This window comes from Symphodus melops, assembly GCF_947650265.1.
Source record: "Symphodus melops genome assembly, chromosome: 3".
NCBI lineage: Eukaryota > Metazoa > Chordata > Actinopteri > Labriformes > Labridae > Symphodus > Symphodus melops.
Window position 1 is genome coordinate 4,360,752 of NC_136693.1, and position 57,132 is coordinate 4,417,883.

A 57,132-nucleotide genomic window follows, 5' to 3' on the forward strand; every position below is an offset into this window, starting at 1 on the left:
CATCCATACCTCCGTTGGACGGACATGAAAGGTGTCTCTCCAGTTCTCCCGTTTCTGATTTCCCTGCCCTCATGGATGCAAAAAAGTCATCTTCATCAGACTGGCTACTGTTTGTTTGGGCATCATCCTCATTAAATCTTGCCTTGATTATTAAGTTATCTATCATTAAAACATACTGCTGGTTAAAAAAAGGGGGTAAATCCCTTTTAAAGTCTATTTTTAAATTCAAGCTTCTTTTTCTATTTTTACATGAGTACATTTTTAAACTGGTACTTTTACTTGTGTTTAAGTAAATGTGTTTTTTAAGTAACAGCACTTTTACTTGAGTATAATATTTTAGTACTCTTACACCTCTGCTGACTTACCTTTCCTGGGTATTCACCGGGCCTGTAGGTCCTCCTTTCATCCTTGAAAATAAAAATAATACTTGCAAGAAAAAACACATTAAGTAAAAAGTGCCAAACAAACAAAGAGACTGAGCTCTAAACAATACCAGTCTGGGCCCTTCAGCTCAGTGATAAACTGTTGAAACAGCTCTGATCCACTCCAGCTCCAAACTCCATCTAACTCAGAGGCTCCCCAGCCTCCTCTAATGTAGGAGCTGGAACCAACCACAAGGGTGTGGAAATCAGTTCACTCTCAGGTGAGTATTATCAAACAACACAAACTGTCTGCAATAAAGCTAAAGCCTGTCAAAATACATTTCAGTTCAGTAAATACTGATACTAAAATACTAAAACTGCCTTTTAAGTAACATTTTTAATGTCAACAATTTAAACATCCCTGCACTTCTACCAAACATGGCAGGGTGAGCATCACAATGCATTGCTAACTACAGTTCTTCACTGTTTTAGATCAAAACAGTATTTTAGTGTTCTTTTTTTGTTTGAAAGTTACTTAAATAATTGCCACAAAATCAAGGACGCATTCATATTGAATACATTTTATCAGATACATTAAGTTAAATGTCCATGACTACAGAATCTTTTATTAGTGTACTGGGTCGTATTGCTGTTGGTTACGTTTAACGTGATGTTTGCGTGTTGTGCGAATACAGTATAGGATTATTAAAATATGCATACTGGCTGGTAATAATTGTGCCCCCCCCCATGCATTTCATATGCCCCCCTTAAGACTAAGGTCTGGCGACGGGTCTGGTGCCAGATTTCACAGAGCACCTTCAGAGCTCTAGTGGAGTCCATGTCAAGTCAAGTTAGGACTGTTTTTGGCACTGACCTGATGAGAGGGGAGCCCACACAGTGTCAGGCAGGATGTCATGATGTTATGGCTGATCCTGATGATGACATTAAACTATTGGGTGTATGTATTTACACTCATACAGCATACCACACTTCAATCCAACACACACACACACACAAAAAGTAATGTCTTAATGTTCATGTTGTCAACCTAACATGTTTCTAACATCAACCACCCCTGTTATTTATTGCAATGTTTTATCAGTATTTTATTTCTCTTCAGCTCCTGCAGTACACTATGCATCACAGTCTCATTCATACAAGCCAGTGTTCTTTCCACTGTGTTGATATCTTTTTGCACTCTGAGTCCCTGTGACTTTAAAAATAGTCATCTCCTTTCATGTCGACGTAGGATACACACTATTATTATGTAATATCCTGCTGCAACATCCATTCAGTGTTTCTATATTCGGCCGTGCTGAGCCAAATATATCTGTCACACACTGTGAGGTGCAATAACAAATTTCAACATGGAAATGGGCATTAAAAGTTTTGTTCCGGAACAAATGAAAACATCACTAACTTGTTCCCATGTTTCTCGACCTATCGTGACTTCAGAGCAAATTTGACTTGCACACAAATCGATCGTTGCAAAATCTCACCAACCAAGTGTATTGCATGTAAATGTATTAACTGGTCAAATACTAGTTAAAAAGTAACAGCTGTACATAAATAAATATGTTCTGCAGCAGGATCTGAAAATTGAACTGCAGAAGTAAAATACGTAAACCCTATAATATATAATAAAGTTTTTTTTAATGAGAAAAATGTTTCTTTGATCAATATTAAACATTTTGGAGCATATTAAAATGATAACTTAGATTTAAATACACTTCTGCATTATCTGAATGTGTAAAGGTGCATGCAAGTGAGCATCTAGCTCATCAAACCTTTAGACATGGATAAAGATGTGCATTAAATGACGTGGAGAAGTATCTGAAATGAGCATGTGAACAAATAGCTATTGAAAAAAAACACCTTCACGTATAGATGCTCAAACATGCATTAAATAAAGTGCATTACTTATAAACATAAAAGGGACATGTGCGTTTGTATCTAGATAATGCAATAACAACATTAGCTGCATCAGCTGCTGCAGACTTAACAAAGGACTCTCATTGAGTATACTATCACTCTGAAAACACTCAATGGGAACAGCATCACATACACACACACATTCAATGCAGAGTCTCTGTGGTGTGCCAACTCACATGCCTATTACATAACAGGGCTCCTACTCCCAAGCCTAACGCCCCTGACAAATCCATGCACGCTTTGCTGCACATGAGCTATTTATACACTGCACCCAAGACAGGCCTGCTCAAAAATACCATTCCAGTCAATTATTCATTGAGAAACATTCCAAAACAGAGCAGGGAGCGGGTTCAGCTGCACAGGAATAGACTACGGGGCCAACAATAAATAATGTCTGCTAGCATTGCAGCAGCCTGTTTGTCCTCAGTGGTTCAGAATCTGCAGGAACAGGATGGGAAATGTGCAGCAGCAGATCTGCCCTCTCATGTGTTGTGCTTGTATTTATAGGAGTCTGTGCATACACTTCAGCTCCTCTGCAACCATCTTGCTCCTTTACAGGATTCTAAAAATAGCAGCAGGCTCGGTGCTTGTGCCATTTTTAGTTCTTGCAATTTAAAGGGAAAAAAAGCAGCAGGGGAAAAAAGTGCTGCTCTGCAGGATACTATGTGGAAGCACTTTTTTTTTTTTTTAGGATGTGAATGGACACAATGTTCCATCTCTGTTCCAAGATGCCCCATGCTGCATCTGCAGCACCACAGCCAAATACACCGCTTTGAACAAATTGCAAGACTTTAATATATCCCTCCTGTATTTATATTTTTGGACCGTAGTGGTATGAACATTAAATCATTTCCATGCTGTAAATACTTTTACCAAATATGTTCCTGATATTTCATTTTTTTGTGATTAGAGCTTCATAAAATAAGACAGATGCTTACTTTTATTTTTAAATACACAAAATGATTTTTTTTCTGGAGTAAATATTAAATGAAACTGGAGGTTGATAAAGAAATGAACGGTTTGTCTAATGTTCTTAAGTTCAGAACATATAAGAATAGAAGCATTGAAAAGTTGACCTTGTGATTGCATTACTGCACCTGAAACGACAATATGCTGTGACACAAATGTCATGCACTTTTCCCAATATGGTTGCCCATTGGTACGAAATGTATGTTGAGCTTGTAAATGTTGACGTCACATACTTGACACTTACTCTAACCATACACATGCAGTATATCCACCTTCTATTTCACACCTTCATGTCTTCAGCTCTCCCAAATCAAGTGACCAGAGAAAGCTCGGAAGAATGTGATTGACAGGTCAACACTCCGATGGACCCGTTTTTTTGTTTTTGTCTCAATAGTTCAACAGGCTAAACAATCTCCATCCTCCTCTATATGAAAACAGCTCTTGGTCTAATATTGGGCCGTGCTCATTTAATCAATGACTGTATATCATTGTTAGTTTACAAAGAATAAATCCTCTTTGTGAAGCTTTTCATCTCATGTAACTGAACTCCCGCTGTTTGTATCTAAGCTGTGATATTTTGGTTCTTTTAACGTTTTTATTTTGCCTCATCTTTATTATACGTGGTTTCCATGTGAGCACCTTCTAAGTTTCTAACTCACCTACACTCGTGCTTTCATATTTTCTCTATCAGTGTTTTTTTCATCGTGTGAAATAGCTTGCTCATTGTTTTTAAATGGTTTTCGGACACCACCATGTTGCTTTGCATTTAAGATCCAAGTCCCAGCTGCTGTTAAAGCTACAACCTGCACTTTTTCAAACCTGATGCATTTCTAAAAAACACTGAAATAAGCTGGTACGTGTCTTTAATACTTTGTGCTGTGCAGTGGAGGACACGCAGCTTTTCTTTACAGGCTAAAGGTCAGTTTACTATGCCTACCTCTACTCCACTATGTTCTGTTTTAGAGCTACATGCATCTACTCAGGGATCAACATGCTAATGCATGCTAATGCAGTTTTCTATTCCAGTCATGAGAGGGTTGAATATAAAAGAGGTGGACGCATGTTTCCATGTCAGGTATCTTAACTGTGAGGGTTCAGAATTATTTTATATGAAATCATCTGAGAAGTGACCATAAACGCACCATTGTAATACTAAAACATTGTAGGAGTTGATAAAACAGTGTGTGCCTAAAAGAGGTTGGACAGTGCCACCATCAGGCTAGTTAGAAAATGTCAAGTAGAAGAAGGCTGCTTTCATGTTTTCAAACAACGATTCTGAAGTAACACTGTCAATATTTAAAAAAACAGTCTTTCTGGGCTTTTAATTAGGCATAAAAAGCAGAGATAGGATGGTGGAGAGTCAGAAACCAGGGAGAAGGAGGCATGCAGGGAGAGAGCCACAGAAGGGATTTGAACCCAGGCTGCCCGCTCTAGAGGACTACAGCCTCTGTACATTAGGGTTTAGACTACCAGCGTCCCCCAGATGCTGTTAATAGTTGATGATGAAATGCTAAAACTTCCCCACTTTTATTCAAGCTTCAAGTCCAACACTTTGTTTGCCATTCTGAAATAGAAGAAAAATAGACGGAGAAAGAAACGGATGAAATCCACACACTGCCTTTAATACTGTACATTTAATACAGATTTCACTTTTTAGAGGTTTTTTTTTTTTTTTTAAATGGTCACTGGCAAATCTTTTTTTCTGCCGTATGATTTCCATAAGTTAAGAAGCAAATATAGTAGCATATCTGAGTTTCTCTCTTTTGTTTTTAACAAACAGTTTGTCGGTCCCATTTAAATAGGAATGATAAAGAAATTAAAAGTGCAAAAAACCAACAGAGAATTGTCATTCATCAGAAGAAGTGAGGGTGTAGACTGTTCAATTAAAACTCCTTAAGCTCTGAGTTTAGAGGAAACTCCCTGACCATCTCTGCTGCTAAAGATTTAAACAAACAATGAGTCCAATCCTCTCATTTTACATTTCCAATGAAGTCACAATGAAACAAGGTGCCGGCGTCAGGCTCGAGTGTGCCATTATTCCCAGGAGCTCCTAGATGCCGAAGCCTCCGACAAAAGATGACACATTTAAAAAAAAATAATGAAATGAATGTCATCTCTTCCTCAAATGAAGCCCGAGTTTAATTGAAATAGAGCAGAAAATAAAAGAAGACTGTCACTTGAGGAGCTTACTCAATTTCAACCAACCTCCATTTATTCCAGATGAAGCTAACATAAGTGAGTTGGGCCTTTTTCTAACATCTTGATCTTTAGATAACAAGAGGTCCTGCATTTGAAAGATGAGATTATGGGTAAAATTATCTACAGTTGTACTTTTAAAAGCTAAATCTCTGGGGAGTTGGATCTTAAAAAGAGAAAGAATCCACATTCTCCTGTGTAGGAATCTTGATAACTTATCTAGAATCAATGCTTTGTTTGTGCGAGAAGTCTGTGGTCTTCAGATGAGTGAGTGTGTGTGTGTGTGTGTGTGTGTGTGTGTGTGTGTGTGTGTGAGAGAATGTTCTTTATCTGTGTGGATGATTGCTGAGTACTTTAAAGATTAAATTAGTGGGGTTTAGGGCTGACGGCGTTCCCTCTTGGTAAGCAGGTAACACTGAATGGTTCTTAGTCGATCTTTGGCAGGGGCGAACTCTGGCTGCAGCTTCAAAGTGGACTCGTACCAGCGCATGGCTTTCTCAAACTCCTCCTATTAAGGAGACAGAAGACAGCTGTCAACAAAAGGCTGGTTATTAAAAGGTGGTTATTACAAGGGAAGAAGCACACAGAGGTGATGACAGCTCTTACCATGGCTATATAGACGTTGGCGAGGGTGAAGTGGTTCACGACAAAGTGTGGGGCGATCTCTACTGCCATACGAGCGACTGTGAGAGCGTCCTCCCACAGCCGCGCGTTCTGGAAGATGTTGGCCAGGCTGATGAGAGGCACGTCCTGCGTTAAGATCCAAGTGGAAACAACTATTAGTCATCTTTTTGGATCTGGTTGAAAACCTATTTGAAAGGCTTATTCAGCACAAGGTCGGTAACCTGCCTTCATCTGATGAGGAGCGTAGTTCAGGGCCTGACGTAGGCAGTCAATGGCTCTCTTGCCTTGACCTTTGACCCTCCAGTAGAGTGCAGCCATGCTGGATAAAACCCAGGATGTCTGATTCTGCAGTTTGAATGAACAGTTAGAATCTCACCGAGTGGAGGGTAAAGCTGGCTGTTGATAATCTTTCTTCCCTCAGAGACATGACATTTGATTCGTTTAACTCCAGTGTACAGCGAGTACAATCACTGATAGTGTTTATCTTCGGAGGTTTTCTAGGAATCACGTTTTACGACAAACTCTGCAAGACCAAGACTGACTGCACGAGCTGATAACAGAAACCGTCAGCGATAAAGCTGTGAGCTACATCATGTCTGAAATAAAGAGTTTTAAGAACTCAACAGACCAAATGAGCTCAAGTTTAAAGAGCAAACAAAGTGCTTCTGATTATCAGTCTGAAATAGACAACTGGAGGGTTTTTTTTAAGATGAAGAGAACAAAGGGGCCACTGCCCCTCTGTGTGCACTTACAATGAACACTGAAGTTAAATATGATCCTCTGCAAACACACGATCATCACTATTCAAATAGTCAACAGGGAATGAAACGAATCACACTCGAGACAGAGAGCATTCTCTGCTGACATCTAACATGGTCAAAAGGCCTCTTCTTTGAATGCATACACGTTGAATAACTAAGGGAGTCGTCACCTTCTCCAGGACTTTAGCGATGCGTGTTCCCACCTGCTCAAAGGACTGAGGGGGGAACTTATCTTTGCCGAGGTTTTGCAGGACCTGGAGGTTTGGAAAGAGAGAGGAAATGAGAGTGTGAACTGTAAAGTGAGGCAGTGATGGTGATTTAATGAAAGATTAAAGTCAGGAGTGATTGAGTATACAACGTTTGCTCTTCGCCTATGACTGACCATGAGCATGCGTGCTGATTGTTTTTTAAATTTTAACTGCCGTTAACCTTTCAGTAGTAAGATTCATATTTGGTCGTCGCTCCCCTGTAAACTGAAACCTTCAACGTTTTTGTCTTGACCAGTGATCAACGCGTCAGTCCCGACGTTTAGCCGTGAGACGGAGCGACACACGTTCACTCTTCTAATCTGCACTACGTCTCTTTTTTAAGACCCGCCCACCTCGCGCAGTTGGCTCTCTCCGGTGTAGTGGATGGCGGCTCGATTGGCGACTCCGGACAGGTGGTCCAGGGTGTGCATGCTGGCGGCTAGGTTAGCATTGCATAGAGGCTCAGCGGCTGGCTCCTGGAGTGGAGTGGCGAAGTCTATGTGCTCTGTGATGCTGAAATGAGACAATTGTGCAAAAAATTAATTCAAATATTTATAATTTTTTTGTATTTATGTTTTTATACTGAAAACACTCAACACTAACTGAATACAGTCACGACACATATGCCTTGATTAATACACATTTCCCAACAGAACTTTGTCCAGTTTCTCTCTCAAATGCTTTAGTAAAAAATTAATCGACCCGTTGTCTTTTTCCATGAATGGATGTTTTCAGACTCTTTGGAAGTCAAGTTTTAGGATATAGCATTAAAAGAAAGGAAGTGACCCGGATTAGGACAGTGAGGAACTTACTCAATGTTCTTGGCAGAAACAGCGAGCCAGGTGCTCGCTACAGTGGTGAGGTCTACTCTTCGTGTCCGCTGGCACTCCTCCGGTCCAGGCCAGCCAAGATTTGTGTAATCCCTCCAGCGACCTGTCCCAAAAACAACAAACGCCAATGACACATCACTCGCTGCTTTCTTCTCTGTTTGTGTTGGGGGAGGGATGCAGGTGTATGATGAGCTACCTGAAGGGCCAGGCGATGGGATCGTTGGCCCGCTTATCTCTAAGACAGAATGTCCTCCAGGCAGTGCCTCCATGAGCTGAGTGTCATCAGAGCCGCCGACGCCGCTCTCTAAACCATCAACCTTCGCCTTTCTGACCCGCTTCACCTGGAAAGTGATCTGATGAACAGAAGGCATGTTCAGCCTCATAAACGGCACTCCCATCCAGGACTCGAAAACGGGATCTGAACGTACGCTTACCCATTCAGCTCCCTCATCGTCCTCGCAGTTTCCAAAACAAGGCCCACCACCCGCGCGGGCACCCATGACGCGGTCGTTCTTTAGCACCCGGATACCTCTGAGGTCCCCTCGTTTGCCTCCGACATCCAGCGCTCCCTCAAAAGCTCCCATCAGGTCCTCCTTCAGCTGCCACTCCTCCTCCCCTTCTGCCGCTCCGCTCCCGAACGGGGAGGCCATGTTGGCTGATCCTGAGGGAGAGGGAGAAGACTGCGGCTGTCCAGCTGCCTCCCCCGATCCATTACTGTCCACGATGACCTCTGAAGAGTGCAGGGGTTACAGGTGTGAGAGGGGCTACAGTAACACTTAACAAAGTGATCATGACAGAGACATTCTTCAGAGAGACGTGAATTTAGCCAACCTACATAACTGAGTGAAATGTTCTAGTCAAGACATTTCCATTTCACCATAAACAATAAATAATCCCTCCCGTGATTCCCCGCCCACCTTTACGTCATCTTTTGTCATTTCTTTTGATTGACTGCCCCCTGGTGGCGTAATTTACACACTGCTGCGTTTATAATCTGTGTTATCTTTGCAGCAGTACGAAGCTGTGTCACACGTGGAGCCGCACAGATCCGAGTCACTCCGTCGTGTCTTCAGACCTGCTGCTCCGTGGGTCCAGCAACGCTGGAGACACAGATTCTCACATCACCGTCGCTGAGTCACATTCTTACTTTCAAAGAGCAACGATTCCTCCATGGCGGAAATGGACGGTGCATCCTGCCTCTCCTCGCTGCCCTCCCATTCCTCCAGCTGTATACCAATGTCATCTTCGCTCATGCAGGCAGCACCATCTGCATCCAGAACAGCGATGTTTAAGTTAACGCTCACAACTGAAATCTCACCATGATCACAGACTTAAAGCTGAGACATGTTAGGGAAGAAATGTGACAGTTTGTGTCAGTCGTAAATAGCAGAGTGTAAATCTAGTTTGCAGAAGATGTAACGAGTGAACCTGAGTGGGAGGTTGAGTTGTCCTCAGAGGTTACGAACACACCCTGTGAATTAAAGCTCTAACCTTAAACTCTCTCTGTGAACAGTGCTCTGGTCAGGACTCCGTCAGTGAGCCATATATCTGTTGAAACTAAACATCATGAACGCGTTTGCACCAGCTCTTCTCTATTCTCTCCTCGAGAGTATGTGATGCATTTCAAATGTTCACACAGCAACTGTGTTTGTTTTTTTGAAATCAGATGATATCTCTCTGCAGTGTAGAGAGGTGAATGGATTCGGCACAGTGTGGAGTCTCTACACAGAATCCATTGAGCTTTCTCTAATCAGCCAAGAGAGCTCTGAAACTCTCACCATGACGCGGAGACTTTTAAACTCCTTCTATGCTACTTCAAGTTGAAATCTTACAGGAAGCATGAGAGAGACAACAGACACGATGAAAGGATGGGTAAGCACGTGTGTTCTTCGTCTGTGACACTGTCAAGATGGTGATGACGCACACATGATCTGCTCACCACAGTCTTACAGGGCCGTTTGTTTTATTTGGTTTCTCAGCTACAGAGGAGGGATCGTTAATATCTGAATGTTGAGGTGTGGAGCTTTTACATATGAGCACCTGTAAGCTTCAAAGTAACATTCTGAGTGTGTGTTTTTAACAAGCACTGAAAATAAAACAAACTTCTCACAACATGTTGTGGCTCTACGAACACAAAGACGTGGGAGTGACAGGAGTGGTGAAAAGTTTGAGTGTTTGTTTTTTTTTCCTGTCATTTAACCTGACATGAGGTGGGCGTGTTTTTCAAAGTGCCTCAGTGACCTTTTGTACTTTGTGTGCTTTATGGGAGCAGTATTTAGCTTGGAGAGTAAAATATAGACTCTTCTAAATTTGGCTTCAGCTATTTTCTGCAGCCTAAATTATTGAGTAGCCAAATTTCTCCACTTGAAAGCACTTTTCTCTCCCCTCCCACTCAAATGAATAAAGAAGAGGGCGCAGTCTTTTTTCGTATCCAGAGCACAACATACTACTTGTTTTTCCAGCGGTACTCTGGCGGCTTCAGGGGACAACTTGAGCGCTTCAGAACCCGTCTGTGCACGATGAGTTTTAGTGCAGTGACTCGTTTAGAAAGCACGCAGCGACAACTGGGGAAACTAAACAGAAAACTTATTTTCTGTCTGAAAAGTCTTTGTGTCTGTGGGAATATGAAGATTTACCAGTATCGCACATTTGTTGTTGTGTTTTTAACAACTTAAAACTAAAAAAATGAGCTAGGCTGGCCTGATAAACAGTATGTTCAAATGAAAACAAGGACTGGTTTTACTTCTCAGTCTCTCTGCTACAGTGGGACTACGATGCAGCTCAGACTTGGGGTGGGTGAATTAGCTCCACCTACCAGTCACCGTGGAGGGTATCTAAAAAGGAATGTAACAAAGTGCTTTGTGACAACAACTATTTAAATCCCGCTCTTCTGTTTGTTCCGTTCTGACTTTATCAGCTGAGTCAGCGAGTCCTAAATGAGGCCCGCATGGCTCCGCCCCTATTCATGTCAGAGACAGGTTGTGAGACTGAGAACCTACACAGTGATAGGATGTGTACTCAAACAGCTTTACAGTGCGTCTTTAAAAGAGCACCTCCTGGATTAGGATCTCTAAAAAAGTGGGTGACAGGTAGACTTTTGAATCCACGAGTCAGAGCGGCAGGTCCGAACCTGGTCAAAATACTTTCATACAATACAGCAAGTTAAGCAACAAAGAGGTTTGTTTTGAGAACACAAGTTCAAAAAGACCAGTGATGAAATGTCGAACCCAAGATAAAAACAGGAAAAGTCTTTCAGGTTGTGATTTTGCAACACTTCAAAATCAGTTTTTCAGACCTCCATCGTGATTCGGTTAAATCCCTGCTGTAATACATGTAGGGCGTGTAGAGGCAGAGTGAATTAAGTCTGCGTGTGTTTTCATTCACTAACCTGAACAGGGTGGTCTGTGGGAAAGATTGTAGAGGAAGGGGTAAAACTGCAGACAGCGCAGCAGAGGTAGGCTGCTGCGACATTGCTCACAGGCAGCCAGGGACGTAAAGGAGGAGGAGGAGGAAAGAGCCGTCAGCAGGATGTGGCGGAACAAGGCCAGAGCACCTGTCACGTTGCCCTGGGCCAACTGCAAGCTCACCAGGCTGAGCTGGGTGTGGGGCTGAGGGAGGAACACAAAGTAAAACAACACAGGGGGGAAACATTAGCGACAGGGAAGCAGAGATGGACTCACTACAAAAACAATCAACTACTGTCTCGGTTTGATTTCACTGAGTGAAGTGAGCCGTGTGTTTTCAGTTCCCACTCCCCTAAATTACATTACTTTACTTACATTTATTCTACCTTTGTACAAACACCGTACTGCTGCCTTCTGGGTATTCTGTTGGATACACATCCTTCTTCTAAATAGCCCCCCATCCTCTCAGGGTTAACACCATCGATTTCAGTGCGGACTGATTCACTTGCTTATATTGCACTTTTCTTTTTGGCCACTTCAGTGAGGCGGAGGTCGAAATGCAGACGGGTTTCTATGCCACTGCAGAGGACTGAATTCAATTCATGCTCCTGGAATAAGCTTGATTATAATAATCTTCATTATTCAGCCTCATGTGTCTAATTGTGAAAAGGCAAAAATGTGTGGACACACTAAAAGTCAGCAGACTTTAAGGCATAACATGGCATTCAAATGTTGTTTGACCGGTGTGGAGGCAGGGTGACTTTTTATGTCAGCTCGTAGTGTAGAACTATGTCTGGTCTCTAGACCCCTTTTTTTTTTAAGGTCTCGGTCTCAGACTATTTCTCCATCTTTCTAAAATAACTTTCATTTATTTGTAGTTTGATTCAGTTTCATCATTTCTAATCCTCACTGTTGTATTTATTTCAGCCTAAAATTCCTGTGATTTCTCCCCCCCCCTTGTGAGTTATTCCCAGATCTAACTCAAACAGAGCTCTCAGAGTTTTTCCATTACCTACAACACCTGACACGCTGACCAAACCTGCCAGTGTCTTTGCAGAAGTAAGAAAGTCAAACCAGAAACAATCCTGCCTTTACCTCTGACGAATTAAGAGCCAGCGCTTGCTCCAGCAGAGTTTCTGCGTGGGTGGTCAAGCCGTGGTGAAGCAGGAGGTTAGCGGCGTTGGTGAGGGACAAATGGTGGTGGGAGGGCGGAGCTGAGCTCAACACTTGGCGCAGACACTGAAGGGCGCGGCTGCCGTTGCCTTTGGCCCGCCAGAACAGAGCCGCCTCGTTGTGGATCTGCCAGCGAGGTACAGCGGCCTAAACAAACACAAGCAAGAATGTAGGAGCTGAAAGAAGAACAGCTAACGGCCTTATTATTTGGATTCTGAATATACTAAACAGGTGGAGCGAATTATCACTGAGATGTGAGCAGTCCATCACTCACAGACTTGTCCTCAGCTGTGACCTTCAGGGTCAGCCTCAAATGTGCACACTTTAACTGACTGAACGGGATTCAATATGACTCAGCCATTTTACCTTGAAAATAAAGTCACTGTGTATTCAGCGCAAACATTTGAGACCGGTTGTTTTTGTGAAATCAGGTATTTCAGAGATAACATACATGTATCAAAAGGACTCTCCATCAGGACCTTTCAGGATTTAAAAACAAATATACCAGGTTTAAACTCTCAAACAACAAACAAGAGGTGGTGAAAGAGCTACTCTGCAGACAGAGGAGGGAGGGGCATTCGTACTTGTTTTATAGCTTGAGCTATTCTGGAGCCGATCTGCTCCAGCGTCCATCCTCCACTGCGTGACTGCAGTATCTGTAACACAGAGTCATAGTGATGATGCTTCATCAACAGGTGATCACTCCAGGACAAGAGAGCTGAATAATTGTGTAAACCAGTATTTGTTTATTCAAATCACACGCTCGTTGAAGTAATCAGAGCGGCAGGTACCTGGGAGGCGTGGGGATCTGGCAGCTCCTTTTCCTCCAGAGGATAGTCCAGGGAGGCCGGCAGGAGGGCTGGATATGGTTGGGGTACGGGACCACAGTTTGGCACAGCTACTGTCTGAGGAGGACTGCTGCTCCCGTAGAGGACGGTAGCAACAGGGCTGCATGGACACAACACATTTCACTCAGAGATCATTTGTTAATGGAACGTTTTGATTTGTAAATCTGAAAGCTTTAAGCTCCAGCCTCGATTCAAATAAGGGTTCTTTGCTTTGACGCTTGCCGCAGTTTTTAAAAGATTATTCGGAGGAACTTCAAACTCGAGTGTAACATTGTTAAATAGCAACATAAAAGACCCCAAATACAGGGTCATGTACTGACCTGAGGCCCTGAGTTTCAGGTGGAAGGTAGAAGGTTGGCAGCAGGTGGGGAGGGGGAACAATTGGGTACTCGTGTGCACAGTGACTCCTCTGAGGCCACAACATCTTCTGTATGTCCTAAAGCCAAAACATACTCAGGTTACAAGATTCCTATTGGAAAGTATTTCCATATAATAGAGAATTACAAAAAATATTTAGAAAAAAGAAAACAGACAAAGTGTGAGGCAGGTCATTACACTAACATATGTGGCAACAATCACCACCAAGCTAACACTACCTCTATATTACTAACGCTAACATGCCATATGTACACATTAATGCCACATTAATCATGCAGCCTATATAAGTCCTCCTCACAATCAGTAAATATACTAAATATATATATATATGTTCATGTCCAATTCATTTTTTCCCTTGATACCTTTTTTGGCTCTAATTCAATTTATACACAAGAGATCATGTAAACTTTCACAGAGGCAACACTTTAACAACAGAGGAATCGTTATCATCTGTCCTCTTACTTTCCATCTCAAACAGCCCGACTAAAACGGTCGAGCCCAAACAAACAAAAAAAACAAGAATGCAGTTGTCCGTCTTGCCTGTGTGTGATCCTGTCGATTGCCCCACAGGGCAGCAGCAGGGTCCTGGTCTCCGGACACAGAGGGATGCAGATGGGGGCTGGTTGCCGTCTGGTTTGAGTTGCGCTCTGACACGAGCGCCACGCTAGATGCAACGGACACCTCCTCACCAAACTGTGATCAAAGAGAGAAGAACCAAATATACTCCACTTACGCTGTAATATGCACCGACTTTCCTTTAAAGACAGAATACATGTCACTTCTTTGACTTCCATTATGTTTTAGACAGCAGGCCCTTCAAAGGGTGCTCGTCATCTCTGAGAGGACTTACTTGGACGTAGTGAACATGTTCAAACAGATCACCGCGGTGGTAGCGCACAGGCAGGTCGAAGGGACAGTAGAGGTTGCACTGCTGCTGACCCAGGCGACACATCTGATGATTTCCTAAACCACAGAGTGACACAATACTGAGCGCTGCTCTGCACAAGCTCGTCAGCAGGTGTGTGTGTGTGTGTGTGTGTGTGTGTGTGTGTGTGTGTGTGTGTGGAGTGACACGCACGACCTTCACAGCCGACGTTATCCGTCAAAGACAGTTTATGTTGCATAGCTTCAACTCTTCTAAAGCGAATGGTCACGTGATTAGTACTCTTCTTACATTTTCTTTGGACCATGTAAAGCATCACCTCCACAATTATATATTAAACAAAAAATCCAAACAGTACAAGAATACTTCAGGTGAGTTCAAACTCTCCTTCTCTCTATGTGACCTGTGCATCATACCGAGCTGGGCTTCCTTGGCCATCTGGGTCTCGTGGATGATGTTGCGGAGTATCTGCTCCTCCTGCAGGAGCTTGTGTTTGTCCAGAGCCTCCTGCTGACGAAGGTAGTGGTCATGCTGCTTCTGGTACTCCTTCAGCTCGTTCAGAGTCCGCTGCAGGGATCTGCAAAGAGAGCGGGAGAGGGAAGGAATGTAACATGAGCATTGTACAAGCACATGTCCAGTGTTAAAGGCTCGATATAGGGGGAAAACACACCTGCATTCTCTCTCTATCCATCTACATGACATGCTAAATGGTACTATCCACAGTATGTCAAATGAAACCTTGGAACATTCAGTCCCAGATTATGAAGAAAGGTCATCTTCCTAACTGCTCACAGGTAGGGATACTTGAGGTATAAGAAAGCCTTTTCCTGCAGGCAGACCCAGGATCAGGCTCCATTTATACTGGTGAGTTGTTTGTTTGGGAGATGACTTTATATCACAGTTAATACCTGTAATCTTTTGGTGTTGTTTGCAGTATGGAGTAATCCTGTTGAAACAGCCTGACCTCAGTGTGCGCGTGTGTGTGCGTAGAAGAGCTGGTCTACCTGTGCTGGGCTTCCAGGCGCTGCTCCAGCTTCTGCTGACAGAGCACAGCATGTTTCCTCCTCAGGGCCTGCTCGAAGCCTGGCTGGGCCTGCAGCGCCTGCTCGTAGCACAGCACCGAGTGGTTGTATTCCCCAAGCATCTGGTGGGACAGTGATAGAAGAGGAAACAGACAAATCTAGATATAGTACACAGATTTGTTTCATGTTGAAATCCGGGCGTCGCAAAAATAACAAAAGGTGAACAGACACACAAGTTCTTACATAAAGATTAGTTTAGAAATATACCAGGCATGCATCTAAGTTCGTGCCATGATTGCCTTTAATGTGGCGATATCCTGAAGCTTTCGATTCACAGCAGTGTCTTAAGAAATTGATGACAGCTGAAAACTTCCAATCTGTGTGATCAGGGAAACATGAACCTGAAGAGCAGACGGAGAGCGAGCAGGAAAATCCTTATCAAGAAGTGTGCAAACACTGTGTACACACTCCTCCCTCCCACACCTTTACACAGCTGCTGTAGCAGAATCAGGGTTAGACATTAGCACCAATCATCCCGCTAATACAGGTTGTTGTTTTTTTGAATCGGGCTGCTAAATAAAAGTACGAACAAACTGATTCTCTGCTTCATCAGCTGAAAGAGCACACGTCTGCATTACAAAGCTCTTACCAGCCTGAAAATAATAAAGTGAAACATATCGAGTAAAAGTGTTTTCTGTTCATGAGCGAGACAAAGAAGGTTTTAAAACATTTCCCATCACTACTTGAATACAGGAGGCCTTGATTTGTTGTTAGACATCCTTACATGAAGCTGCCTGTAAAATAAAGTGGCAGGCAATAAAGAAAGAAAAAAGAGCGAGTCCAGCAGTCACAGTGGCGGGTAGGTGACAAAGTTCATTTCTAACCAGGAGCGATATTAGCAGAGAAATCACAGGAATTCAAAATGGGCTTACTGGAGCTTAGTTGGCACATTTTTAATCAGAAATGTATTTCTTACCAAAACCAGCTTTGCATTGGAAGTTGAGGACAGCTGGGCAGAGGAGTGACATCACTCCATGTACTAAATCAATAAACTCGAGTTCACTGGATAAATGCACGTTGCAATAGTTCCCTGGGTGAACCAGGTAGGTTTCATATTTTAATATCACACATCAAGCAGAAAAGGTCCTGAGCGCACGCAACAGATCCTGGGGGTGTAAATAGTGCAGTGGACTGGTTTCAGGTTGACTCACAGCGTAAATGTTGCCTAAGGTGTAGTGGCTGGTGAACAGGTCTGAGGTCAGGTCCAGGGCAGCGTGGGCGAGAATAGCAGCATCTGCTGAAAAGTGGGCCCGGTGCAGGATGTTGGCCATGTTGACCAGGGCGACGTCCTTGTGCTTCCTGCATGTACAACACGAAAAACAGGCACGCAGTGTGAGAACGTGCACGCCAGCGAGCCGCTCTCTCAACACAAACAACGGGGAAGTGTGGCGGTTTGGTCGGCGTGACGGTACCTCGGCGAGAAGTGCAGAGCGCGCACCACGCAGTCCACCGCCCTCTGAGGCTCATTCTTCATACGCCAGTAAAAAGCCGCCATGTTGTACAGCACCCAGGACGACGAGTTCTGAAACACACACACACACACACACACTTCACTAATAAAAAAAAAGACTCTTCAATGTACTGTCCTGCATCGTGTCTGTGCTGTGCATTGTTTTGCTACATGTTTTTTTTTTGCTCGGTGAGGGAAACAACAGTCTTAAATGTTCAATGAGGCACAGTGCACAGGCGGACCTTACCCTGGATAACTCTTGATGGATGCGATGGCCCACTTCGTCGACGCTGCGGCCGAGCTTGTGAGACAGTGAAGTAAAAATGGGATCCTCCTTAGAAAGCAGTGGGGAGGTCAGGTTTGCTCTCTCCTGCACACCCTGCAAGAAGCAGCAAGGACGAGGCGGTTAGCAGATATTCCAGCTGGCACTGAGTCCGACACAGAGGCCACATTTCTGCTGTTAACATTAAGAGTAGTGTTATATGTGGGCCCAGTGAAACACAGGCCAACCCTCAGATTGTTTCTGTGACTCTCCACAATGTGCTGCTTCACTTCACTGCAGGGCGATCGAGCTTTTTCTAAACTCTGACAGTAGACTGAATAGACACTTTTATAAAATGCTGCTTAATCATAAAACTGGCCCTGCTCTTTAGTCTTTACTCAGGGTAAAGAGAAGAAGAAGAAAAAACGGTCAGACTACAATGCAAACTTGCGATTACATCATGTTGTTCTTCACATCCACAGACTGATCTGGATTTCTGAACGCAAACTATTCTGAAGAGGAATTAATCTGATTCTCTGTCAGCTGAAGGTTTTGCATACTGAAGGCAGGATAACACAGAGGAGCTGCAGCACGCCACCATTGGATGCGCTGCTCTGCTGTCTCTGAAATTAGCGAAACAAATCTGGAGCCTGACGGTGTTTACATAATGCTACGTCTCTCAGGACACCCCATAATGCATTGGGAATACGACTGTCAAATGAAGGGATTTTCACGTTCTCGTGACGGTTGGGACAGATGATGATGATGATGAAAAGGAAAGAAGACAGGACTTCAGCTGAGAAGAACACGTGTGAGCAGTACGATGGAAAATCCCATTTCTCAACTGACACCGACTTGAACCACATTTCCCTCCATATATGTATATATATATATATGTGTGTATATATATATATATATATATATATATATATATATATATATATATATATATCAATAAAGCTTGTATAAACCTCCAGCTGTTTAATAATAAGAAGTGCACTGGAATCAATTTGCACTTACAGTAGATTGAAATGACACACACTAAAAATCACTCCTACAGAGGAGAAGTAGAATCTGAATACGTTTAGTGAACAACTTTTTCAAAAGCTTTTCTACGGTCATCTGAAGTTACATTTACAGAGAGAGCTTTACAGTTGCTACTAAAACAGAAATGATTATCTCGTGAGTTGTGACTTTGGAATAGTCCAACTTAATCTGCTTCTGACAGAAGCGATACTCGTCTTTAAAAGAACTGAATCAGAATCTAAAAAAATGCATCAACTCGTCCCAAAGTTTGGCAGAATAGAGCCAGAAACTCCCACAAGATAGAAGTGACACGACGGCTTTCCAGTAAAGTTGGCTCGACTCTTGTGAATTTAATCAAAAACAGAAGTTCTGAACTCTGTGCAGGATTCCCCCAAATGATGTTGAAACCAGCCACATGACTCCACGTCCTCACTTAATCACACGTCTGGAAAAGGTTACATCAATTCAAACACAAATATTTGGAAATATTTGTTTTGTTGTTCTTGGAGGGCCAAGAGTTTAAAGTAACTTAAAAGTGGGAATAAAGTTCCTACTACAATAACATAGATCTTGAAACTACATTTTCCCCTGTCTTAAAAGCAGAGTTTTAAATCAATGCCTTAAAAATTGTTGGACAGTTTGGCCTTTACTCACCCTGAGATGCTGGAAAGCATGGATACTATAAGGTAGTTCAAAGATTTTTGCACAGTCAGGTTTTTCTAGATCTGGGGGCAGAGCTGTTCGGAAATCCACATATTCTTCAGGGCTAAAAGAGAAGAGAATAAAAACACGGTATTTTATTTATCAAATAACATCTCCAGAGTTTAGCTTTGGTGCCTTAACCAATTAAAGAACAGAAAACAGTATGGATGAGGGATGCCCTGGTACAAAATAATAAAAAAGCTCTTCTGGCAGCTGATTTGCATCTGAAACTTAAAGGACAATAACTCCTAAATGTTTAATGTCAGGTGTAAATAATCCAACCGAGCACTTTGTGCGACATGATTCGCTTTGGATTCATAAACATTCATGGAAATGTAAGAATGTAAAAAAAAAAATAGTGTTGTATGTGAGCACCTGTACTTGTACTTGGTTGGCAAAAAAAGTGCTGTCTAGTATGGATGTCATCCCCATTTGAACATTTAGCTGACAAGAGCTCACCTGATATCTTTGCTTTCCAAAGAAATATAAGTGCCATCATAAAGGTCAAGGTCTCCCAGGGGAACTTTAGCCATCACACAGTCTGCATCCTCTTTGTAGTGTCTCTGCTCCAGCCCTGTGTCTCGGTCCTCATTCTCCTCAATGTGAATCTTCTGTGCCACTAGCTGCTTCTGCTCAACAATAAACAAGAACAAAATCAGAAAGAACCAAAATAATGCCAGACGAAAATCCTGCAAATAAATAAATTCATTTTATATATAGCTTTTCAAAATAACTAAAGACGCTTTGACAAAAAAAAAAAAAAACAACAATCAATAAACAAAACATAAACGATTAATGTAAGGGGGAAGGATTTGACTTAGTGATTGTAGGCGATGTTGAAGAGGGGAGTTTTTAAAGATTAGTTGAAGGAGGTGAGTGTCTGAGGGTGTCAGTGGAGGAGCTGAGACAGGTGTGGGGGGGGGAGCCAGGTTATGAGGGGCTTTGTAGGTGAGCAGGAGCAGTTTGAAGTTGATACGCTGCGGGATGGGGAACCAGGGAAGGTTGAGAAGGACCAGGGTGATGTGGTCTCTGGTGCGGGACTGTGTGAGGAGACGGGCAGCCGAGTTCTGAACGTGTTGAAGTTTCTTGAGTGATTTCGATGTTGAGAGGTATTTGTGTTTAGGTCTTTACATGGATGAAATTGAGGGGCCGAGGTGAAGCACATTTTCAGTACACATGATATAATGTGATCAGCGCACACACACACACACCTCCAGCTTCTTGAGGTAGTTCACACGAGTCTCTTGCCTCATGAAGATCACAACATCGTGAGGATGCTTCAGATTTAACGGTGAGTCAACCTGAAAACAAACAAAGCATTCAGCAAACTTGGACACGGCACGATTGAGTCAAAGGAGAGTCAATCTGTAGATACGTCTAAAAAGGATACTGCAGTGGGTTTGTGGAGAAACGCTGTCTATGCAACTCTCATATCAGCTGTGCAAACTCAGCGCATTCGACACCTAACACTACCACATTAACAGTCTTTCTCTTTAAATAAAACAAGCAGACTGCTGAGTAACCCGCACAAAATGTCGTTATCTGTAACGATTTAATAAGTCGTTTCCACCTGGACTGTTGTCATGGGCCTGAAACACTTTGGTCATCTTGACCTCGGACACTTCACTATACAAATAACGTCAGTTCACAGGTAGCTCGTATTAAGCTACCACACTTAGCCAAACAACACGAATATCTCTGTTGTATTGTCGCTACATACAACGTGACAAAAGCTGACAAATTGGTTCAAAAACATCACTGAAGTTCAGTTAAACAAACCACATCATAATAGATGTAACCGTTGATGCTAAATGATAGCTTTACACGCTAGCACCCTGACGTTAGCGTTAGCAGGTCGAGGAGCTAACATTGGACTGTCATACCTGTTGTTGAATTTTTCCGTCCTCCGTGACGACCCAGTGTGTCGTAGCTCCACCAGAGTCCACCAGCAGAACACAGAGGAGGACGAAAAGCTTTCCCTGAAATGACGCTCTGCGTGAAGAGTTGACACGACAGGGCAAAAACTCAGGACAGATTTTCCTGAGGTCCGCCATTTTTCTGTCTCAATTTTTTTTTTTGCTCTGTGTGGCAATCGTTACAGCCGCTACCCCGCCCCCGACCGGCAGAGGGCGCTCGTCCAGTCCAACGACACTCAACAGGAACGCGTTTGGATGACGTTTGTAAAGTGAAACAGGAAACTCGGGGAAAACGAAAAGTTGGAGACGTTTTAAAAGCGAAGGCAAGTGTTATATAAAGAAAAAAAACATCCGCTTTGTCAGATATAACCAGTATTCTTGACAACTTTGTTTGCCGACGAGGAAGCTTGTTTCGGTCAGTATTTTAATGTTTACTCCTCCATCTTTGTTTTTGGACTAAGTCAGGTTGAAAAGTTGCAGTTCCGCATCAAGGGGCATGACTCCTTTATCAAGTGACAACCCTTATTTATTGTATTCAGAGGCAAGCTTTAAATTGTATTAGATGAAATCCTTCCTCAACGTTAGTTAAAGGTAGCACCTGTTCTGCACAGACGGTCATGTAAAGTAAGTACCAAGTTACAATGTCGACTCCTCAGTTGAACAGAAATATGAGTTTTAGGTGTGTTTACTTTTTGGTATCCGTGTAATGAGTACTTTTATTTAGTTGAATATGTACATTTATTTATGAGGGGTTGTACCATAACACATGTAAATCATGTCAAAGTAACTACAGCGTGTTTGAGTCAAACCTTACACCAAGGTCAAACTAAAGTGACACAGGAGTTTATTTCTCCGACTGAGGTCTGAGAAATGAGATCTACAGGCAGAAAACAGAAGAACTAGTCAATTAGAAATTAGTTGTGAACAGTTAAGACCCATTAGTGCCAAAACAAATACTTTCCCCATCTGTTTGTTTCATGTGATTGAACCCTTTTCATCAATGACTGACATGAATACAACACATTGATTTTGAAGACTTCTCCTTGGTACTAGGATAGTTGTGATTGAAATGTTGACACTATCCCAAGTACATTTAAAGAGATACGCATGTATTGATTATTCAATAACAGGGATGTAATGATTGACTCAACTACGAGTCTCTCACGGTTTATTAGAATCTGGAGGCGATTGGAGCTCCTCGTTGTGCTGTCGATTAAATGCTGGATCATGTTGGCCGTGCTATTTGTTCTCTGTCTTGTTGTAATATTTGCAAACAGTTTTTGTCTTTTACTTTTCACCTCTGAATCGATATTTAGCTGACTCATGATTTATCTTTACATCTCTATTTAATAACCATGATCACTCTTGCCCTATGGTGTTGCTGTTTGCACCAACTGTGATGTGTATCGCTGGTGTTTGAGGAGATAAAGTGCTTTGTTGTGGGTCTTATGTTCTTCTTTGTCTTTTTAAAAGGAGGTAGGAAGTTGACATCATTGTTAGCTGAAAGGAAAGGAGGAAGTTCAAGACTTGATTGGGTGAAATGAGACCTGGAGAAACCTGTTTTTTTTGTTGGTTTTTTCCCCCACTAAGCAGCATGATACTGGCATGCTTACTCTACTCTTTAAAGAGAGGGAAAGTATCGCTAATGACAAATATGGAAAATGAATCATTGTTCACCAAACGGTTTGTTTTTGCCACTCTAATTCTCTGAATGCCTGTGGTTATCTCACACCGCACAGATGGCTTGCTTTGACAGCAGTAAGGGAAGTTTGGAGGAGGATAGCTATGACGGAGCCGTTGGTGGCGAGGTGTCCAGCTGCGCGTTGGCAATGATGGCAAAGGAACAGGAGTCCCTTCTCAGCCCTTCGGAGAGCCCCGGCACATTCATCAGCAGCAACTCGGCGAGTCTTCAGGCTGCCGCCCCCCTCCAGGGCTACGACGTGGAGTTTGACCCGCCCCTAGAGAGTAAATATGAGTGCCCTATTTGCCTCATGGCTTTGAGGAATGCCATCCAAACACCCTGCGGTCATCGATTCTGCAAGAACTGCATTGAGAAGTCCATTCGGTAAGCTATCACGCAGCTCTCAATATAACATTGAACTGAAGCTAATAAGCATGGTAGATTCGCACACTGCGGTGTGTATCCTTTATGCCTAAAGTGTAATCTGTGAAATGACTGAGCAGTGATGGAATCATAAATGTCGTCTAAATGTGTTTTGAGTCCAGATGAAGCAACAACATGTTCCTGCTCACATAGAGCACCATGAACAAGCTGATAGTCCTCATGCTCCTCTGTCTACTTCCTCCTGTGTTACAGTGATACAGGACAGAGGTGCCCGGTGGACAATGAGGCGCTGTCAGAAGAACAGCTGTTTCCTGATAACTTTGCCAAACGGGAGATCCTATCACTAACTGTGCGCTGTCCCAACTCTGACTGCGCTGACAAAATGGAGCTCAGACATTTAGAGGTATGCATTTGAGAGGGATGGACATCTTTCCATGTGAATACAGAACAATCAAGCACATGGAAACAGGACAGTAGCTCAGTCTGTTGGAACTTGGTTTGGGAACCAGAGGGTTGACGGTTCAAGTCCTGATGCAGACCAAAATATGGAAGTTGGTCTGGTAACTGCAGAGGTACCAGACTACTTCTCGAGCACTGTCGAGGTGCCCTTGAGCAAGGGCTTAGGGCGCTTCCAGTGACGCTGCACTCCCTCCATTAATGTCCACAGTTCCTGATTGTGTATGTGTGTGAGAAGCATGTCTTTAAAATTACAAAGTATACATATATAAATATGTAGTCATGATTATTGGTTCATCAATCACGACCTCTGAGCATCAAACTGTGAAAATAAGGAAGAGGGGTGCAATGACTCGGTGCATACTGAGAGTCCTGCAGCACTTTGTGCTTCATGCTTATTTTGTTAGTTCTTTTTTAACCTAAAAATAAAAAAAGGTACTGACAGTCAAACCCTTCCTGTCTGCACAGCACAGACTTCTCCTGTTCCAACAAACACTCGTACTGTTTGATGTCGTTGTGGGTTATGAAGTCATTACATTTGAACCAATGCTGTCCTACTACAGAGTGAACTAACTGCGCTGCCTGGATATACTCTTTTACCCCCAGAACCATTTGGCACATTGTCAGTTTACCACTGAGCCGTGCCCACAGTGCAAACAGTCTGTGAGAAAGAGCCACCTCGAGGAGCACACGACTGTCGAGTGCCGAAGGAGACCTGTGTCCTGTCCAGATTGTGTCGCAAGCTTCGTTTACGAGGAGAGAGAGGTAACCACTCTGATTCTGCGGCTTTTTCCAGAAGACTTCCAGCAGCTGCCGCGTTTGTGTCGATGAAGCTTTGTCTCATTATTATCTGGTTATGGTTTCTCCTTCAGCTTCATGAACAGCAGTGTCCCTTCGCCAACGTGAAGTGTCAGTACTGTGGGATGGATCTGATCAGAGACCAGGTGAGTGACATGATGTCTGCCTCGAGGAAATCAAAGCAGTATTATCACTGAACATGTTTGAAGCTAACTCCTGCCAACATGAACTTCTCCTTTTCGTGATAGAAAGGGGAACAGAGGCCCACTGTGCATGTCACAGTTTGCACCAACCAGTTATCCTGCTGCAAGTGTTGTGTGTAGTCTGAGACAGGAAGTTGACAGTGGGAAACAAGTGCGTTGTTTCCCTGGTGTTGTCATTCCACAAGTATACCAGTCAAGTCAACTTTACTTTACAACGCACAAGAGTTAAATGCAGGGTCGGTCATTTTAGAAAACGAGCAGGATTTTGAAAGTAGCATCCTCTCCGTGCTCCATCTGGACCCACCCCCTCCCCTCTGTGCTCCCTCTAAAGCCACGCCCCCTCTCTTACAAGCACGAGCGCCATTGGTCTAGAAGCGGACCTTGCTAGCTCATGCTTCGAGCGTGGCCTCGTGCATGCATGAGGGTAGAGAGGCTTGATTGGTTTATAAAACGTGTTCAAGTGCAGACATTGGTCGAAGTTTTTACGCGTTTACAGCTGCTACAGATGATGGATTTTTTTTTTGTTTCTTTTTCAGAGCATGAGTTATTAATTATTGAAAGTGCATTTTTTTTATTTAACCTTTATTTACCCGATGGGATTTTCCTGGATAAATAAAGGTTAGATAAAAACAAATGAATTACTGTGAGGACCAAAAGAAAATTTCAGCCAAAATCTTAAACAGTACATCTGTAGGAAATTACCTCCTCTGCCTTTAAGTAAAGTGATTATGTAACCATAGACAAAATCAGTTGGATAAAGCAGCGTCTTAGCGGGTATGTATTCCGATACACACAGTATATATATTGTGTTTTGATAAAGGATGACAGAGCTTTGAAAACAGACGGCTGATGGATTCATGAGAACAAAAGAGAAGAAAGCAAAGAGATCAAAGGCTGACATCAGGCTTCACGCTGACGTCAGGACGAAGAACCAGAGAGAAGAGAAACGGCCCAAACAGAGCAACGCCAGCTCAACTCACCTGTTGATATTCCGATTGGACAAAGACGCTAAGCTGAGGTTGTTTGTGTTTTATAGATGGAATCTCATTGTGATACAGATTGTCCCAAAGCACCCATCGCCTGTAACTTCAGCGCCTTTGGATGTAAGGAGCGGGTAGGTTATACAGCACAAAACAGTTTACATACACACGAGTAAGAACGGTCCTTGAGAACCGTTCTTTTGTTTCACAAATGTGTTCCGTCATTCCTGCAGACCAAATGTCTCTGAGAACAATGTTTTGTCCTCCGTAGATGCAGCGCCACAACCTGGCCCAGCACATGCAGGAGTTCACACAGATGCATATGCGCTTCATGGCCGACTTCCTCCGCGGCCTCACCCTCAATGGTACCTCTCCTAAATCCCTGTGGTCGCTTGTACCTTCCGTGAGCCCTGAGGATCAAGGAGCCGCAGCATCATCAGTGTCTCTCTGCAGCGGTCCACGAGGAGCCGCAGCATCATCAGTGTCTCTCTGCAGCGGTCCACGAGGAGCCGCAAGCTGCAGCAGCAACAGCGCCCCGAGTCCGCCCAGCGAGGAGATGCAGAGGATCAGGGACATGGACGGACGCTTGGTGAAGCAGGACCACCAGCTGCGTGAGCTCATCATCTTAAAAGAAACCCAGGTAAAGGATGTCTTTGAGCTTCAAAGTGGGACTTGTGTGATCGCCTCGTCCTTCTTTACATCGTGCTGCACATGCCTGTCAGGTTTTTGATTTGTGTCATCTGAAGATGTAGCTTGATGTGTAATGAAGTCACAGCAGATCCATAACCTGAAGTCACAGGTTTGATATTGTTCTCACTTGGCACTTCAAAGGATTGAATGCGGAGCAGTTTGTTTCTTTTACAGACAAATCCAATAATCATGCCCAAGGGAATATCTCTATATGTTCTGGCTTTAGCTGTCAAACGTATTTGTTCGACTCTGTGTGAGATGTCAAATCTGCTCTGTTTTGCTCAAGTACAACCGTACTCCTCCGTCAGATCATCGAGTTATTGAGTGTTCTCCAAAAATAGGTTGTGCCGCAATTTCCTCTCCCGATGCTTCAATTTATTTATTTATTTTATTCAATTGAAGAATACTGTAGATATTATGTTGAAGGTTAAAATGTATGTCTCATAACTTCTGTTGTTCAGTAACATCACCTCATTGAGCCTTCTCAACATTCCACACTACAAAATAAGTCATAAAAGTTTGTATGATTCGTGTTGATATCGATATCGGCCAATACTCAAGGCTGCAATATCGGTATCGTATCAGAAGTGAAAAAAGTATTGAGTGTATCGGGACATCCCGACTTTAAAAGGCTACCTGAAGCTTTATTCAAGTGAGCTGCCCTCACTGCTGCGCCTGAATGCATCCAGTTCAAACAAAGAGCGTGGAGGCAGCTAGCTGTTCCGCTTGTATCTGTCACGGCTTCACCTCCTCTAAAGATGTGTCGTCTCACCTCTTCCACAGGCCGGCCAGTTAGCAGAGCTCAGACGCAGGGTGTCGGTGCTGGAGGAGACGGTGAAGGAGCTGGAAGCCCACCAGTGTCAGGGCATCTTCATCTGGCGTCTCAAAGGTTTCTCCGCGCACCTGCGTAACCAAGAGACGGGCCAGGCGGTGGTGGAGCACAGCCCCGGCTTCTACACGGGCCGACCAGGCTACAAGCTGTGCCTGCGACTCCACCTGCAGACCCCCACTGCCCCACGCTGCTCCAATTTCATCTCTCTCTTTGTCCACACCATGCAAGGAGCTTATGACGGGCAGCTGTCCTGGCCTTTTCAGGGCACCATCCGCCTCGCCATCCTGGACCAGGGCCCTGAGGGTCAGCACCACACGGAGGTGATGGAAACCAAACCGGACCTGCAAGCCTTCCAGAAGCCCACCATTCATCGTAACCCCAAAGGATTTGGCTACGTCACCTTTTTGCACCTGCAGCAGCTGAGTCAGAGAGCGTTTATCAAAGATGATACTTTACTCATCCGCTGTGAGGTCACGCCGCTTTTTGACAATGTGCACCGTGAGGGGCCAGCGGTGCAGCCGAGAGGCCCAGAGGCCTCGGTGTGAGGGGCTAAACTCAAACTCTTATCTGCTGGATCGTCAAAGCAAGAGGTGAACACAGCTGCCAGTGTTTCAGTCCTGGACAGTCGGAGTGATGGACCGCTGGTGTAAAACTGCTCATCAGGACATCAACAGTGTCAGCTATTTATTTGTCTGCCAACTTCTCTGAATAAATCAATGCAGTACATTCCTTTCATTCATTTTGAGATGATTGTAAACACGGACATGGTACTAACTATCCTCAAATAGTCGATATTTAATCAGCTTAACGTTACGAGTTTAAGATGTGTACCTGCTGCCTGCGGACTGAATATTCCTGAAAGAGCTAAAGATGCCCTACCATGTTTCTGACCATGAGAGATTATATTTAGAGGTGAGCATGAACGCAATTACAGAGTGAACAGATTCAGCGAAGCCTTCAGGAAGAACACTGGTGATTTGTGGGGGGGATTTTTTTTGTGGTGGTCAACAGTTGGAATTGTGAGTCAGGTGACATGTTGGATCTGAAGAAGAAATCTCCTCGTACTTAATAAAATGAATGTCAAAAACACAACAGGAGTGGAGTTGTGCTTCTATGATGTAAGCCGGGTCCTGCCACCTGCCTTACAGGTCATTGAAATCACTCATCTTTGTGAAGGGAGAAACCCTGAGAGGAAAGTCTACTCACCAGGGAGAGTATCGGGCTTAATTATTGTTTTACACCAAACTCAGAGAAATAAGGTCAGAAAGACAGATACTTCTTTTCTGGTGACTCTCCTTTAGGGATATACTGTAGTACACACTTGAGAACGTGTATCCATTTATTTGTGAACGTGTGGAGGATTCCACTGTGGTGGTGTTTTACTGCAGAGTGATTTAACTGATTATTATTTAGCATCACATAAAGACAATGTAATATATTGTAGGATTCTTAGTTTTATCTACAGATGTCTTGAGTTTCAGCCACAGCGTTAAATATATTTATTCACATGATATAAAAACAGAATCATTCACATAAAAAATATATATTATAATAAAGTTATTAGTTCTTAAAGTTTCAGGTAGCATCGTTCGAAGTTCAATTTTGGGGGGAAATGTTTGCCTCTGCTGGATATGACAGCTGTAGAGAGACAGGAAGTGTTGGGAGAAGAGAGTAGGAGAATGGGCCGAGGTCAGACTTGAACCCACGTCCGTTGTGACGAGGACTAAATCCTCCCCACACGTTCCACGCTGACACAACCGCCCGATCTGTAGAGCATCAGCAGGTTAACAATGTGTCCTTATATGTCTAAGTTAATATTGTGGTTATTATTGGATCATGTTTTGTTACCTTGAAGAGGGAACAGAGGTAATAAAACAAGAGCGGCGTCAGCACACAGATTGATAATCATTTAATTCATTTAAAATCAATCAAACCAAATCAGCGTCCCCCACTCCTGAAATTAAACCAAAATTAAACCTCTGAATAATCCAAATATGTAACATATTCCATTTTCATTTCTTAGCATTTCTTATTCATCAATGTAAGGGAATTTTTTGTTAGCTCCATATCCAGGATGACCCACTCGGGCTTCTCCTCCTCCTTCTTGCTTGACGTCTTTCTCCTGTGAACTTTGAGGAGTGTCGTTACCGCCGCTTGCTGTGTAGCCTGAGAGAGACACTGACATTTCAAACCATATTAATATCACATAAAATGAAAAACAAACACATCAGAGAAAGAGTATAATCACACCGTACTAAAACTGCTCCAAAAATAATCATCAATTATGATTCACTCGTTGATTTTGTCTCACTTGGAGCTTTGGGAGCTTCTTTCCCACACTTGAGCGTGCTTTGAGCGAAACACTCTGCCATCCAGGACAACACCTCTCCACAATATCTGACCTGCAGACAAAGCCACAACAGACTGTCACACAGCCAAATGCCACTGGGCTTTATTGGCTTTTAAAATGCAGCTCAATTGTGCATCAAATTGTTCCATTAAGAGTCACTATTCCAAATTTACCTGAGACTCCATGGATACCATTCGTTTCTCCTGGTCTTTGAACCCACCAACAATCCTCAGCAAGCTCTGAACCCTTATTCACAAAAAGAAAAAAATCTATTAAAGCCATATTTACTGCTGCAATGATATATTTTACCACAAGGGGGCAGAAAAGGTTCAGAGAAAAACTGTAGTGTTTGGCAGGTTTTGTCCAGGGGTTCTATCAAAGCCCTTTTTTTTTTTTTTTTTTTTTAAGAAAAAAAGAAAATGTGGCTCGTCATTATTCATCAGAACGCCCGACTTCCAATTACTGTAAGGTTTCAGAATAACATTTACTTGGAGGAGGTGCTCTTGAGCCTCTCTTCACTGCTCTCCCAGTGCTGCCGCTCCAGTTTGGCCAAGTAGTTCTCTTTCTGAACCGTCTCCCATGTGATCAGCCTCTGGTCGAGCCCTGCCGGCAGCGCTCTCTCTGTTAAAACACACACACGCACACGCACACACACACACACACACACACACACACACAGACACACACACAGAGGGAAAAAGTCCAATTACCAATTAACCAGCAGGCAATTTCATGGAGGGAGCAGGTGAAGGACAGAGATAAGCACACAGTCTGTTATTTTTTTTCCCGTATTTCATTTAATTTTCATTTAGCCGCACTCGCTGCAGAGACTAGTTTAATATCTGCTAGACGTCAGGTAGAAGGGCTTAATAACTTTTTAATGAAAATATGCATCACATTCATACCAAGATGCTCCTGCTTGGACTCGGGCCGTTTGATTAGGCTGAGGAGAACTTGAGAGAGGTGGCTGATGATGATGAAGGGCGGGGCCAGTGCTGGACGGCTGTGGTACTCAACAATCAGGTTGTATCTCTGGAACTTCCAGAAGATGTCCGTGTTGCCCTGAACCACCTGGAATGTGTAGCTAAAAGGAAAAAAAAAATGTTGAAGTATTTCTTTGTTTAAAAAGACACTAAACGCTATTCATATTTTCCTGGATTTCTCTTCACCAAACCTGAACATGGCGATGAGCAGGTTCATCAGCAGCACATTGGTGACAAGAAGGAAGATAACCAGCAGCAGGATGACCAGCCAGTTGGCGTAAACATTGGGACATGGCGGCCGTAGGCCCAGGATAATCTCATCAGAGTCGTTGGTGCAGTTCATTTCAGGCATGCGAGCAGCTGTGCTCCGTTTAACAAAAGAACAACAACATTCGTTTAGAAGACATCAAATTCAGGCCAACAGAGAGCCAGCCTTGATTGCACAGATTATCCAAATATAGCACCAAAGCGCTTTTTCGTGTTTGAACACTCATTTTAAAGTTGCCATAAATAAAGAATTGTGCATCTGCTGTGATTTACAGTCTATTTCCTCCAGGGGGATCTGGCCAAAAATGTGCAGGTAAGGACGGTACAAGGCTCTGCGAAACACCCAGTCGATCCGAGGGTCATTGGGGTGGAGGAGAGCCTGGGTGGCAACTCCATACGCAATCATCCAAACACTCAGGAAGAAGAGGAAGAAGAAAACATCCTTCATCTGTAAAACAGAGACATGTTTTCATCTTCACGATAGACTGCACACAGTCCACACTGTCTGCAGGTACAATCTGAAACCTCATCTAAATGCGGGTGTGATACAGATGATCTTTGGTTGGTATGTGTCAGTCACCATTCTTTCCACGATGATGATCTTTGGGCCTAGTTGCTTATTGATAGCAAAGATGTGGATCAGACGCAGGGTAAACACCATGAAGTCTATGGCTAGGACTGTTCTTCCTGCCTCATACGTGCCATCCACCATCCTACAAAAAAACACAACAACATTGTTGAATAGTATTGATCATTTCTCTAATGATCTGGAAAACAAATCTAGAAAAGTCCCCACTGGTGTTTTCTTTTTTTTTTTCCAGCTTTTCAGTGTTATGTAATTTAGCTTTACCTGCATGAAACTCCAACAACAAAGAGCGAGATGGCCACCATATCACACTTGTTCCAGTTGTCCTCCACATAGAGCCTGAACTTCTTTGAGATGCTCATGTCTTCATCTGTGAAGAAGCTCTGAGAATCAAAAGAAGAAGTGATTCATTATACTCAGACTTCACTGTTTGTACTTTTATTGAAGGATCTTGGAGATGACATTCTGAAGCATCCCTTCCTTTGTTTTCACAAATCAGTGACAATTATTTCAGTTGCATTAGACAATAGTAAAACGTCATTTTTGAAACATCAACAATGCAAGCACTTTACCTTTCATAATTTTTTTTGGAAAGATATCTGTACAAATGGCTCAAAGGCTGAACTTGTCATATAATTTACGCTGCAAGCAAAACATTTCTCTAAAATTAGATTTTGTGCCACAACAAATCTGCCTTTTCATGTCTCAATGTTTTCACAGCCTGAATAGTTCAAGGTGCTTTATAGATAAATGTGGCTTTCAAAAAACTTTTTGAAATTATATGTATGAACTGATTGTGTGTGTGTGTGTGTGTGTGTGTGTGTGTGTGTGTGTGTGTGTGTGTGTGTGCGTGTGCGTGTGCATGTGTAATATTTTATACAGGGAGCCCAATTCAGGCACACCTGCAGGGCCAGAAGGGAATAGCTAGTTGGCACTCAGCCTTTGCTGCTTCAGAGGCAGCTGCACTGTCCCCAATTCTCAATCCTGTAAAATGTCTGTCACACTTGGAGTGTAAGGTTGAGCTGTCTCCTGTGGGTTGAACAGTGAACCTTTAAATGCATCAAAAACCAGGGCTCGGTCCCCGGACGGCATAATTGGTTTGAGAACAACCTGAGGGCAGTGTTCTGCTTTCAGAGAGTGATAGACTGGAGTGTAAGCCTTGACTGTCATGCTACAAAGGTCAACATTACACCCAATTACCTTCAACTATAACTTTCTGACTTTCTAACAGCTATAGCATCAGCCACATGGACAGGAAGGTGGACTGGGAAAAATCCAAATCACGTTATTTTGCATGGCTACCCTGTGACTTCCTTTTGGGATCATGTGGTTCTGTGAAAGTAGCCAGCAAGGTTGTTGGGGCCCCAGCCGCACCCCCTCTCCTGTTTAAGTGACCGACCTCTGATCTATTCTGGAGTGTCTGTGTGTCTGTGTGTATGTGTGTGTGTGTGTGTGTGTGTGTGTGTGTGTGTGTGTGTGATTGTGTGTGTGTGTGTGTGTGTGTGGGTGAGTGCATTCTCTGGCCTGATTTCGTCCACCTGTGCTGCTGCTGCTTGTGAAGCTTGATTGGTGCTCAGAAGCACGGAAACAATGAACCAATCAGAGGACAGTGCTTTGAGAAGGTTGATCTGCCAGCAGTCTGTGAGCAGCGTTTTTTGTTTTCAGCTGGTTACTGCTGTGCCTCTCATCGTCTTTGTCTGTTGTAACATGTTGTCAAGAGAACTTGTTGCCTGTTCTGTGTGGACTGGCTCACTTACTTCTTTTGTAATAAATAGCATTAATTTGCCAACACCATCTGGTTTTAATGTTACCTGCCTTTCCCCAAACACAACAAAGTTTACTTAATCATTACTTTTAAAACTGCTGTATCTATAAGTATCTACTGGAACCTTTTCTGTCAGATCTTTTCACTGCAAACAGATAAATATGGGTAGTATATAATATCATGAGGTATGCCCCTTTTTAGTTGGCTGTCATTATATTTGTTCTTAAATTTCCCCCGTTTCAATGTCAGTCTCACACCACAGCGCAGCAATCATCTTTAAAAAAAAAAACTTATTAAGCCAAACAAGATCATTTTCCTCATTTACATTTTTTTACAGTGGGTGTTTTTTTGTTCATTTTCTGACTTAATGAAAGTATTCATCAGAAGCACTGCTAATGGTGCTGAAAAAAATCGGGGAAAAAAAGGTAAAAGGTGGGGGCGCTAGTGGCCTAGTGGTTAGGGCGCACGCCCCTTTAGATGCGGTAGTCCTTGACATGGGCAGCCCAGGTCGTTCCAAAGATGTCAGGTTAACTGGTAACAAATATCAGAGAGATGAATTGATGCTGGCTTAACGAAGGATAGTCACTTACAATCAAGTTAAGGCCCCGACATTGTCAAATCTGTCATAGAGATACACATGTTCAGCAGTAATATGCTCTAAGCAACAATGTAAAGGGTTAAAAAAAATACTCAGCCTGCATTTGCAAGGTCTGTTGATGTCAGAGGAAAACATATAATAGAGCTCATTGTCAATCAGACTAAACCAACTCATGTGAGAGCACATTGGCTGTCACAATGTTTTGGGATCGAGCACACTCACACTTGACCATCGATCAGATTTAAAGAGCTCGCTCACCCACGAGTCCTTGTTCAGTGAGGAGAAAGAACAGGGGTCCCTGTGGCGCTGCCTCCCTCGGGGGGAGGGATGCACCCCAAGGATTTGGCAGCATGCCAGGGTGGCCTGTAGCAGAAAGGTTCTGTTTTTGCAAACCTTGGCCATAGCTCTGTTCAGCTCGGGGTCTTTCTGAGATGCATGTAGAAAGAAGGAGAGGAGGGAACAGCGGTGCAGGCTTGTCTCATCTGGGGCTTTTGTGCCCAAGGGAGGGAGGCTCAGCGGGATCAGTGCAATAAGGGATCACGCTTGTCTGACCGGGCTCACTAGGAGGGAGTCAGGCAGAGAGGTGAAAGGCTCATGAATCCTTAAAACCTCGGGGAGATTGAGCTCATTGAAGTGATTCACATCCCCTCCTACTCAGCGATGTCTAACTTGTCAGGCCTGGACCCTGTCACGCAAACACTTTTCACGGTGATGGCAGTGCTTTAGAATAAGAGGCACACTGCATATAGATGACTACATCATGAGCTTAACGTGTCCATTGTTACAGTACAATCTGAGTGAAATACCTGTCGAAGTTCCTCAAGCACCAGGGTGAACACCCAGAAGTAGAGCATAATTTCGGCAGGTCCAGGTCCATACGGCGGCGGTCGCCGGAAGTCCAGCAGGAGCACGTAGGTGAAGAGACAGAGGAAGGCGAAGTACATGATGACGTTACCCAGGAAGACGGTGACAGGAGCGCTCCAGAAGCGACGCCAACGGCGCAGCAGGAAACGCCACCAGACAGAGGCACAGCTCTGAGCTGCTGGATCGCCGGGGGAAGAGTCCCTGCAAATTACAGAGTGTAAAAGACCCTTAAGTTCTCCCTGACCTCCTTTTTACAGACGGAACACAATTAAGAAGGATATTTATAGCTCAATGGTTGAAACAGGTTTTATCTTAAAAAGCATGACATGTGAAGACAACATACATCATCTTCATAGGGAAATGATGGCTTTGTGTTATTTCAATAATGACCATTACTCATGAGAACTTGTGTGGTGAATTTGAACATGTTTACCGTATCCTGATATATTTTGAATGTGTTTTGTTGTATTTTTGTCCGATGCCTTTTGTCTCATACAGCTGCAGACAATTTCCCCCTGGTGATAATAATGTCGAAATTAAATTGTAAATCAGTGCAGCTCATCTGACTTTTATCCTCCGCTGAATTACGGCTGCATCAAATACAGCTTCCCTTTGTTGATAAAGTAGAGTAATGGCATGCAGCACAGTTAAAAGAGAGAAATAATGAGAGCAAGAAGGGAAACATTTAGCAGTAAAATAACTCAGGCCATACCTGAAGTGTTGACTTCAGTTCAGGTTACATCAGGGCTAACTGGACTATTATTCCCTGAAGTTTATTTTAAGATTATATATGAAAGAATAAAACTTGAATTTAAACTCACAAGGCATCGTCATCGTCGGTAAGCAGTAAAGCCTTTTCTGTATCCATGCTGTCCAGCTCTGCAAACTGCTCACGGCCACTACGATTGTCAAGTTCTTCATCACTACAAAACAGTGATAAAGAGACATATACAAGAGTGTCAAAGCACACAACAAAGACACACAACCATACACACACACAGGGTACTGCTACATGGCTAGGTTGAATGATTGGTGACATTAGGTGATTGCTCACCTGAACTTTATGAGGTTGGTCCAGATGAGTGGTGGAAAGAAAAAAGACACCACAAGTTTGGAGATGGCCGTGTCTGTCTTCATCGCGCCCCACCAGATCTTAGTGAGCAGAGCCTGTCAGAGTCAAAGTTATGTAAAGTTTATATCAGACAGAGGTTCATAACAGGGTTCACCACAAGAGGGCCCCATAGGTCTTAGGATATTTCTGCCTTACATTTTTGGTTATGATATTAGAGCTCCTTACCAAAGTCATTTAAGTTGATTAACAGAAAAAAAATGAAAGTTGTCCCTCCTTATAAATCATCTTTATTTGAGTTATTTCCTTCTCCACAGCTCTCTCAGTCAGCCTCTTATCAGGTGACTTACATAAAGGGGGCACCTGATGCTCAGCCATTCGCTTGTCCGGCCTTTGTCACTAAAACTGGCCAATAAAATCCACATCCTCTCCAAACACCGCATGTGAACTGAATTTCAATTAACAGTGTCCCATTAAAAAAGGATATATCACTCCAACTGTGCGCTTTAAATAAAATATTACTTCACTGTCAAGAGGGTTTTTTTTTTTTTGGCATGCAAACTTTCCCTGCTGACACTGCATACCAATTAACTTTCAATCATGACTTTGTAATGACAAGGACGTCGGCTGGATGTTTAGGCAAAATTGTGCACTGAATCGAGTCCAGCGGACTGCAAAAAAATAAGTGACTTTGGAAAAAGCAAAGGCTTAAATTTTAAATAACCACGAGGCAAATCAGTATTCCTGTACAACAGACAGCAAAATAAATGTTCTAACTTGAATAATTAAATGCAGAAAACTCTGAAACTGTTGGGTAAAAGTTAAATACTTTACAATAACTAATAGAAAAGGTCACATTTAAATAAATGGGGTGTATGAATGTGTCTACTTGTTACCTGAACTCCATCGTGGGCAAAGAAGGATTTGGCATCCGCCTCTGTTGCCAAGTTTAGCACTGTAGATTTGCTCCAGCAGTGTGTTCTTCTCACTAACAAAGCATAAGCCCTGTCTTCACTGTTGGAGTAGCACTCTCCAAAGACATCTGCCACAATGGGAACAGGAGGTACAGATTTTCAGAAACTCGGCTCAGTTGAAAAACTTGCACATCCACATTTATATTTTATTCCCTTCCATTGGCATTTGTAAGCATTTGTGTTGTTGCATTGTGGAACGCACTGAATGTACCTCATGCAATGTTTGACCTTTATTTTTCTGATTACCCTGTCAGCTTTTGTTGTTGAACAGTTTGTGTACTCACCAAGGGCAAACTGCTCATACTTGGCCTCCTTCATACTCCGTGCAGATTCAGCCTCTGATTCCAGTCGCGCCATCTCTTTCAGAATCTTACAACCCGCCAGCGCCGCCGCAACCGCCTCAGGGCCCTAAAGGATTAAAAGAAAGCTGGATCCAAGATGTGGGTCTGACAGAAGGATCTGAGAATTCTTCTGCTTCTTAATGGGGAGTACTGTGTGTGTATCAGACTGCAATTATTATCACCTGAAAGTCCAACAACTGTCTCGACAGGCCTCAGTTTGATATTTTTCCCCATGTAATTCACAATAATATTTACATGTGATGAATAATTCAAGCGCTAGATGTTGTAGTTGCTGTCATGTGGACTAAAAGTGCTGGCAATTAGTTTGCATGTGATAGATGGTACAGGCACAAAATTTAGCATTTTGGCATTGCATCTTTTCATGCTTGTGGACTCATAACACCTATGCAGCCTTGCTTTGGACACAGCATGAGTAGCATAACATTGAGATAAAGAAAGCTACCCTGGCTCGCAAAGATTGTACTGTACGTTTTTTTTTTTTTTGCACGATTTTTTCCATTTACCCTAATTTGCTCGTATTTGATTTTCAGTTGAAATGTTCAGAAAGGTGCCTGTAGCTTGCTATGAAAATGAAATCTATTCACAACAGTGTCGAGATGATTCGCAGAGAATGTCATGACCTTAGTGTTTAAGCATGCAGATTGAACTGAACAATACTGTCTCCACTTATTGGTTTAAAAAAAATGCATTTAAAAGAATAAAAAAACAATAACTGTCTGAACCTGAACAAAACACTGTATTATGTTTCTGAATATAAAAGATAGTACATTTGATTATTGGTTTTCTTACGGAAGGCAGTAAAAGAGATAGCACTCTCATATGAGTGCATGCAATCTGACACTGGAGCCTGTGAGTGGTTAGCTTAGCTTTGCATAATGACTGGAACTGAATATGCAGGTGGTCAAAGACTCTGCACAAAGAAACAGTAACCTCCAAAAAAAGAATTAGCTCAGTGAAAACACCCAAACTGAGAAAACTGTTTCTAACTTACTGTTGTGTACACATTAAACAAATGAGATATGTTTTCAACCATGATGTAAGACAGTAATGAAAGGATGTTTAACGATCTTCTGAACCAATGCTTGAATATCAGATTGTGTTCTTGTAAACTGAACATCAATGTAACTGAGGTTAAGCTATTTATATGGACACAGAATCTAAATTATCACCAATAGATTACATTTTGAAACATTGTTTTCAATCAATCAATCAATCAATCTTTATTTATATAGCGTCAATTCATAACAGGCGTTATCTCAAGACACTTTACAAAAGCAGGTAAAGGACCATACTGTTTGTCTGTTAACATTAACAAAAGAGCAGGTAACAAGACCATGCTCATTGTTATGTTTACAAAAAGCAGGTAAAGGACCTTACTGATGGCTATATTACAAGAGCCCAGCTTAATCTGTCATTTTCAACACGTGCTCCTGGTTATTTACAGGCATGGTGCACTAAAGCCCTAAGTATACTTGCTTTTAACTATGTGTACATGAACGCATGACATCAGCCTTGTGTAGCCGCCGGTGGTTTGGAAGGTTGGATGAGCACGGCCTCAGAAATGAGATGCAACATGTTTATAACTGCTAGAAGCAGTGGAGGGTTGTATGGTGATGAGACGGGAAATGACAACATCGGAGACAACAGAGAGCTGCTACGACAATGGTGGAAAGTTTTGAAGTGACGTTAACAGATCAAGTCTGCATGATGATGTTGTGTGTGATGTTCTACTGCCAAACAAACATGCGTGCCGAAATAGCTGCCGATAGATCATCTGTACTTTGGATTTTTTATTCCATCTTAGAGAGCACATTTCTTGTGTGTTAAACATACCAAAAAAGCTGATTCGGATTCAGATTTTGTCGGATTTATGTGGTGCTCCCATTAGAGGAATCCTCCAGTTACACACACAACCATGTGAACATTTACGTTCAAAACGCAGCCGTATGCGTGGTTCTAAAGTGAGTATATTTAAGCCTTAAAGTGTTAAAATGCTTTATGTGTAATGTATGCATTGTAATTTCATCTAAAGTCAGACAGTCAAAAGCAATCATCCCCTTCAACATGTACTGTAGTAGAAACATCTTCAGGACTAAAATGTGTAGGACGATATTCTAAATTAGATTCCAGTGTTTTGGACTTGATGCCTCTTTATTCAGATGATCAATGATACTTTTACATTGCGCTGTATATGATTATTCCTTGGTTCATATGTATGCACATATCTAATCCGAGCTCTCTGAGCTTTTCGAGAGCCCACGAGGATAATTATGATGAGGCCTTCAACATGAATGATGCTTCAAACAGTCAAATTACGAACACAGATCTGGCGGCCAGAGTCGGTGGGATTGCAGAGGGAGATGTACAAACACTGAATGCAATTAGCATAACTTTAGATAATGTTTGAGATACGACGCAGTAGGGGAACACATCTGGGTGACTGCTGTGAGAGTATAATTGGGTCTTTTAGTCTTGGGCAGAGAAAAAAAAGAAATGATAAAAATGTTGAAAAACTGAGCATAATTACATTGATTGGTGTCATTTCAACTATTCGAATCGTGTCGCGACACGCTACATTCTCATTTACTTCCTCAAGACTTTAAAAACACGTGTGGCATCTCAGTATAGTGCCGTTGAATTGGCATAACTTTAATTTGAATAATGTTCCATGAGATAAGATAGCTTTCTAGTTCACCTTAGTGCTTGATAAATATGCCGTTTGCTGTTTTGCTTTATCTACAGCAACATTTTCATACGGCAGGGCTGATCTGCACCTGCACTACACTGGCCCACACTCTTACTCACAATGGGTCCAGAATACAAAACCTCAGAGAATAAATTTCAGCTCACTTCTGTTTGTTTTCACCACTTTTTGTCAATTCCAAGCACATTTAGTCTTTTATTGATTTGAACCACACTGAGCTGAGGTCCAAGGAGCTGGAGCTGAACTGACAAAAGAAACTGACAAGACTGACCATAGCCCAGAAGTAGTTGGCCATCTGCTGTCGGTTCTGTAGGACGGCCCAGAGGAACAGATCCCTCCAAGGATGTTCTGAGCGCTCCTCTAACTCTGCCAGGTTCTTCTGCGTGTGGAACAGCCGACCTTTTGGTGGCTTCTCCTTGGAGCACAGAGACGGCATAACATGTGTTCAAAAAGTATAGAGCAAACAGGATAGGAATACTAACTGCTTTTATCTCTGAAGGGTTTCATGGTTCTTCCTCAACATGATGTATTTTCTGTTGTTATCTTAGCCTCAGATATAACATAGATCAAGACTGGAGTTAGATAATGAAAAACAAACTACAGGAAATGAGGCTGCAGAGGAACCATAGATAGTAAATATTAATGGATGAAGCCTGAGTGACGTCACCCCTCGGTTCCTGCAGGCTGCTCTGAGGGCTTGTTGGCGGCAGCCGCAAAGCAGGAAATCCTGACTCAGCCCAACTTACAGACAACTTAACAACAGACTGAGGTGGGTTTTAAGCCTGCTGACAAACCTCTACACCTTGTCGTCTGGTCATTGCGCCTAACCATGCAAAACTTGGTTATAAAATCAAAACAGATGGCTTATAAAAAAAAAAAAAATCACTGCCACCTTTAAAAACAAATGTTTACAAAGTGCTTTTACAGACAAAGCAAATACATCAACAGCTGTTTTTTAAAACTGTTTTGGTATTTTTCCTGTTCCTTGTTTTTGAGCTGCTGTAACCCCATTGGGGACTCAATAAAGTTTATCCTTATCCTTTTTGAGGACAACAGAACAGACATCAATGTATACATATTGATTTCTGCTGTAAACACAGGCATGTTTTAATGTAGTGAATGTGAATGTGAGGTCTCTTCGAGCCAACCTTAAAGTAAACACTCCAGGAGAAGTGCAGTTTTTTGCATTCCAACAAATACATAAGTGAGCCCTCTAAAAAAACTTTTTCTCTGCCGAATCATCAAAGGGCCACATTGAGATCATCAAAGGGCCACATTAGGGCCACGGCCACACATTTGAAAAGTCATGATCTTTTTAATTGCATGTGTCAGGCCTGTAAGAGTTGTAAATGACACTGTCAAAGACATTTAGAAATTAAAATGACTCTCTGGTCTGGACTAATGTGGAAACTCTGACAAGGAGTCAGAGACGGACATTTCTTAATTTTCAAGTGTCAGAAGCCAAAAAGATGAGTTCCTGAGAAAAGACACTTTTTAATTATTTTCATCATTCGAAAGGACTTCTTGTTCGGTGAAACGTGATGTACTGAAGACTTTGAGACAAATTACTTACTGTTGGCATCTTCTGGTAAAAACCTTTGCAGGAGTCGTGCAGAAAGTCTTTCAGCACTTTGGCGACCTCGAAGAGGGTGAAGCGAGGTTTCCGCTCACCTTGCTCAGGCGGGTGGTAAACAGGTAGACCAGGCGTCCTGGCAGCTCCGACAATAAGCTGCTTCTCTTCGTACTTTTTAAGGAGCAGGTTGTGGAGGAGACTCTTCTCCGACACTGACCAGTAAAGCTCCTGCAGGCGACCGTAGGTGAGGAACTCGCCCAGATTCACGCCGTTGTCCACAAATAGACGCACAAAGTCTGGTTTGTCGTTGATCAGTGCATCCATCATCACCTCCTCAAGGTCGCATGCCTGAAATATGAACATTTTTACTTAAAAGTGAAGGGTTTGTAAATCTGGCAGGTTCTTCTTCTCTATTAAGTTATTTTCCATTATTTGATACTTACTGAACTTACTGATTAACATGTCAGTGAGTCCCTTTTATTTCTGGACAATAAATGTAACACCAAATGCATTTTTTCGTCACGCTCTGGAGCTGTCAGGCAGTTATTTGATGGGACTGAAATGTCTCTCATACTGGGTCGATGACAAATGTCAGTGACAGATGACATTCACAGTCCTCAATTCAGGGTGACAAATTGCTACTCTGCTAACTTGGGTTAGCATTTAATACACAGATGTTGTGAATAGACACTTAGGAACTCCAGTACAATAATTCCTTTCCTTACCTGAATCCTGACTTGATTACAGACTGAACCTTTAGTGCGACCGACCTCTAAAATAATACCTCTGTTATTTGTCTCACCTTCCACTCCACGTCTCCATTAAAGATGTCACTCTTGGCAATGTCCACCCTGTTCCAGGCCACAGCCAGCTTCAATTCATCCAGGAAGTCTTGAGCTTCTTGACTTTGGCTCTTACAAGCTGATGTATACGCACAAGGACACAAACAAACGCACACAATGCACAAAATATCAAAAGGTTCACAACCTATGAAGAGCTTAAAATGTCAAGGCTCTATCTCTCTGTGCAACTGTCAAGCCTCAAAACCTGTAATTGAACAGCCTGAGAAAATTGCAAGTTTTCTTGATAACACACTTCTCTCGAGGTACTTTACCCTTGACTAGAGCTTTGAGGATGACTGTATCCAGCTCGGAGCTCTCCTGCTCCGGGTCGTGGACTGTGAGGAGATGACCATGATCAAGAATCTTCTGGATCTGATTGGCAGGTTGACAGTCAGTTATTACTCAAACCTCCTTTCACTTCAGTCATGAGCTGCTTCTGTTCTATCGCTAATGCATTGTTTACTGAAATTACAATCCCCTAACTGTGAATGTCAGCTTGGAAGCAGGATACATTATTGGTATCTTTCCTCCTTCATATTCTTAATTAGGTCAAATACACATTTTTATGATAAGGATTAAAATCCCACATTAGCCCCCCTCACAACATTTCCCACTGTGCCCCAAGTCTTGTGATGTGCATATCTGTATGCATGCATGCATGCGTATGTGTTTGTGTGTGTGTAGGAGTGTGTGTGTGTGTGTGTGTGTGTGTGTGTGTGTGTGTGTGTGTGTGTGTGTGTGTGTGTGTTGCATGACGCCATGCTGTGCACATCTCTCTCTCTCTTACCAGCTTGACCCAGTTACTGATGTCTGTGCTGTGGTGGGCATTTGGAAAGGTGTCCAGCAGCAGCTCATGAACACTGTCTGTATCCCAGCAGCCCCTATTCATCAGCGTGACGAGGATGTCAGCCACGCCTCCTGAGCCTGCCAGGATCAGCCATGGTGTCGAATTGCCAATGCCTTTATACATCCTCTGGAGAGAGGGGACACGGTGTTCAGACTGGCAGGCAAACTCACAAACATCCTCATTTTCACTAAATAACTCTGGCTCCAAACCCAAACAGAGATTTATATTGATCAGTGTGAGCTGTATTCTGTGATCATAGTTATAGCTCTGTTTATGCAAATATATTGAGGGACTTTGTTAGCCTTTCTAGCCAAACAGATTAGCTGTGAGAGGACAGAAAGAATCTGTTTCTCAGGCTTGTTTTGGACCCACAACTTCAGGAGGCAGCAGAACCAAAATTTGATTCGGAGTATAATTCTCAAACCTAAGCTACTCTTCAAAGTCAGATTTCTGCACAGTCACTTCTCAGGTTTAGAAAGGTCTCTTTGCGGTCACGTCTCCAGGGTTCTTGAATACCTAACAAAGCAGAGTGAAAGGAAACTTACCTTGAGGATCCTGGGTTCCCCATGGACCAAGAGACACAGCACAGGGATCTCAAAACTGCCTGCGCCTGCAAGCACCAATGAGTGCATTTGTAGTAATATCTGCATTTCAGATTGCCTAAAATCAAAACCACTCGTTGGTATTATCTAACACTACTTATTCTTCTTTTAAGTTTTTTTTCCCCCCACAAACTTTCAGTTCATTTTTTTTCCTGAGCGGTAAGCAGGTAAACTGTGGTCATGTTCCCTTCTAAGATTTGTTGACTTGCTTTGGAGAAGTAACAGGAAGAGGGCAGGAAATACTTCTGAGTCAAAAAGCATCGTGTCCTTCTATTGATTATCACAACACTTCACGTATCTGTTTTGTTATCGCTTAGAACAGGGGTGTCCAAAGTGTGGCCCGGGGGCCATTTGTGGCCTTTGAGTGGATTTTTTTGTGGCCCTTGACTTCAAATCGAAGAATCAGAAGATTTTGGCTCCAGGCCTCATCAGATGGCATATTTCATTCTTTTTTTCTTTTTCATGTTGGCGAGGGAGACCTATAAAAGCCTGACTATTCTTTCCAAAAAATTAGAACACAACAGTTTCCCACTGCAATTAGTTATTGTGTATTTACATTATTTTTTGAAGAGGTCAAAATACAAAAAGTTCCTTCCAATATTTAAAGAAAACAAACAAAAAAACCCTGTGGCCCGTGAGCGATTCTAACGCGACAATTTTGGCCCGCAAGAAAAAAAGTTTGGACACCACTGGCTTAGAGGGTTCCACCACCTTGTTTGCACTCATTAACTGTTTAAGAGAAGGGTACATTACATAGTGTTTGTGAAGTAAGGCCAATGTGCAAGTGCCTTAAATCTGCATTATTTTTCATGAAAAGCAGGGGATGACTCAACCAGCTCCAAAAATAACCTCATTGTATTTTGGATTGCTAGTTTAAATTCCTCCACAATGCAGCATGATGTTCATGTTGTAAATACTGGACTCATTTCGAAATCGGCTTTGCTGTAAAAGTGATTTGCATGTTGTTCACACCGTACCAGAATAGGGCCAATGGCTTTCCACTATGACTTTCAAATGTTGTCACTTCTAGTTCCCAAACTCAAAGACTGCAAAAAGTGGAATTGCCTTATTCAAGGCTTCAAAGGGGCCTTCACTGATGGATGAGTGATGCCTTGAGGGCTCGATTCACTTCAATTATACAGCTTGTGGTTGGGAACCACCGTTTTATAAATAAATGCTTAATAACCCTTTGCAAATGCTAAAATTGGTGATAAAATGTTAATGTAGCATATCCTCCATGTGTCGAGTCTGTGAACACTATAGCATGCTGATGCATTGTGTTTCTGAATAGATCCTGATACTTTGCCAGTTTCATAGAACCCTAAGCAACACTAATGTTTGACCAATGTACGTATGTGTGATGTTGAAACAGGAATTGACAGCAAGCCATTTGGAAAGGACATCAAATATGAAACAGCCTCATGTACCACAAACAAACCCATGATAAAAATAATTCTCAATGCATAATTAAACACCATGAACATGACCATTTACATCTTCATACACATTTTAAATAACCAACAGTTCGCTAAGTCTTGTTACATTATCGCTCTGTGCAGCTTTACCTCCATAACCTGTGCGCTGAAGAGAGATGTGCTTGAGCAGCTTTACCCTCATCTCACTGGTGGCTCCTGGTCGGTTAGGGTCCTCCTCCACCAGCACAAAGTGAGAGTGGTTGCTGTCCAGGGAATACACAGACCCATGAGGCAAATCCTGGGGCTTGTATACTACAGGCTCATCCACCTAAAGGGAAGGCAGAAGGAAAGAGCACAGCAGGCGAACATTATTGTGATGTCCTCATTGATGCGTTGCTGCTGTTTTATTAGCTCCATATTGCGTGTTCATGGACAGAAACCTTGGCACAGAGAAGTGCCTCTCGGTTGTGGATCATGTTCCAGGGTGCGATGCCAATGGCCACTACACGAACTTTAGACGAGGTGCTGGCCAAGGAGTGATCTCTCACTGCTTGGCCCAAATGCTTGGTGATGCCGAAGCGAAAGCCATTAGTCAAAATCCATGCCCCTAGGGAACAGAGAGGCAGTTTCAAGTGTGTATAAATGTGAGACAGTTTATTGTGCACTTTGTGATTGGATCCAAGAGAAACTAGGAAAGAGCTTCCGCTATGTGTATTTCTCGAGCCAGAAAGTTGCATCCTGGACTCGACATAAACAGCTTGCCTATTTATTATCATAAGTAGGTTGTGGCCTTATATGAAGCATTCTGTGTGAAAAATCCCTTTGTGCATTTAAATTCATGAAAATATTTTACGTGCCATTCAATTAAAACACATATAGAGAAAATGAATAATTCATGACTCGTATTTGGATTCCTTTCATCTATAAAAAGAGCTTTACTAGTATGCTTCTGTTACCAGGCAATATCGGTCAACTCTAAACCCATTCTCTGTAGCTCGTTTTAATTATAAACTCCTGAAAATATAAAGAAACCTTTTTTGGGGGGGTGGCAGGGGAGGGGGGGGGGGTTTAGGCTTCAGGACAAGGCATAAAAAAGGGTGATTAAATGGTAGATGAAGGACCAGAGTGTCACAGAGTCTGAAGCAATGATGCCAGTTTCTGCCTTTATGTCGTGTTCACGTTTTAATGAACATATTCAGAGTATCAATCAATGAGTTGTAAAGATGTAGCAAGTTTACATGGATGGGATGGCCTTGGGTATAAAGCTGCTTTAGTCAAGGACCAGAGAAAAGAAGAACATTAAAGGGAGAACATTGTCATCTCACAGCTTATTTAGATGTCACGTAAGTGTTTTCAGATCACGGTCATTCCTAGTCAATTTATGAAGCTATGAGTTAGTCTAAACAAAGTATGCTAACATTAGCCTGCTAACACTACAATTGCAGCTTGAGAAAACTACAAATTTGTCCGCCGCTTGCGATTAATGATGCTTAATTATGGCGTGTTCATTTTGATAATTGTTGTGTGCAAACGTGAGGGGAGAGGTGTTGGAGGTGTGTTGCTGGAGGAGAGCGGAGGTTTGCCAAATAAGTTTGTTCTGGTTTTATACTGGTGCTCAATTATGACACCTAATGGATCAAAAAGTCATTTGCTTTGTAAAAAAAACAATATTACCGCTGCCTGCTCACTTGCAATGAGCTTTCCTGAATATTACCAGCTGTGTTCACATCAGCTCAGGGGGCTGGCAGGAACATTTCAGGAAATACTTGAAAAGAGGGAAGATGGTGCAGCAGTTGGTTCGCAAACCCCATGTACTGATTCTCAAAGTTGACAGTCTGGGTTTGAGTCTGACCTTTGGCTCCTTACCTGCATTTCATTCCCCATTCTCTCTTTCCCCACAAATCCCAGGAAATGTTAAGGAGATTTGTGCATGAGTGAAAATATCCCTGTTTATTTCCAAACCTGTACTCTGTGCAGCCTTTACAAGCCCCTTCCTCAGAGTGTCTCTTAGCCAGGGCTTCATCTGAGCCAGCTCATCTCCTCCCACTAACGCCACCACCAGGTGAGGAGGGGCAAGGCCCCACTCCTCTGTCAGCATTTGATAGATCAGCACTGGGTCTGTGTTGCTGCGGACCCTCAAAAACTGCATTAAAAAAAAACACACACACATTGATGTCAGTATTTTGATAAAAATGATCTTTCTACAGATTTCAGTAATATCAGTTTTCAAGTTTCACCTTTCCTCTGGTCTTAGTAGAACCAATGAAGTCTATGTCACCCACTCTTCCAGCTGCCCAATGGCTTTTCTCTCTCTTGATCCTGCTGGCCAGGCCTCTGGCAACGTTCTCCTGTTTTTCATCCACTGTAGAGCAGCAGGAGCAGCCCAGCAGGACACTGAGAAAAACATGCATTGAATTAAGATGAGCAATGTTTCAAACAGTCCCTTCTATGCTCACACCAACATTGGACTAAATAATATAGTATCATGCAAGGTGTGCTTATATTTGTATTTATCCAAGATACAGTCAAAGTCCAAAAGATTACACACTGAATCTTTGAAGGATTATACTTAAAGATCTATCAGTAAATGGACAAGATTGAACAAGACAAATCTAAAATCCAAATTCCCATCCTTGAAGCAGATCACTGAAAGGATATAATCTAATTTCTTTGCGTCTCTCAATGGATGTACGTGCCTGAAAATCCCGTAATACCCCCTGCCAGATCTGTGATCTTTGTGATATATTTGGTTTCCGAGTGGAGAATATCATTAAAGGCATCTTTGACTATTGGTTCTCCCTGTATCCTCTTTGTAAATGTGTTGGATAAGTGACAGATCCACACTTATCCACCATTTCATCATCCAGGATGCAGGTCTCTTTCGTCCAGTGACAAAAAAAAAAAACTACTCATAAATATCCTGCAATCCCGTTTTCCTCTCTGGTGTATAAATGTGATAATACTGTGCGATTCTCTTAAAACTCTTAAACTGTTCGACTTTATTGTCCATATAGAGGGGTTTGATCTAAATACAGAGGTGTAATCCCTCCTTTAAGCATCAACTTAGTGCTTTATTTAATTTACTGCAATAATCTCACTTTATTTTGCTGCCAAACAGTTTACTGTGGTTGGGTTTTTGGGAGGTTTTATGCGGTGGGGTTCAAAAGCTTCTAAAAGTATTATCAAAAAACTTTTTTCAGGAAACTTATATGCCAAAAACAAGCTGATTAATGCCAAGACTTCACTGTGAACATTTAGTGTATTTATAGAAATAAGGCACTTTGGATCATAACTCCTGAAAATAAAGACAAGCAAAGATTCCTCATGGACATTTGACGTTTATGGACATCCTATTTCAGTCTGAATTACTTCCCAGTCATTCACATTTCTTTCATTACTTTTTCTTACAAATTATATTTTTCATCATGATTGGTATTTCGATTATCCTTAAACCCTGGTCATCTTTTTATTTCAGTGCCATATCCTATATCTTCTTTTTGATACACGTTTCTACCATACTCATCAAACAACAAGTACCTATCAAACTTTGTCATATCATGGATCTCTAAACTGATGCAAAATAAGCCACCATTTTTGTCCCAGTTCCCTTTTATGGTTCTTTATAAGAGCCCATGACAGAAAACATTCACAAAGAGGAAATATTAATAGGAGGATAAATGTTATCCCCCTTTTCCCCCTTGTCAAACAGTCCACCATTCTGGTGTGTGTGTCTCGTGTCTCTTTAAATACAATAAGCCCCCCCGCCCCCCCCCCCCCAGTTTAAAATTCTACACACTGTAACTACAAATTAACCATGCTACCATTGATGTTCATATTTAGCTTTATTTTGTTGGGGGTTTTTTCTGAACATTTAACATCAGATAATTTGTTCTGTAGGAAATACTGGTCGACTCCCTTGAATATTTTGAATATGAGAAAACATTCACTCTTGAATATTTTACTGAGAAAATATTCAAGAGTCGGTTTTTCCGTTGGTCCGGTTAAGAATTCTTCATCTTGAGTGGCATTGGGATCTCTTTTGGATGAGAGCTTCTGACAGATGTCATTACTGTGCTTCCCTCAAAAACTCGATGTGAAGGGAATAGGCCTGTCTGTTTGTATTGTCTTTGGCCTCTGAACACACTTATATACACCCACCTGTGCTCCTCTGACCACTCCAGCATGTCCCCACATCGCAGGCATCGAGTCTGTGGCTGCAGTGTAGCCTGTAAACAAATGAACACAAAGATATTTAGTCCATTTTTCTCTCAATCTATTATGCCTCGCTTGCCACACTTTTCAATGACGGAAAGGTTCTTAGAAGAATTTGGTCAATGCAAAGTCGGCAGAATTTTCATCCTCGCTTCATATGCAAACCGCTTCCTGAATGGTGTTTAAAATATACAAAACGCTGTCAATCATGTTCAAGAAAACCAACCAAACTAGGCCACAGTCCTGCGGGCTCCCACTGGAACCCTTTGAACATGAAACGCCTCTGATTTAATGTCAAATGACAGTAATGTATATAAACTCCATTACTGTAAGCAGCCTCATGAGTTGTTGTGTATATAATTATTGTTTCACCGTGAAAACAGCCACAGTCTGTTTATCTCTGTATAAAATAAATGACACTGAGTTCAGAAAGAGAGCTTATTCATAATTGATAAGATTATCCATTTGCCTGAGTAAACACAGACTCTTATCAGGCAGACTGATTTGCGTGGGCACTTGAGCTGCCTATGAAAGATGATTATAACAGAAATGCAGCACAAGTGCATATTTCATTTGACATAAAAAAAACACAGCAGTCTCCCTGGGTACCTTTCATTAAAGGAAGTGTATTATTAGAATTGTGGTGCAATAATTAACGCACAGACTGAGAGTCAATTTGTGTTCAGCCATCTGTTTTAATGTAAGAGAGCAGCTTGTTGTGGAGGCCTTTATTTGACTGCAGGTCTGGGTCTGGGAGGGAAGGGACGATTGAGCATGCAAACAAGACACTTTGCATGCAAAGGTAGAGGAAAAGGATGCCCAACTGAGTGTGTGTGTGTGTGTGTGTGTGTGTGTGTGCGCGTGTGTGTGTGTTTCACAGACACAACAAAACCCTTACAGCACGCACACTTTCCATCCTGCTTGACGTTTGGCATAATAAAGTTCTGTTTTCTCGAGCAGAGGACAAGACAATCTTGGCTTTCTCAGTCTACTGATGTATGCAGGCAGGGAAAGTTAAAAAGACAGCTGCGAATGAGTTGGGTCCAAGGACCTTGTATATCACTTTCTGTTGCCTCCTTTTAAATGTTAAACATTGATTAATGGGGAAAAAAGGAACATAATACTGTAATTTAAAATCAATACCTGCTTTGTACTTTGTCTAAAGACAATGCTACCAAATGCAGTAAAGCAACAGTTCTACCTGTATAAGATTTTAATAAGAAACTATCTGAGGTTGACAAGTTCCACACTGTTGCCTCTTTGGACCGTTGTCTGTTTTATCACAGAGAACCAATTTGCAAAAACATACACGTTTGTAAGGATTGGAAATGTGTTTGAATTTCATCACTTGTAAAGAAATACACATAAGTACATCTCTTTATGTCTTGATGGCTGAGAAAAAGAAGAAAAACATTGATCTTCTGCTTTGGTAAACTCAACTGTGAAAAAACATCCTCCACATATGAAGCTATTTCCAGATTTCCTTTGTGAGCTACAAGATGTGTGTGCTTAAATATAAGCACACAGAAATAAGCAGAAGATATAAGCACGCGCTTAGATATAATGGGAAATGGGACAACCTGTACAAAACTTATTCTTGCACCTTTTTCTACAGCAAAATTCCAGAACCTACCATATTTTTAATAAGAAAAACAAACAAACACAACATTGTAAATACTCACCAGAGGTGTGCCTTGCATCTCCTGCATAGCCGCCATGAACGCTCCTCTCCTCCTCCCCTTGCAGAAATACACCTGTAAAAGCTGAAGGCTTTTCCCTTCAGGTGATCCTCCCAGGGCCATAAGGAAGTGGCACAAAGGTGGTGCTTTGCCTCCAGCCAATCCCAGACAACGCTGTGCTTGAGAACTTTGCATGTTGGTCAAGCTCATCAGCACCACATTCTCCTGCTGCCTGCTGGTAACGCACATGAATCTTTACAGTCAACATTTTCATTCATCTCTAAATGTTTTCACTACAAAAGCAGCTAGACTAAACCAACACATAAACTTGCATTCAAGAGAATAGATCCAGTGTAGTCTTTCTTGTTCGGTTCATTATAACTCTGATACTGTGACAGCTTTGCAATATTTAATTGGAGGTGAATAAAGAGAAATCTGTGGAATACATCAATATATCATTGCCCATTGAATAACGGATTCGTATACTTCTTGGTAGTAAAATGTTGGTTTAAGTGTCCCCTCATAATTCTGCAGCTCAGTTTCTCAACTGAGCCATTATTATCGCATTGAGAATACAAAGAGAATCAGTACTTTATGAGGTTTGTAACAAGCTGGGGACTGAAAAGAATGAAATTGAAAAAAGGGCACTAGTGCAAAGAAAGTCTTGATACATTAATGGGAGAGAAGTTCTAAAACCATTTACTAGCATGAAGGGACGTCTATACAGCACTGAATCCCATTTTCTCCTCTGGAAGGACGCCCTAGATGGCACTTAATCACAATATGTTGCACATCGCGCCACTAGAGAGCACTTTATCATGTTTTATCTACAGAGGCATCCAGGAGGGGACTATAGGAGGGGGGTTTGTTTTCAAAATTTAGAATTGCCACTTTTGCATTTCTCTTATAAAGGCCCTCTGGATTTGTGAATCCAGTCAATGGTAAAAGATGAAAAGGGGGCTTGAAGGTCATCGCATCGATCAGGTGATGAAAGCGAACGGCCACAAAGGTGCTATCAGGCAGAGGCCCGTAACCACCCTGCTCAGAGACCAGCAAATCACACAGGTTTTATTGGCAGCCATGAATGTGTTTAACCAAAGGAGTGAGAAAGAGGCATTTGCAGTGTTTTGCAATGAATGTTTATCATATTTGTTTAATCAATTAGAAATAATAATGTCATTACAATATAGCATAACTGACTTGATTCAGGCAAGAGGAGAAACTAGAACATTTCTACAACTCTAACCTGCAGGGAAAACTCTTCAAATAAAGCAATTACAGCTGTGAGAGCAACTTTTAATTACTGCAACCTTGACCTATATGTGACTTAAACCACATTGCATATCCTCATTTGAACTTATTTTCATTTTTGGATCCTATGCTTGGTTGATGTCACATGTTGGCATGAAGACTTTGGCCTGCAGGCAGAGATGTCTCTACTGTCCACTCACCACAAACCCCAATGGCAAACACAAACAAACAAACAAACAAACAAACAAACAGAAATTAAACAGCAGCAACAATGTGGCTTTTGAATTCAATTTTTGCTTAGAGTTTGCAAACACACTTACCTAGTTGAGACTGTGCATTATATTCAAAAGCTGTTCTCTCACACAGTATGAGATTCACTTTATCTTAAGGGAGACTTTTCAATTCTGCCAGCTACACACAACAAAGTGTTACTGAACAGTGAAAGACTTTCTTATATGTATAAAGAAAGCTAATCTGACATGAGGGAGAAAGCTGTTAATAAGTGGTGTCAGCAGTCTGGTCTGTGCATCCCATACTTTGAGCAACGAATCATACATTTTCAAAACTTCCATTGGTAGTCACATTAGCTTTTTATCTCCCTCTGCGATTTGTGTCTGCCTTTTTTTTTTCACTGTTGGTTTATTGTGAAGCCCCTGTGAAAGGTGCTAGGTGCTGTGAGGAACTTTTAGGTTTCAGCAGATTTTTTTGAATTTTTTTGATTTCTCCTGTACATGGATAAGTTTTGTTTTTAACAAACAATCTCAAGAAGCTTTCTTTAAACAGTCACCAACATCGAACTGTGTTGTCCCCACAACCACCACCGTCCTCATTCATGCACCGCTCGCTTCAACCTCCACCTCAGCGGAGAGGAAGTGTGGACAACAGGAACGCCAAGAATACAAAGGAGAAATCTTTCCTGCATATTATCCCAATATGCACTTTTGTAAAGCGCCTCAAAATAACAATTGTTATGTATTGGTGCTTTCAACAGTCAAATATAGTATCCCTCATTGTGAATGTTTGCATTGAGTATGCGTTTTAAAAAGGCTGTGTGTTCTTGGTGCTTTGACACTTACCAGGTGTTTAAGTTTTATTGTGTTTCATTTCCAACGAAAAAACTTCTCACATGAGCTTTAATTTTGCTTGGGTAAGAAAAAACAAATGATGTTATATTAAAACATTATAGGGGTGGATTTACATATGAATTCTGCATGGGCATTATTTGGGTTTAACATGGACTCAACCTTATGAGTTAGAAAGTTTGAAAGGCAGAAGGCTGTGATAACGTTGAATTGGGTTTGAATCAGGAATAAGAAATGAGTCTTAAATTCTCAGTGGTCTTCTTCACAATGAATAGGTTTCGCCCCCTCCAGTGGTCCTTCAATTCAGAGTGCAGCAGCCAATCAGCAGCCTCTGCTCATTGTGTACAAACAGAGCATCGTTCGCGCTGCTGCCTTTAAATCCCCCTGCAGCTTTCTGAAGAGCATAACATACCACAGGGAGACACCAGCTATAGAGCTCCCCTTTGAACCACACCAGCACTTTTTTTTTTTTACCGAACTAAACTTCACCTCAACATCCCTCAATATGAACCGCAAAGAGTCCGTGTGCAGAAATCTGTTTGGCTCGGTGGATCACGAGCAGCTGAGCCGGGATTTGAAGCAGAGGCTGAAGGAGATCGCGGAGCAGGACAGACTCCGCTGGAACTTTAACTTCCAGACTAACACGCCGCTGTGTGGCAGGTTTCAGTGGGAGGAAATCCCCGCAGACTGCGCTGCTGCTGTCTATCAGGAGTCTGTAGAGCTGAAGGATGAAGCTGTCTGTTTCCTAAAAACCGAGGAGGATGGCAGATTAAGGATGGCCAGCGATGAGAGTGCAAAGACCGACCAGGAGAACTGCTCCAGCATCTCCAACACGCGCAAGTGTCCCGCTGAAGTGACGCCTGTCCGGAGGAAGAGGACGCACGCAAAGTCTGCAGCCAAGCCCAGAAACAACGCGAGAATTACAGGTGAGGAAAAAGTTGAGATGTTCATAATTCACATTCTAATTAACTAATTAATGTAGCCTATTCGCTAACTCTTATTTTATTCGCATATATAAGTGATTTAACATATTTCTTGGTGCTTCCTTGGCAGATTTCTTCGCTAAGAGAAGGAGGTCCACAGAAACAAAGAGCATCGTCAATCCCCTCCACACAAGTTCCAGTGACGCAGCGCTTTGCAAAACCATCAGATGAGTCTGCTCATGAAACTCAACTGTTTGTGTTTCTACACGTTTTCATGAACTGAACTTTGAAGACTTTACCACTATTCACTGCATATTTGTGTTTAATCTTTAATTTTATTCTATTTGACGTTTTCTTATGTCGTGTTATGTTATTTGTTTTTTATTTTTTGATGACCTTTTCATTTTGAATGAATTGTGGTAAATAATACCACTCGGCAATATTTATTTTATTTATGAACTTCTATTTAATTTGTCCAAGGATAAAGTCACAAATAAGCTTTTTAATTGTGTCTTTCTTCATCTAAATCAGTGTTGTATTTTTTGTTTCTGTATGCTTCTGATCTTTTTAATCAATGGTGTTGGTTAATGTCTGTATGCTGCTTCTGTTGATAAATCACCATTGTGTCCTTCTCATGTTTGCCTGAATGAGGTATGCAGGTCAGCGACTTTGTAAATGCCTACAAATATTGCAATTCAAATAAACTATTTTTGTTGAGAATTACTGTACTCCTTAATCAGACTGTTTTCATTGACACATTTACATCTGGCTACTTGGCCTCATATACATGATATGAATTTATATTCCATGTCCAAGATCATCTGCTAATATGTTAATTTAATTAAACTATAATTACCCCACAACAGACTTGTTTAGTAAGAACAATTGTAGCATCTATATACATCCTTCTTCATCTACTGCCTCATGAACCCAAGAGTCTGGATCTTCTAGTCTAAAGCTTGAAGTAAATTGGGCCCTGCAGCACAAACTGGAGACAGTTCAGGATGCAAAACACTTATACACAAATGATGTTTATGTGCATCAACATTTCTCCTCTGCAGTTTGCCTGAAGCAAAAACATTTGCGGTGAAGAGTCTAAACTGCACCGAAAGACTTCTAATCCCAATCTTTCATTTTTGCCTGAACTCTGTGACTGTTATTAAAGCTATTCAAAGTTTAAACTGCAATGGGAAGAACTATAAGTACAAAAGAAACTGTCCTTATGACTCTGCATATATTAGATGAGAGGTATTTTTAAGCAAAACATTCAGTCATTACGTTTTTGTCTTCCTGCAGTTATGAGAAAGCAAATTTTTGGTTTTATGCTGACTTTGTGCTCGTCACAGACGAGTAAACTCTTGCTACTCATCACTCTAAAATTGAAGCAAAAAGTCACTTCAAGTTTTGCCATAAACAAAAGAAAACAAAAACATTTTGGGCTCATTGCATTTTCTCAGCTGTTTTATAAAATGCTCCATAATCATCATCACAAGGATTGCACTGTCAGGCTTAAAATTACATTCTTTAAAATGAAGTGCCAAATTAGCCCATTAGAGAGGCCACATCCCTCTGAAAGCGCGCTCACCCCCAGTGTTGGAGTTGGACCTCTAAAGGTTTTCTCGGGGCCATCTGGACGCAGAGCAGCACAATAGCAACAAAGCAGAGTGTGCCATCTATTTCACCTGCAAATCAGCCTTTGGTGCTCCTCGACCCCCCAGGTCTTTCCCCGACTTCTCCTTCTCCTTTCACTCAGTTTCTTTTCATAGTTAAAACAGCTATTATCATCGGCATGTGCCCAAACTAATCTTACTAATGTTTATTCTCCCTTTGGCTCTTGTTTACTTGTAGGAGAGAAAAAGAAAGGTTGTTCAAACATGAACATCATATTTACGTTTTTAAACACCTCATTATTACCAAGGACAACAGACGTTAAGTGTGTTATTTATTCATTAAAAGATCCAATGATCGTACATTCTGTTTTAATGGATTTGTCTTTAAATTAACAGTCCAGAAAATCAATAATCAAACACTCCCATGGGTCCAGACATTCTCATGGGTTCCCAATTACCACTCCCACTACCTTATTAAATAACTTTTATTAAGTACATTACAGGCTGTTCAGTACACCAGCAATAACATAGATGAACAGCAATGCAGTGATCGAGCAATTTAAAGCCTTGTTACTTAAGAACCACAATACGCAATAAAGTATGAACCCAAATCAGTGCTGATAATTTGAATACCCACGAGCAGAAAGTGTCCACATTCTTAACATCAGAAGCTAAATAAGAAAAGCTAATCAGACTTGCAAGTACTAAAACTAATTTTCTTAAACTATATTTAAGATACATATTAGTGCATAAATCTAAACTCTGTTTAAAATAACAAAAGTGATCCCATAACTGTTAAAACTTCTCCACATCAGTTCATGTAACCATGATGATTCAGCAAATACCAAGTAACCTATAAGGTACAAAATATACTGGACGAGGGAAAGGGGGGGGGGGGGGGGCTGTGAACACAGGACCTGCGATATAGCACTGCACTTACATTGCTAACTACAAAGCCATTTATTTCTCAAGTAAAAGTTCAGCTGTTAAAAACAAAATTTAAGAATACAGTGTCAAAAAAAACCTACAAACGACAAACAAGCCATTTTTTATCCACTTTGTTTACATGCTAAGCTTTCTTAAAGACAACCAAAGATACATTAAAGTATTCACATTTATAATGCCGGAATCAGATAATTTGACCCCTCCCCCCGATTCATTGATACTCAACTATTGACATTATTCCAAAAATGTCAGTGATTGATTAATCTTTTGTGAATTAATCATTTAACACATCCTATGCTCTCTCCTCTCCACATTTCCAGTCTCTCTTCAACTGTCCTATCAACAAAGGAAAAAAATAAGGGGATGCAGGATTATCAAAAAGAAAAAGAAAAAGAGACTGAATAACTGATGGTGGAGGGCAGGACCAGTAGAGAAACTCATGTACTGGGTCCAGAAATCTGTGCTAAAACCTATACCCAAACATAAGTTTAACTGTTTCTTGGATGGATTGATCCACTGCATTGTTTGTTTATGACTTTTACACTTATTACACTCTCCC

General features: G+C 42.0%; 4 protein-coding genes across 8 annotated transcripts; 2 read left to right on the plus strand and 2 right to left on the minus strand.

Moving 5' to 3' along the window:
- Nucleotides 1–4,864: 4,864 nt before the first annotated feature.
- ttc17 (tetratricopeptide repeat domain 17) lies at nucleotides 4,865–21,204 on the minus strand. Of its 2 annotated transcripts, none has more exons than XM_079339742.1 (25): nucleotides 21,014–21,204; nucleotides 20,342–20,431; nucleotides 19,590–19,759; nucleotides 19,083–19,194; nucleotides 17,388–17,519; nucleotides 17,103–17,212; nucleotides 16,842–16,989; nucleotides 15,613–15,752; nucleotides 15,025–15,185; nucleotides 14,576–14,688; nucleotides 14,266–14,418; nucleotides 13,668–13,783; nucleotides 13,291–13,447; nucleotides 13,084–13,155; nucleotides 12,422–12,646; nucleotides 11,311–11,530; nucleotides 9,070–9,189; nucleotides 8,357–8,652; nucleotides 8,119–8,275; nucleotides 7,905–8,025; nucleotides 7,446–7,605; nucleotides 7,015–7,098; nucleotides 6,309–6,428; nucleotides 6,066–6,209; nucleotides 4,865–5,967 (listed from the first exon to the last, which is right to left on the minus strand). In XM_079339742.1, exons 1-25 carry the CDS (start codon nucleotides 21,182–21,184, stop codon nucleotides 5,836–5,838), a joined length of 3,624 nt encoding a protein of 1,207 aa, XP_079195868.1. In that variant the 5' UTR covers nucleotides 21,185–21,204; the 3' UTR covers nucleotides 4,865–5,835. The 2 variants fall into 2 exon arrangements, with proteins under 2 accessions (XP_079195868.1, XP_079195869.1); XM_079339743.1 differs by lacking the exon at nucleotides 21,014–21,204 and adding an exon at nucleotides 20,701–20,965.
- Nucleotides 21,205–21,289: 85 nt separating this feature from the next.
- traf6 (TNF receptor-associated factor 6) lies at nucleotides 21,290–27,796 on the plus strand. Of its 3 annotated transcripts, XM_079339748.1 has the most exons (9): nucleotides 21,299–21,461; nucleotides 22,786–23,111; nucleotides 23,364–23,514; nucleotides 24,174–24,332; nucleotides 24,440–24,511; nucleotides 25,605–25,682; nucleotides 25,820–25,968; nucleotides 26,011–26,188; nucleotides 27,022–27,796. In XM_079339748.1, exons 2-9 carry the CDS (start codon nucleotides 22,786–22,788, stop codon nucleotides 27,613–27,615), a joined length of 1,707 nt encoding a protein of 568 aa, XP_079195874.1. In that variant the 5' UTR covers nucleotides 21,299–21,461; the 3' UTR covers nucleotides 27,616–27,796. The 3 variants fall into 3 exon arrangements, with proteins under 3 accessions (XP_079195873.1, XP_079195874.1, XP_079195872.1); XM_079339747.1 differs by having other exon boundaries at nucleotides 21,290–21,369; nucleotides 25,820–26,188; XM_079339746.1 differs by having other exon boundaries at nucleotides 25,820–26,188.
- A 1,225-nt stretch (nucleotides 27,797–29,021) lies between these two features.
- trpm5 (transient receptor potential cation channel, subfamily M, member 5) lies at nucleotides 29,022–50,792 on the minus strand (the record flags this gene model as incomplete). The annotated part of the gene is made up of 26 exons (XM_079339744.1): nucleotides 29,022–29,248; nucleotides 29,382–29,472; nucleotides 29,594–29,666; nucleotides 29,909–30,041; nucleotides 30,326–30,504; nucleotides 30,595–30,763; nucleotides 30,944–31,118; nucleotides 31,251–31,383; nucleotides 31,521–31,639; nucleotides 34,426–34,684; nucleotides 35,305–35,406; nucleotides 35,538–35,650; nucleotides 36,449–36,594; nucleotides 36,811–36,934; nucleotides 39,864–40,007; nucleotides 41,166–41,513; nucleotides 41,968–42,086; nucleotides 42,280–42,379; nucleotides 42,795–42,980; nucleotides 43,400–43,464; nucleotides 45,022–45,199; nucleotides 45,312–45,478; nucleotides 46,834–47,014; nucleotides 47,109–47,265; nucleotides 49,030–49,097; nucleotides 50,766–50,792. 26 exons carry the CDS (start codon nucleotides 50,790–50,792, stop codon nucleotides 29,100–29,102), a joined length of 3,705 nt encoding a protein of 1,234 aa, XP_079195870.1. The 3' UTR covers nucleotides 29,022–29,099.
- A 2,696-nt stretch (nucleotides 50,793–53,488) lies between these two features.
- On the plus strand, nucleotides 53,489–54,736 carry cdkn1ca (cyclin dependent kinase inhibitor 1Ca). 2 transcript variants are annotated; one of them, XM_079339751.1, is made up of 3 exons: nucleotides 53,489–54,021; nucleotides 54,149–54,274; nucleotides 54,311–54,736. In XM_079339751.1, exons 1-2 carry the CDS (start codon nucleotides 53,601–53,603, stop codon nucleotides 54,247–54,249), a joined length of 522 nt encoding a protein of 173 aa, XP_079195877.1. In that variant the 5' UTR covers nucleotides 53,489–53,600; the 3' UTR covers nucleotides 54,250–54,274; nucleotides 54,311–54,736. The 2 variants fall into 2 exon arrangements, with proteins under 2 accessions (XP_079195877.1, XP_079195876.1); XM_079339750.1 differs by having other exon boundaries at nucleotides 54,149–54,736.
- Nucleotides 54,737–57,132: the final 2,396 nt, after the last annotated feature.

Bases quoted from the DNA above. Each gene is read 5' to 3' on its own strand.
- cdkn1ca (XM_079339750.1), top strand. From the start codon at position 53,601: ATGAACCGCAAAGAGTCCGTGTGCAGAAATCTGTTTGGCTCGGTGGAT. The intron at 54,022-54,148 runs GTGAGGAAAAAG...CTTCCTTGGCAG, and splicing joins AAACAACGCGAGAATTACAG to ATTTCTTCGCTAAGAGAAGG.
- traf6 (XM_079339747.1), top strand. From the start codon at position 22,786: ATGGCTTGCTTTGACAGCAGTAAGGGAAGTTTGGAGGAGGATAGCTAT. The intron at 24,333-24,439 runs GTAACCACTCTG...TTTCTCCTTCAG, and splicing joins TCGTTTACGAGGAGAGAGAG to CTTCATGAACAGCAGTGTCC. The intron at 26,189-27,021 runs GTAAAGGATGTC...CCTCTTCCACAG, and splicing joins TCATCTTAAAAGAAACCCAG to GCCGGCCAGTTAGCAGAGCT.
- ttc17 (XM_079339742.1), bottom strand. From the start codon at position 21,184: ATGGCGGACCTCAGGAAAATCTGTCCTGAGTTTTTGCCCTGTCGTGTC. The intron at 17,520-19,082 runs GTGAGTAAAGGC...TGCTTCTTGCAG, and splicing joins ATGCTTTCCAGCATCTCAGG to GGTGTGCAGGAGAGAGCAAA. The intron at 7,099-7,445 runs GTGGGCGGGTCT...CCAAACCTCCAG, and splicing joins GAGAGAGCCAACTGCGCGAG to GTCCTGCAAAACCTCGGCAA.